Source organism: Agelaius tricolor, unplaced genomic scaffold (genome assembly GCF_023055355.1).
Source record: "Agelaius tricolor isolate 1412-34295 unplaced genomic scaffold, bAgeTri1.0.p SCAF_1, whole genome shotgun sequence".
Classification (NCBI taxonomy): domain Eukaryota; kingdom Metazoa; phylum Chordata; class Aves; order Passeriformes; family Icteridae; genus Agelaius; species Agelaius tricolor.
In genome coordinates, this window is record NW_027269261.1 from 25,497,242 (window position 1) to 25,569,330 (window position 72,089).

Consider the following 72,089-nt stretch of genomic DNA (forward strand, 5'->3'; position numbering starts at 1 on the left):
AAATCTTGGTAGCTAAAGGAAAGCATTTGAGACAAAAGATGAGTAAAATACTAAAGCTAGAAATTAAAAGAAAGTAATTCAGAGAAAGACATTAAACAGAGATCAAAGCATCTTGATGAGCATTTGCAGGATTACATAAAGGACATTTACTGACCTTCAAGACATGAGTGGCATAATTTTACAGAAGAAAAAAAAGGTAAACAATGAAAAAGAAACAAAAAAATTTACAGGTTTGTTGATAGATTTCTAGAAGCAAAGCCAAGGAAAAGGGAATACAATGTTGTAATGTATAAGCAAAGCCTGCAGAACCCCAAGCACAGGCATCAACACAGCCTCAGAAAAAAGAGAGCAAATTTTCAGGGCACATGTTAAGTATCAGGCTAATCCAGATAACCAGCTTGCAGGTGCAAAAAATTAGGTTGAAATTATGTTCTCTCAAAACAGCTGATTGGAAGCACACCTGAAGTGGACTTTTGGTGTGTGCCTCACCACCTTGCTGATCACTCAGATTATTCTCTTGACCTTTCAGTTACCTTGATTCAGAAAGTTCATGTGTGTTGAACTGGGTCTCTTTTCTTTCATTTCACCTCTTAGCTGTTACAGAATGACTTTTCCACCTGGTAAAGAGCTTGTAGGCTTTATGCATCCCTTGTTTCTGTAGGGTGTTTCAGTGTGCTTCCCAAAAATGTGGTCAGAAGTAAACTTCATCAACTGCTGAATGTTCAGGAGTATTTTCTTCTAAGAACTCACATGTTCTCCTCTGAAAACAGATTATGCTAGATTTGATGCTGGCTAAATTTTGAAATGAAACTTTTAGAGATGTTCTATTTTTTTTCAATAGGTTAAAGGTCAAGGATGCACCCAGCACATTTCAGCCATTTGGAACCCAAAAACTGAAGCAGTGGTAGTAAAAGGTCTGCTGCTACCAATGTCCTACTTGATCTGGTGCAAACAGAAGAATTATCCCCATCCTCCTGCAGTGACAGGGAGCAAGGTAGAGGTGTTGGGCCATGCATATGCATAGTACTTGTCTGTCAGAGAGAAATTATTCCATGTTTAATATACAAAAAGGTAAAACTGAGATAACCAAAATTATTTTAGTCACAATACTAAATGTTTAGCTATGTTTCTCAGACATAATATTGTTCCCATTTCTTTTGAGAAAATTAGAAAGTCTACATATATGTATGTCAGTATTTCTAAATAACAGAAGCAGAAAATGGTAATCCCTTGGTACCAAAAAATGTGCAAAACATATTATTTTGTTTTTCTTTGGATTATTGCATTCATATTAAATGTCATAATACTGCCATCCTCATAGGAAGTGAACAAATCGAGAGAGCCAAACTCTAGCTAGTTGCTTGTGGGCACAATGATTTTGGGTAGAAGGGACAGTTCAGGATTTTATTTTCTGCAGGGAAAGATAAAAACCTGATGTTGGAGTACAGAGGCAAACTGATCCAACCAATATGAATGGGAACAGCATCGGGCTTGAATTTGGAAAAACGGATTTCCGTTGTTGTTTCCTTAAAGGAGTTCAAGGCTTCTTACCACAGGCAGAGAAAAAGAGTTTGCAAGGACCCACTTTCAATTTAATGCTGAACTGAGTGGAAGCTCACCTTGCTGCTTCTGCACATAATCATGTTCCATAAAAACACCTGGGACCTTACTGACAAACAAGGGATAAATGAGTAGAAGGAAGTCTTTGCAATGCCTTCAGCAAGTGGTTCCCCTGCTGTGTTTCAGTACCTCTCACTCGAGCCTGGCAAGGGCAGGAGACACGGTGTGTGCCCATCACATTTCATTTGCTAGCTACCTGCTGGGCACCAGCCCTGGGCTCCTGCTGCTACCATAGACTTCCCATTGCTGGTGATTAATTATTTATAATTGTCAAATGCTGTCCCTATGTTCACATTATGTATTAGGATTATTGTTGCGACTACATTGTTGCAGAAGGCTTAATCCCAGGTTCCAAGTTAGTTTTTATTCACACAGAATTATTCTTTACTTGACTTTGGCATGATTATTTGGTCAGCATTACTCTTCCATTTCCAGAGCTATGTGGCTACACCATTCCATCCACCACCAGTAATAAACCTATCTAGTTATTTAAGCAAGGACAGATGGGCTGCGACTCTCTTCCCTCAATCTGAGGGTAGAGAAAGTAATTTCTAATCATATTATTGTTTTGGTTTGGGTTGTTTTCATTCAAGAGTGAGGGAGAAGGTGACTCACATTCTGTTTGCAGTTCAGCAGCTGCCTCCTACTGTTCCCCTGAATCATCAGTTTGGTTGCAGCATTTCTGCCTTGGTCTTTATCATTTGCAGAAAGGGCCTGATTAACCAGCCTTTGGTTTCATAGCCTTATAAAACATTCTTGCACAATTGGTCCAGCCAGCTTTTCTTAAGAAGGGATGCAGTGAAATCTGAGAATTGGATTGCGAGGGGAATTTGCAGTGTCAAAAGGAATTTAATCACAATTATTCCTTTCACTCCTTTTGGCACTGATTTAGGTACTTGCTTTGATATCAGGTTAGTATAGGAAAGAAGAAGGGTCATTTTTAAAGGGATCTTTCTGCACCCATAGGTGAAAATTTTAAATAACTGCCATGGATGACATGTCAGCCTCTTCGGTATCCTGAACTTTTACTTAGTGTAGAATATCCTCTCAGTATAGATCAGTATATATCTGTTCTGCTCAAGGTTAATAAAAAGGTGGCAGAAAAAGTAGATGTATAAACAGTGAAAATTTGAAAACTTTGAAATAAAGTTTTGAAAAGGGAATTGAAAACTATCAAAAAAATGATACAAAATTTCCGGTATGGCCTCCTGTCACAGTCTTATTTTCCATGGAATCACCAACAAGGAATCCCTGTAAATGGTTGCTGATGACACAGATGAATCAGAACATCAGAAGTGCAGGTTCAGGTCCCACATGTGAGATTACAGTGTTATGTTATTTTGATCCTCTTTTCATTAAGTGTATTGACAAGAACCTCCTACACACTTCTGAGTCCTATCACAAGCTAAGCTTTGTGAATGTAGCTGTGAGCACATAAAGCAGTTTAGGGACTCAGTAAAGACATCCTGATTTTCATTACATTAGATGTTCACTGTGGGGATCTGAGATTTATGCCCCATTATTAAGCCTGACCTTTAGCATGCCCTGATGTTCAGCATCCTTCAGTAACTTTCAGAGGGAATTTATGCCATGCTGCTTGCCATGTGTGACTAACATAGCAATGGGTTGATTTTCAGTTCTTGTTATGTGCCCTCTCCTTAAAAAGTGCTCTCCAACAACAGCTATTAGTGACAAAAATAATAATCACCACCCTAATTTATGTTACTAGTTACACAGAATAACAAGACGTAATTTAACATTGGCTCTGCCCATAAAAATTGTAATTGTCCCCCAAAATACAAATTAATTTTACGTCTAAGGAAGACTGCTAAGCAACGATAAAAAATGCCATATTTATTAAGATTAGCCCACTTAAATGGAATACGTGAAGCTTCATAAATCTTATATTGCTTATGCAATATGCAAACAGTAATTTTATATCAAATATGTGACTTGACATTAACAACCTTTTCAGTGTGTCAAAGTAGGTGTCACTATTAAAAAGCAATTATTGAATATATTCCTCAAAAGATGAGAAACAGAAAAGTTTAACTTGATAAAATACATATAAATGTCTTCTTGGCTACCACTGTTCTACTGATTTGACACTAATTCCAAAATACATAAAAACTTATGCCATGGTATATAAATATAATAGATCAGAATTATACAAGTATAGTAATAGCTATTTCTTATTTAATATTGTCCCTCCATAGGTAGTAAAAGCAGAAAAGTGTGCAGCTCTCTATTCTTGCTTAAGTTTGCATAAGATAACCAAATTTTCAGCATAAGATAATCAAATTTTTATGAAAAGTAATCTTGTGCTTGATCAACGCGGCATATTTTAATATATAGGCATCATGGTACTTCTGACATCTTTTAATCGTACTGTTCTCTGTTATCAAAATATTTAGATATTTTTAAAATGTGGTGTCAGGTAATTTAGTTAGACTGATGTCACCTAATAAGCTGTATTGGAATTCAAAACATTGCTTTTTCATATACCTTTAATCATTCCCTGAGTACAACGCACATATGAATCTTTTGTTACGATAAATAAAGGAAATAATTTTCCAACACAGCGCATATTTATTCAGGATTCACAATCCCTTCCATTAATAACTGTAAGTATATTTCTCTGAATTTGTGTTGGGGAAGTTAATGCCCCAAAATCAGCATTTTCCACAGCAGCCCCATGGATGGTGCTCAGCCAAAGGCACAGCTGTTTGAGCAGCTCTTTGTGCGGGTTACCAGGGAATGACCACAGAAAGCCTGTTTGTGTGCTTCTCTGGGGGAAGGGATTCTGCACATGCACTCAAATGTATTTTCTACTCATGTTGTACAATCTCCTTCCAAGTTTTGAATCTCCTGGCACATTTTTATGCATCCTGATGACCTCATCATCATCATATAAAACATGACTTGAAGAAAGAGAAAACAGGTGGGGGCTCAATTTTAATGCTTCCCATTCTGCTCTCACTGCTCCGTCCCACCAGGCTGCCCTCCTTTTCCTCCTCCCTCCCCACTTCAGTTACCCAACAAAAACCACCAAGAGAAAAACTAACCAAGAAAATGTTTCATAAGAAAAAATCCCATGGCACCCTCTCCCTGACACACACAAAAGGCAGCTTTAGTAATAACCACAACCATCCAGCACATCCAAAAAAGTCAACTTAATGAACATACAAAAGTGTGAACTGCTAAACTGTGATATTCACTTAGTTCTTGGCAAAACTGTTTTAAAATAAGTAGGGTTGACATTTGATTAGAAATAGTCGCTTTCTCTTTTCTTTTTCCTTCTCTTTCTCCCCCTTCCCACCACCCCCCCTTCTTTCTTTTTTTGTTTTTTTTTTTTTTTTTTTACTAGAAATGAATTATATTTGAAGCTCACTGGAGCATAGATAAATGCAAGCTAACATATTTTTAACTTGATTACATTCTGCAGTGATATATAGAGGCACATAGCTACAGTAAGTGATTCCATGGAGAGAGAGGGGGAGGGAAAGAGGGAGGGAGGGAGGGAGGGGAAAGCCCTCTGCGAATATGATAAGGAAAGCTGGGATGAATTGTGGTCTCTGTTCTCTGTTATCCAAGGGTGGCTAGCTGCTGCTGCACTAAAGGCCTTTATTCCCTGCCTGTGGGAAAGTGGTGGGCGAAGGCTGCATTCTCAGTTACACTGCACATGCAGATTTTAATTAGCTGGATTAAAAACAAGACCGTATCATGTCCTTTAGCAGTATTCTATCTAGAAACAAAAGATTTTCTTTCCTGGCTTCTGCAAGCAGCACAGTACAGCATTAATAAAAAAAAGGTCATGGAAGTTCAAGATGAAAGGTCACACATGATAGAAACTCTATGTGAGGGGGACATCATGTTTATCTCTGTGATAAAGGAGCTCTGTCCAGGCAGGTCAGCATGCCGTGCCTCAGCAATAGGAAAATATAAACATATGGAGTGGATAGATGGTGGAATGGGCAGTTTGGAAAAGTGAGTTCAGTCGTGGAAGTAGAGAAGGGGTGGGGGGGAGGAGAGGGAATTATTTGAGAGAGAATATAAGCTGAAAGGATCCAGCTTTAAAACAGCCAAAGAGGGTCAGAAAGAGCCTGAGATGAAGCCTGGGGTGATGGTGCCGAGCACAGCTCAGAGCCTGTGCAGGGTGAATGAGCACTGAGCCAGCAGGCTGGGACTACCAGCCCAGGCCACTTGGCTATGTCCTTGCACACCAAAGCCCACTTGAGCATGGCCAGAGCCTGTACCCTTCTCCCACAAAGAGACCATGGACTCATCCCTGGGTCAAGCTTCGAGCCCCTAATTCCAAAGCCTCCCTAGACTGAGTGCTTGGGCTGAGACTGGGGGTTTTATGTTTTATTTGGACCACCGCAACTATTGTGTTGGGGGTTTGTGTCTTAGATTTTCATTGTTTTCTTTTCTTTTTCTTTAGTGGGGAGCCAGGCTTTCCCCCAGTGAAGGCCAAAGGAATCTGCATGTACTTCCAAAGGAGAGTTAGGAGCTCTCTAACCCACGGCCTCCAAGGCTTTGCCCTGGAATGCACTGAGCTCTTTCAACACCACTGTTATCAGTAGGAGGGAGATGCAAGACCTCCTCAGTTTCTCACAAGATCAGACTGCAAAAATAAACACATTATGGTCTTACAAACCTTAACTGATACACTGGTCTCAGTAGGTCTGAGTAGAGCCACTGCCATATGCAAGCATCCATGGGAGAGTGCTTGAAGATTGAGGGGCAAGACAGAAAAGGGAAGGAAAAGGAGGCAAAATTAGATAAGGTTAAATGTTCCTCCTCTGCTTTGCCATACTTCCTGCTGTTCAAAATCCAGCTCAGAGAAAAACATACCAATTTCTGAGTATTGAATATTCTGAGTATTCTGGGCAACAACTTGATTCTTTGCTTCATAACATTTTCATTAAATAAGATTTGTACAGCCTCAGCAAGGTATGACAACACACGTGTAGGGCTCTACAACCTCCTTTATGAGACTGATCCATGAATAGGTAAATTATGAAACAGAATTTTAACCGAAAAGAAACACTGGGTAAAAGCACACAGTCAAGTTCTAATAGTTCAGCAAGGTGCTGTACGTCAAATGACCACATTAATTAAGAGAACACTCACCCTGTAGCAAACCTCAGGCAAAACATGCATTGCTCTAAATGTTGTTGAAATCAGTACCTGTCAGCTTCAGAAATTCAAATATATGCCTGAGGTCTGAGCAAAGTGCTAGTGCTGGAAGTTAATTAAGGGCTAGTTTCTGGATAAAACAATACCATTTTTTCATTTTGAGCAGCAATTCAGGATAGTAGTTATCTACCAAACTGATAATGCAGTGATTAAATTGTCCCAGTTCTGCTGCTGCTGCTGAGATCATTGGAAAATCAAGGTTTAATTCAATACATGTAGGTAATTTTCTGTAATCTCAGTAATACAGCATGGCCTAATACAATAATTTTGTACGATGAGCTCTTTAAAACTACTCGGCCTTCACTGCCATTTATCTTCAGAATAGGGAAAAAGATTCAGGCATGAATTGCCTGATTCTGATTTATATTGCTGCAGGCAGAAGTATAACACAGTACTGTGAAGTACAGTGTTCCATGGGATAACTGGGGTACCATTGCACAGAGTTAGCTCTCAAAACACAGAGCACAAGCTCTCCACTACCTCCCACTGTATGAAGGACATTTCAGGCTTATCCAAACCCAGCCCCAGAGCTCTGACTTTGAAAAGATCTTGATATAACAACATACTCAACGTCCTTTTTGCAGGGTTTAAAATAAATTGCCTTCCCAGACATGTGAAATAAGTTGCCACAGAAATCAAAGGGAGTTTTAGGTTCACATCAGTTCAGCATGCTTATGTGACTCCAAGCAAATGGTGTGTTTGTATCTCAGCACCTCATTGCTTTTTACCCCTATATCCAAACAGGGCACTGGTCACACAAGCTCTTAGCAACTTGCTCAAAGCCATAGGAGACCCTTCATCAGGGAGGAGAGCTGAAACTGGCTTTTCCAGAAGGTCACCTTATGTGCAAAATCTCTTGGTAGTTCAAAACCAACAAGTTTTGTGCAGACAGTAACCCAATTTTATTACTCGATGAGATTCCAAATATTTTCAGGCTTCATTTGGTAAAAAATAAAATGAGAAAAAGAATCCAAATGTGAAGGAGGTGAACAACTAATGATTATACTTCTCAGCAGCTTCTGGTTGCTGAGGCCAGAAGGGGGTTTCCTGTTGACTCCTGGCAGAATTACTGAGGTTTCCCTCTGACATTAAATAAACTAAACAAGACCAGCAAGGCATGGGCCTGAAACCATCCATACCACCAAACTGGTCCCTGGCATGGCTTTGGTGCAAGCCTGCTAATGCTCTTCCAGACAATGCCAAAGCACAGCTTGGGTATTGACCCAGGTCAGACACCATCTCCAATAGATACTTTGGATGTGGCCACCATGATTTGAGGGCAAGAGAGTTTAGCTCTGTGGATTCAAGCTATTTCATGCCAGTTGGCCTCCAGGAAAATTCTCTGACTAATTTTGTTTAATAGTTGAGATGTAGTCAATGTGTCCAGGTCTTCCTTTCCTTCCAGTCTTGCAGAAGCCAGCAGTCAGTGCTTCCAAGCATTGGCAGCGTGACGTGGCATTCAGCAGGGTGACAGAAGTGACATGAGTTGACCATGCAGCTCTCTGAAATGCAACAGAGTTCATTATATTTTAAAGAAAAGCACTATAATTGAGGCAGTGGATCGAAACAGATCCACAAGAAGTAATAAAGAAACCAAAACAGAAAATGATATGAACAATTGAAAAATGAATAGGCCAATTTGTTTCAATTAATTTGGGGCTAGTTCTCCAGTACTATAAATCTGTCTGCACAAGAAATAAACAAACAAACAAACAAATAAATAAATAAACTGTATTTTTTTATAAATATGAACTGTGATACTATGTAATTTGCCGGTACACTGTTAACAGTAATAAAAATAGAAAGCATTACTTTATAACTCAACCTAGTAGATTCGAGAGGGAAGAAAACATTTTTAAACAAAGACCTCCTAGTTTAAAGCAATAATCATCAACATGAGGCTTATATATAGTATGTGGCAGCTGTAACAACATTCATATCTCAGTGTGCCTGGTCTTAGGCAGAGCAAGGGAAGTGCTGAAAACAGTAGCATTACTCATGGATCTGCTCCAGATCCCACAGAAGTCTGAGAGAATCTACGCTCCATGCTTGCTTTCACACTTGGGCAGCACAGCTAATGTTGAGCAAACAGACCACAGCTATGTGGCTCTCCCAGCAAGCCAGGCACATAAGAAAAAAATATCTGCTCCCTCCCTAAAGTCAGGATTTGGGTGAGGGGGAGGAAGAGAAACACAGGAGTGGCACTACAGGTACCTGGTTGTTTCGTCAGGGTCTGTCTTGCACTGAGCCTGACAACTGTAAAAGCTGAGAAGCCCCACAAGACCCATTGGGTAAATAACCACGGCGGAGGTTGATTTTTGGGCAGAAAAGGGAGTATGGTTTCATTTATTATTATCATTAATATGATGTTGCAAAACATTGTCCCTGCTAGAAATGTTCATAACAAAATATCAAATCATCAAAACGAACATGAGTCTTGGGCTCAGCTGGCTTACATGTTCTGGAAAGGTCATTAGTTTAAAGTTTCTGCTGCTGGGAACTGAGAAACAATGCCATCTCTCAGGAAACAAATCCTTCTTTTTAATGCTGCCCTGCCCTCCTGATGTTCCTACCACACTTTAGATTGTGTTAAGGGGAAAGAGAGCTGATCTCTTCTCCAAAGAGTATGGCCATTGCACTGGGTAAGAGGACAACGGCTGGCTCATAGGGAAGATCATTCTACAGCTTCCCAGTGACAGACTAAGGACTCTGAAAAGTGAGCTCTGGCAATTTAATCAGTACACCAGAGAGACATCAAAAGCACATGTGCTCTTCTATATCCTCAGCCTATCCTCAGCCTACATGAGCTTAAGATCCTAAAGGAGAACTCCAGCAGGCAAGGCTGTATCTACCTAGCAGAGGAGCAGACTGAAAGTTTATTGTGCTCAGTTTTCCCACAGTATTTTGTCTCAACATGAGTCAAGCTAAGAGCACAGATTCTCATTGCTTGATCAGATGCATTCACTCAGATGTTTTTTCCTGCCTACTCTGCACTAGGAAGTCAATATGAGGTAAGAAAAGCAGCACAGAAGACCTCCTACGGTGGTGCACATTAAATTGAAGAAATGGTAGTCCATTGTGTGCAAACTTACAATCATACGTAGGAGAGATGACAGGAGGTAAACTAATTTCCAAGCCATGCCTAAAATTACTAATTCTATCTTTTTAGTTCCTGGGCTTCTGTTTTTAAATTTAACAACATTTTTTAGATTTCACTTTGATGGTAGGTATTCCAACCAAAATTATGCACAAATATGGACTTAGTAAACTTCTGATCTATATTTCTGATCTGAAACCCCAGGATTACCTTGGTAAGTGACAAATCGCTGGAGGAAAAAAAAAAACCAACAAACCTCATAACCAATATTAAATGATAAAATAATGCCACAAATGAGAAACCAAAATAATTTTTGCCGAATATGTTCTCTATGGATGTAGATTTAATAAATATTTTCTTTATGGCCTCAGAACTGATACCACTGTGGCAAGCACAATGCAAAGATGCTTTGCTCCCAAAGACCTGACACCAGCACTGCTACTGTGCAGCACAGCTTTAAACCTGCAGCAAAGCAGTGCTATAAATCAGGACTCATTCCACCAAAGTCAATGGAGCTAAATGACCGTAAAACTGGTGTGAGAGAGAAATCAGGTTGTTAACCTCTAAGGAGAACTTCCACTTGTCTCACAACCTGTGTTTGGCCAGGCTGTATTTTATTCATTTAAAGCGTAAAATGAGAGCCTCAAACTAGGAAATAAATATTTGATTGTAGCTGAGCTATGCTTGATATAATTTCATGATACTAAACTTTTAGTAACTTCTAACCCTCAGTAACTTCTCTGCCCATATCCAATAATATTGCCTGAATTTGAATGGAGGTGTCTGATTCTAACCTCAAACAGCAACTTGCACCATCTTCTGACCACAGTCTAATGATATGAAAACCCAAAACTAACTACAAGTAACTACAAGAAGGAATTCTTTGACCTGGAAGAGAAACCTGACAAGGTTTCTCCAGAAACAACAAAAATTACTTACCTCTCAAATAGTGGTACTAGATTGATTCTGGTTCTTTTTCTTGGAAAAAACTTTGCATTTTATGTTACACTACTACTGAAAACTGGAAACAGGCCAAGAAGCAGAACCTCAGAACATCTACCATCCCCTCTACTTTTTGAATATGGGCTTTACTTTCTATTTTATTACTCAGAAGACAATTTTTGGTTAAATTTTCAATGGGCTGAGACACATAATACTGACTGTTAGCTGCTGGAAGGGATTTCTCCTTCAGGAGCACCAAGGCACATTGATTGCAATCTAAGTTCAAAACACAGGTATGAAATTTAGGTTGTCTAAACTGCCCTGCAGAGAACATAAAGTCCTCTGAATTCAGGTAATATGGCCCAATGAATCTGTGGGCCATGGGGATAAGTCCTCCTTAAAATGGACCTTTAAACTCCAAGAGAATATCATCCCAATGCTCACTAGCAGTGAGACAGCACACAGCACTTCAAGAGTCCTTTTGAGGGAAGAATAACAATGCTGAGGATGTTCAGAGTGACTACTGAGCACACCTCTGGCCCCTCACCTCCAAAAAGGCATAGCAGAAGGAGGAGAGCTAAAGCAGGGTGCAACAAGAATCATCTGACATGTGGAAAAGCTTCTCTACATGGAGAGTTTAGGGGGCAGAGGATTCCTTGACTTGGAAAAAAAAGATGACTGATGAGTAGTTGACATTAAATTATTAAAAATCAAGAAAGTATACAGGAAAAAAATTATTCAGCACTTCTTAAACCATAAAAGTTAGGAAGACTTACCAGGAGGACTAGTACTTGCTAGACTAGGAGTACAAGGGACACACTGTTTTGTTTTATACAGACATTCAGTGCTGCATAGGCCAAACGAAATACAGTCAGATATGCTCTAAATACAAGGACCCATAAAGGGATACTGACTGTGGTGTTATGGATTCCTGCACTCTTCCTTTCTTTGAATGTATTTTGATGATGGGATTATTTTACTCTGCAGAGATTCCAAAGTTCATATCATTGGATTATTTTTGTTTTAATTACTTAATATTCCTCACTGTCCAAGTTATATATAAAAATAGCAGATTTGTGTACATATTCAATGGAAAAATGATTAACGACATATTAAGAAACTGGCACATACAGATCTGGATTTCAAGTTCTTAAATGTTCAGAGGTGTCTGGAACATGTTTAATGATTTGTCTTATTAGCTATATGTTGTGTAGTAATTCAATACATTTCAGGCAGTATGGGCAAAAATTGTAATTTTAAGGCATTTATTCATGCACTTTTGGTTTTGGACCTTGTATGCGTAGTGGAAAATCATGATAAAAGAGACATCAAAAATTTGAAGAAAAATCACACTTGTTTTTTTTTTCTTTTTTTTTTCTTTTCGTTTTATTCTTTTCTTCAATCAGAAATTCTAAAGAGCAAAGGTAAGCCCAGAGTTTTTGCAACTCCAGTCCATAAGCCTCTGTCACTGTACAGAGGGGAGAAAGCTGTTGGAGAGGAAAGGGAATAAAGGAATAAGCCCTGGCCTGGGTCAAGCAGGTGCATTTCAAGGGTTTCACTGAGCTTGCACCATGGCTGCCAGGCTACCCTTGCATTAAGTGCCCTTCCCACCCTGTTTCAGGTTCTGTTTTCTCCAGATGTTAAGAAGTTTTCTGTTTTATCACAGGGTAAATCTGGGTTTGGCAGATACAAAAAAAAAAAAAAAAAGGAAAAGAAAAAAAAGTGCATTTCATTTTCTCTGGGAAATGTAAACAGCATCCACCCAGCCAGCACTACCAGTTAGTGCAACAGCAGAGAAAGTTCTGGTTGAAATCTGGTTTTCACCTCCTGAGTGGCACATACAGATGAAAAAAGTAAAATAATTGCTTTGAAAAGGCTCATCCATTTATCTTGCTGGCACAAAGACCTCCTTTACTTTATTTTATGGGATGTTAAGCATCTCGATTTCCCTTTTTGATTAGGTAAAAAAAAAAAAAAGATGCTACTATGTAAAAAAGCAGCAAACTCTAAAAGCATTCAGAGAGGGAGCAGTAGCTTTAGCCTTCTGTTTGTGCAATTCCAATAGGTGTATTTAAATGTAAATGCTACCCTTTCACCCTTGAGCCACCTATTCTTACAGCCAGCAGAAAGAGAGCATTCATGGTATAATGTCTTTATGAGGACAAATCTTACACTTAATTTCTCATGTGAATCCAACTCTTTTATAACACATTTTTGTGAGATTAAAAGAACAATATTAGTCTAGTGGCTCAGCAGCCAGATCACTGCTCTGTCACATGGGAGACATGGGTTCAAAGGGATGGCAGGCAACTGTGCTGGGAAGTGCTTGATGGAAACTGCAGCCACGGAAAGATTCAGTCCTCCACTCTCACAGAATTGTTTAACTCCACATTATCTCCTCCCTCGGGCCAGACAGAGCCTCTCTCCCTCCAGCTCCTTACTGGAAATCATCCAGCTGCTGCTCCCTTACACAGAACTATTGGAAGGGTTTGAGACCCCAGCTCTTTAAACCATTTTCATTAGCCTGCTTTTGCACAGTAGGGAGGATTTTTGAGAAGGAGAAGGAACTTTCTGAGCATGCATTTCCAGACTAAGTCCCTTTGCCTGCCCAGTTTCACCCAGTGTCCATGGGGTTATCCGTGCTCATGGCATGGCTGCACTGCACAGCCCATGGGTGTGCTGATAAGAGGGACAGCACAGCTCAAATCCTGATATATCAGGGCAGAGTCCCACAGAACCCAGGGAGCTCCAAGTGCTCTGTATTAGGAGATTTATTTCTCGAGTGGGGAAAAGTCTCAGTCCATTTTGGCTAAGCAAGTTGAAAAATAAATTACTTAAGCGCAGGCCAAGAAAACTGTATCTTGATCCCTACTGGATCAAAATAAGGCATAATTTTTTTCAAATAATCTTTTTGCCTCAGCCTGGAACATGGTTACATGTGACAGACATCAGACTTTGGCTTCATGACACCTCCATGAAAGAATAAATACATTTTGGAGCATGGCCCTAAGGCAGCTGCATGACAGCTGTGCTGTGCACCAGTGTATGTCCAGCCCTCCTGATTAGTAGAATTATTATACTTTTTGTGATGCTTCTCAGAGGACACAGTGATAAGGGGCCTCTGTGCAGAGTGACATTCAAATGCTTTACAATATGATATTTTTCTCCTTGGACCTTACAGCCCAAGCACAAGCCATGTTATTTTCTCCTTCTTTAGCAGCTCTGTGACGCAAGACAGAGAGGTCTGTGTGTGCTGCAAGCACCAGCACCAATGTCAGGCATCCCACTTACTTCCCTCACTTCCCCTTCCCTTGATACAGAGCATATGTTTCATTGTGGCACCAAGCACAGGAAAACTGAGGGGAAATAGCCTATTATTTTAGGAGGTGCAGAACCAAGCACCTGGAACAGTGAAGTACTTGGAAAGCACTTCTGTAAATATTTTAGGCTGTAATATATTAAACAATTAAGAGGTGTTGGTATTTCTCTGCTCAAGGGCATTTAAACAGGGAAGTTCCCTTTAAAGGCACCAGGGCAGAATGTGTATGGTCATGCCCTTTAAAACAAAAACTACCTGGTTTTTCCCCCCTCTTTTCAGCAAAATGTCTAAATTTCAGCTGACTTGCTCTTTCAGCAGAGGAAATTAAGCCAGATTATTTTAATGCTGCTTTAGATTGTCAACTCCTCAAAAAAAAAAAAAAAAAAAAAAGTGGGGGGGAAGGAAAAAAAGTCCAAAGAATAGAATCAGTTACCTTGAAAGCTCCATTCAGGTAATTTAGAAAATTGTTTTGCTAATAACCTTAATGCATTGCTTGTGTACTCAGGACTGTCAGCACTACAGGTTACTACAGGTTAGTCAGTAAATTGCTGATACCAGCTACAACCAACCCTTAAGAAATCCTGTATCTCTTACGTCTTTGCTTCTATTTTCCTGACAACAATACATGAGTCGCTATGCAACACCAAATTAGCATGAAAGAATAAGAACTTAATACTGACATTTCTTAGCCAAGAACACAGTCAAAATTAAGTGCAGTTAATTAATGTTTTGTTAATGTTTAGAAAGCTCTTCTTCATGCCCTTTACAGCACAGTGAAATGCAAGTTCACTTAGACAGGTACACAGAGAGAGACATGCTTACACACACATACATGCCCCATGCATAGTTAACCTATATACACATATACACATTTAGATAAATTCCAAATAGACAAGCTCTAGGAAGCTTTGTAAGAGAAACAAGAAAAAAAATTACCTACTGGTCTCTATAACACCAAGTCTCTGGAAAAACTTCAGAATTGCCAGTTCAAATATTTTCTAAGATTATGTTAGCAATCATTTTCACCAAAATGTTTTTCTGACCAAAAAAAAAGATCACTTGACAGAACCTAAAAATTGTTAACAGTGGAAAATGCCTGCTTCAAGTTTCTTGTAAGAAAACAAATACAGGAATTGGCAACTTCTGTGCAGTTTTAGCTCCGAAGAAATTATGACAGGCTTTTGCTTTTCTCACTTATCTCAGGGCAGCCCATCAGATTAGCAAGAATAAAAAAAAAAGTATTAAAACTTAGTGAGTTACTGGAATCTTCTGGAACTGAAAACTATACAGATGGTCTGCAACATATTTGTATAGAAGATGCTCAATTGTTGACGGGTTCCCAACTATTATAGTGGCATGGTAAGGAGGCAGATACTGGGCACTGAGCACTGAGCAACTGTTGTCACTGAGCCTTCCCCTCTTGGCTGCATCCCCACTAGCCCAACGAGCAGTTTTGGTCTCCCAGAGCAAAGACAAAGGTTGCTTTGGAGAAGCTGGGAAGCCTAAGAACACCATGTAGATTTAGGACTGGATAGGAGGTATTGTGCGGAGGCCATGCCCATTACTCATCCGCTGGCAACGGGCTCTCTTCCTTTTGTCTGGAGAGACGGTAAACTTTCAATGCCATCTGAAAACAGAAGGCCTTTCACAGAGTGCAAGAACTCTGCCATCTCAATCATGTGAAAATATTGTAAACACTTTCCCAGCCCCCATTCAGCTGTCCAAAAAGCAGAGTTAGAAAACACCAAACAAAACAGGAAGGAAAGAAAAGGGTGCGCATTGCGCACTTTGGTTTAATTTATATTTTTTACTCTGAATAGGAATTTTTCTTGGAATTTTCCTTTCTTTTCCTTAATGTTAGTGAGCAGGTTAAGTAGCTATTATGGAGAAAAGGCAGCTAAAAGCCTATTCTATGTTTTATTTAGAGAAGAAAAAAAAGGGTCCAGTGCCCAACAGTTTCTCTCCAGCAGAGCAGCTCTCATATTTCCTTACAGCCCCTGCAAGAATAGATTTCAAATGTGCTACAGGACTTGAATTTCTCTTTCAGTACTTAGGTTGACCCACCCCTGTGAACTTTTTCCAGGAGGGTCTTCTCCCCAAATATTTAAACATCACAAATGTTGTATTACTGATATACCACAACACGTACAGAGTGGGAAGGGGTTCACATTCAAAAAGAATATGTTCAGAAAATACCTGCATGTGTGTACATATTTATGTTTACATGCATATCAAACATACAGCATAAGCAAAAATATACCTATAATCTGCACAAAAAAACTACTGGTTTGCCTGATGACACCTTTTATATACATTGTGCTCTTGCACTGCACCCTTAACTCTGGACAGTTTTTTTCACAGATGCTTTTTAGTTATGCGAAAGTGATGTGGTTCCTTGCTCAAAAAAGGTTGTGCTAATTCTGCTGAAGCCAGGGACTACTTGAAATTTCACAGTAACTTTGAACCATGGTAACACATTAGCACCACAATTCTTCACTATTTGAAGTATGAGGCTTTCATTTAGATTGGTCAACTTAACACCAGAGGGGCAAAGAAAAACAGCTCTGCTGGTGGGAAATACACTTTGTTCCTTTTTGTTCAGTTTGGTCCTGAGTCAAATCTGAACAGAGCACAAGTAGGTAAGCCTGGATGTATTCCTGCTCCCTCAACGGCAAATGCTCTTCTCCTAACCTAGGAAAGGGTCATCTAGCACTTCCAGAGGGATATATCACTCCTATCTTATTTCTTATGAGTATTTAGCAAATAGCGCACACTGATGGAAATGAGTCTCCAACAGGACAGTGAGAACTGACAGCTGTAGGAGCACATCATGTACTGGGCAGACTCTTTTACCTGATTTCCCTTCACTCTCTGCAAATGCAGACAGTTTGCATAACTAAGAAAGAAGACTTTCTTACTTAAATAGACTGATATGAAATGTCTTACACCCACACCATGAGAACACAGGCTCATAGGATGGAGAGTTAGGAAAAGGAGCTGCCAATAACTGAAGCAGGGGTTGATAAACTGCTCAACATTATAAATTCTCAAGTGCATTCCTTGGGACCGCCTTGCACATGCTATCTCAATACTCCCCTCCTCCCCTCTGCATTTTATAAAAAGAAGCCGCAATAAATTAGAATTTTATGAGACTCCAAATAAAAACCTTCACGAAAATTGAAAACAAGACATGGATGTAGAAGCATATGGAAGGTTTATGAAAGCAGAAGAGAAAAAAAAAAATTATCCCAAGGCAATAAAAAACCTGTCTGACTCTTGGTGTTCACAAACCAAGAATTACTAGAGACAGATGAAGAAGTTTTGAACAATACATTACTGGTACATCTTCCAGCAAAGAGACATTCTAGTTTTTATTTATTCTTCTGATGCAAGGCAGCCTGGTAAGAACTACTCTAAGGCACATTTTTTGGAATTCTTTATAAAACACTTCAAAGTTATACATGGAAATGAGATACCTTTCTGCTTTGATCCTTGGCATAAGGCTAACCAAGCAGAAGCGGCTTCCTGGCCTTTCATACAGTTTTCTTGGGAACTAAACACTGCACCCTCTGAATTCTTGCACTAGCGTTTTAAGTATTTTATGGAATAAAGGCAGTTTTGTTTAATTTATATTTTCATCTTTGTTCCAAACCTCAGAGTGATTCATTCTGGCCACTGTATATACAGTTTTACTCCTAATGCTTTTTTCTTTCCACTACTTCTCCCATCCTCACTACTCCCTGTTTCCAGAATGGTGTGGGTATGGGATGTTGTTTTAACTAAATGATAGAGTGGCTATTAAGGATTGTTTTGCTTTATTTTTAAATACAATACTCCACATTCCAGACATTTCAACCAAACACAGCGGTTTGAAAATGAATAATTGTGCAAGCAATGAAATTTGGATCTGGTTCTAAATTGACAAAAAATACTCTAACAATTTTTAGATTTTTCTTCTCTAAAATGACTGAAAGCTAGGGGCTAAGTTATAGGGATATGGTTTAGCATCTTATGTTAGAAGTGAAAATCCTGTAATACATTTTGTTCTTTGAAAATAAATGCAGGTTGGACTCAGTGCCCAAATAAAACCTCTGAACTTCTGAACAGGATACAAATGATACTGACCCATAACAAATGATATTATATTGTCTTAGAAGTATGCTGATTTTACACTCCTGCTAAACTGTTCAGTTGTGAAGTGGTTAAAAGTTATAGCCATTAAATGATCTTTGTTTCTGATACCTAGTTAAAAATTAATTCAAAGTGTGTTCAAGTGTGTGCAATGGATGGCAAGGCTTGCTCATCATGCCACATTCATCAGCTGCCAAAGGCAAATAAGTTCTGGAAAGAAGGTGAGAAAACAAAGTCAAGGACATGCCATATCAGAGTGGGAGAAGTGTTTTTACAACACAGACAAGCTCATGGTCTGGGGAGGTAGAGTTTCTACAGAGAAACTGTAGAAGCAGCGCAGGGCTCTGTGCTCATAGATTCACTCTGTCTTGGAAACAAGAATGTACCTAAACATCATAGAAACAAATATCTGAGGCTACCTGGGGTTTTGTACCTTCCTTTCAATACAATCTTACTGAAACTCAGGAATCCTCTTCTTAGTGCTATGACTTAAGCAAACACCATTGAAATATCATTCTCTCGAAAGAAAACCAAACAATATTGTAACACACAATTTATTAAGGATCCTCGTTTGCACAGTACCTAACAGAAGTTGAGAATTAAGATTCTTTGGTCTTCTTCTACATTAGAGAGGAGAGGTGATGAGAGGAGATATGAGACATTCAGAACTTGAATAGGATTGTGCTGACTTCTATTTTATTTGTTTTGAATGTCCTTCTTTTTTTCTTTTTTTTTTTTTTTTTTTTATTTCAGCCCAGTCCCTGGTTTCCTGTGTGCAGTCCCACTAACTCATTCAAGACATTCCCCTCTGGTATCTGCAGAGATGGCAGATACCACAATTTTCAGATATTGAACAAGATATCCATAATTATTCAAAGATGGGCCTATAAACTCAGCTACTGAATAAAAACAAACTATACACTTGTCTTTATGCCGGAGAGGATGAACTTACACAATTCTGCAAGAACTGATGTTAGTGATTCAAGCCTAATGATGAAAAGTTTGTTTCCTTTTCATTTATTACAATAGCTGTAACAACTTCTGACTTTTTCTTTTTTCAGAGACCATTCCTAATAATTACTCTTTCCCTCTAATTATTTTGCCACACAAAATACTCATACCTAAACACTGTAAAAATTAAGAGCACTACAGGGAAAATCAAGCAGTCCTGGGAGTCTTGTGGATGCCAATCCCAAGCAAAGGCAGGGACCCCTCTGAAGCATGGTGCCTGGCTAGAGTTCACACCTTTCAGCAATGGTGACAAGTGGCCATGAGTCCCTCCCTGAGGCAGACAGCTCTGGGTGGGACAGCACAGGGGACCAGCACCCCCTTCATCTCCAAGGAGTCTCTCAAAAGGAGGGTGGCCTGAAGTTCATCATTGTGGATCAATTCCACAGTTTCCTAAGGCAAATCTTGACTCTGTTCCCTCCACAAAGTTCATGTTGCCTGCTCCCCCAAACATCTCTATTTCCCCATCTCTGTAAGAGAAGTCTAAACACAGCTGTCAAGTTCTAAAATCAGCATCAAAGCTCAGTAAAAGTGGGAGGGGAAAACAATATGCTTTGTTAAACAATACTGCCTCAGATCTCAAAGGGTTATACAATGAAAGTAATACCCACTTGGAGTTCTGTCTGTGGCAAGCATTACCTAACATCCTCAGTCAGAACCCCACTGTTTATGAGGTGATGAGAAAAGAATACAGCTCCCTCTTGTCAGTAGGACATCTCCACTGCCCTGCAGGACATTTTCTTGCTATATTTCAGATGTATTGAATCTTCTAGACATTAGAAAAGTAAAACATGCACTGTGTACTCTGGAGCCATCACCTCTCTTGGTCAGTTCATAGGTTTGGCAAGGTTATAGCAAACAATCTTTTACATCATATGTCTTACCTTTAGGCTGTTTTACTCCTCCCCAGGAACTCAAAAGGATTAAAACAGGTTTAACAAACCAGAAATAGAAATATTTATATTTGTTAACATTGGTATTTCTAAACATTTCTCATTTCTTCCCATTCCCACTGATACTGATTCCCAGTCTTTGAGCCATATGAAGTGGCTTAAAAGTTACTTCTCAAGGAAAAAAAAAGTGTCTGCTAAATCACCCCACATACATAATTAAGGCTTTCTGTTACACAAGAGGTATTACAATTACCACTGTGTATGTCTATATATATAAGATATATTTATGTATGTGTGTGTTACATATTCATTTTGTCCTATACAAGTCAGCTTTCCTCTTTTGTAGTTTTATAGACTTCCATTTTTATGCTTGGTATGAATCCTTATGGTGCTCTAATATGATCATCTGTTTAATGCAAGCTACTGAATTCACCAGTTTGTTGACACCATGATCTCAGTATATTCCTTTAAACTCCAGTAAAGATGCAGTAACTCACCTGAACAGCTTTATTGGCAAAATCCATTTCTCCTATCAGCGGAGCAGGGAGAGAAGCTTAGAGCTGACCTCAGAGACACTCAGTGCCTGCTTTTCAGGAATCTGAGGTGAGCATGGTCCTCTCCACAGCCTCCCCAGTGTTTTTCTGGAAGGGTCCTGAGCCACTGTGTTGGCTCAGAGGAAACAGGTTCAGGAAGAAAAAAATAAGTACATTGAATGGCACAAGAGTTTTCTTACCCCAAATGAACAGGTGAGTTGCACAACTTTTGGCCTAAAGGGGCAAATCAACCTCAACATTTGCCTGTGCACTAGGATGGATGCAGCCACAGGAGGAGTAAGAGTCATTTTAGGGTCCAGACAGGAGAATGTTAGGATTTTAGCTAGTCTTCAATAAAACAAAAGTAGAGGAATGAGGGGAAAGGGATCACTTTTCTCTTGGTACAAAATAGCTACTCTAAGGTCTCACATTTCAAAGCCCACCCTAAATGAGCATCCCATGCCATTACCCAAATAAATATGTGATTTGTGTATTCCAGAAATACATACACTTTCACCAAAATAATTCTTTCCATTCGTTCCATCTCCATTTCCAGTTTCTTCACCTGAGAGGGGTTGTGAAACAATGAGCTTCCTGGGACTATTTCCCCATCTGTGACATCATACACAAAGCACCTTATCTCTGCAAAATGCCTGGGGGTCTGCAGGGGAAAAAAGCATACACACAGCCCTCATCTCCTCCTCCCAGTGCTTCTAGCTCTCAGCCTGGCCTTTGCTGTTCTGCCCAGTTTGAGCCCAAGGAAATTCCAATGCACTTCTCTTCCTGAGGCTCTCATTTATTTAAACAGGTGGGGACCAGGATCTCTGTGCTTCCCAAAGTGCTGCTGCAGCTGAACCAGCAGCTATAGGTATCAATTAAGAATGTGCCCTGGGACAGGAGAAACACAGCAGCTCTTTCTAGAGTTTAAGTGCTGGCAAAGTCAAAAACATTGCTGAGATACTCTGTAACTTTCTTAACTCAGAAAACCATTAGCTGGCATTGTTGCATAAACTCAACAACAATCTTTTCTTTAAGGTTGTCCCACCATTCTATTATCTGTCATTAATTTTCCATATGTTCCCCTCACCACTGCTCTTAGGCTGGGTTTGGTTTACAGGGTTGGATCAGATTTCTTTACAAGCCAGGACATTTGCTGGCTTGCTTACTAGCTTGAGGCCAGTTATGTTTGAGTGAGGCCCAATCAAAACAAGTGAGATTTGGTGACGTTCCAGTGAGCAGGCACCAAATCTACATGATCCAAGGTTGTTTTTGTTAAAAGTTTTAGATTTTTAAAGTAGAAGCTTTTCCATTGTTTCAGAATTTTTTTAAAATTTTTGTTTTTAGGGTTTTTTTATCAGCTTCTGGCTGATACTTGTTCAAATGTTGCACCATCCCTCCTCTTATAATAAAGCAGAACTTTATGTTCTGTTTTCTTTGCACTAACCATAAGGGAAAAGTTTATCAGTTATGTATACTTTCAATCACAGATGGGCAAATGCATCAGTATATTTGGAAAAGAGTAGCTGATGAGAAGAAGATGAATAAACCATTTTGTTTCTAGTCTTTCTACAGGATAATGAAGTCTAGTGTTTGCAACTCTTTCTTTCAAAAACAGTCAGAGTTCATGTGAAACCCTCTAATTCAAATCTGATTTCTAGAAATATTCCTTATGCTGTCACAATGTAAGTCAAGAAAAAAAAATTAAAAGTGAAGTGTCCTTCCATCCAAGCCTTAAAAATAAATTAAAGTGTACCCTTATAATCACTGATACGCTAACTATATCCTAGATTATTTCATTCCTTTTTTCTCCCTTCTTCTAGATTTATTATTCTCAGCACATCTGAAATGTATTTTAAATGCTTTGGGACAAGGGCTATTATAAACTGCCAAGAATACTTGAGGCCCTATGGAAGTGCTGAAGTAGAATTCCAAAAGTAATTTGACACTAAAGGACCTTCAGACCTTCAAAAATCCCCAATTTCATATTCCCCACTGCACAGGCACAGAAACTTACGGTAGCAGAACCGGAGCAGCCTCCAAATGTGAGACAAAATGAAAATGCCAGTATTATATACTGTGTTTCAGGCTGAGTCAAGCACAGGGTATCATGTTAGTAAGCAGCAGTTCAAAAGTATCCTGAATGCAAAGGGGTTCTTTCAAAAGTATATGTCTTGTCTGATCCTAGCTGGTGCAAAGACATTCCCCATGGTTTTGCTCCATAAATTCCAGCATGGTGTTATAGATGTTGTAACAGATGTTATATGAATGCTGCACATAAATGTCACAATGCCCATATTGTTATTTTTAGCAGCACTTCTCAAGGTAAGCAAGCACAGCCCATGTAAAGCTAAGCATTTACATAAATACAGACAAATATTTTGTTCTGGACACAAGCAATGTTTAGGTCCTACATGGCTGAAAACCACAGCTCCTGACTTCCAGGAGTGTGCTTGCATGCTGGGATCCAGAGGTTTGGGAAGCAGAGAATTCAGACATCTCAAACAGAAGACTGAGCAGGAGCTGCTCAAGTGAGCCATTAGGAAATACAGAAGGTAATAGAATTAGCTTAAACCTCTCTGGAATTTGGTCACCTATCTCAAGGCAGGGTTTACCATCCTCCTCCACTGCTAGCCAGACCTCCTCCACCAAAAGAGTAAAGAAGTGGATGCTGTTGCTGCCAGACTTGCTTTCAGCAATTGAGTTACAACCAGAGCACTCCCTCAGACTGCAGGAGAGCTGGGTTTACTTCCCTCCAGGCATCTGAATCTGTATTTTCCCCACCTGTGCTGAAAACTATCATGCTATAGGTTATCCTGCTCTAGAGAGTTCCACCTTTTCCTTCTCTTTTGGTATGCTTAGGAAATTAACCCAAGCAAAACTGAACATCAATCAAACCTTTTTTGTTTTTCTCCTTCACATTTAATATTCTTAAAGGGACACTTTATTAATTATCTGAGATTATTTACAAAATAACAGCAAGTACTTCTTTAAATACCAATATCCTAAATTGTGACTGTTTCCCCACAAAGCAAATTAGGGTTTGATGAAGGAAAGGTTAAATAAATAAACCAGCACAGAGATGAGAGAGTAACTACTATAGTCAGCCTTCTCAGGCACTGGAAGTGTTCTGCACAGCCTAGTAGCTTGTCCCACCACACCACAGAGACATCCCTTTTTCTTATGTTTGCTTTATGACTTTTACACATAAAAATGTATACACACATGTGTTACATGGGGAAGAAGGGAAGGAGACTGGAAGAAAAGAGCCTCAGTGATGAAATGAAGCAGATCATCTTGGAAAAGGCAAGTTTGCAAGTCACTGGCAAAAGTGCAGTTTTTTGGTTATTATGCCATGTTGGACAGAGAGAATAAAGGGGGGAGAGAGGAGTCCACGCACTGATGTCACTGAAATCCTTGCAGAGATCAGGACTACTGTGAAACCACCAAAAAACACCATCCACCACTAAATGTGGAATTGAACAAGAAAAGAGAAAATTAGAGGAGATAGCTGGGAAAGAACAGTCACAGAAGCCAAGAAAGGGCAAAAATTCAAGGAGCTGGTAGGGTGAACAGAGAGAGCAAGTGATAGGTAAAGAAAGACGAGGTTGCAGAATAGACCTGTGACTGGATAAGGAAAATCCCAGTGGGGGATTAACTACACACTAGGGGTTTCTGTGCTTAGGTACAAAAAGCTTTACAAGCCAGATTTTTGGCAAAACTTCATGAGTTCCACACTGGAATAATTAAAATAAAAGCTGTTCACTGAAGTTATTTTTGGTGGGCATGTTTGGATCAGAGAGTGGAGTTGTTGAGCACAGTATAATACATGCCAAAAGCCCTATTATGTGCCTGCCACTGAACCCTGCCATACTTGGAAATGTGTTCAAAAACTGTGGTAGAGAGTCCTTACTGGCTTCACACTTGAAGGACAAACCAGGGCTGCACATTTAGTTGGAGGTCGGGGAACGGGTCCCAGGATATTTCTGCTGGAGGTGGGGGCCCTCTCAGGGTTGAGTCTGAGCAGGGAGACATTTGCTCTGCAGCAGACCTCAGAGAGGGCAAGAGAGTAGTCTAAATTGGCTATTCCTACTTAAAATTCATATATATATATATATATATATTCTAGAGTGACAGGGGCATAGAAGTCAGTGAAAGGATATATATGCCATGTGTTTTTATACCATGTGGTGAGCCTCCTAGGTGATGAAATGGGGTGCTCATGCCAAACATCCCTTCACAGCTGAAACAGGCAGGCAAACCAGATGGTAAAGCATTAAGAACCATTAGACATTATCACTCCATTCAGGTATAACATTTTTGTTTTCTTGCAGTGGAGTTCCTCAAAGGACCCCTCAGAGAAGCTGGGTGCTCTTCTGAGTGTTCCTTCACCATAGGCTTTTTTCCTTGAAAAACCACATAATACTGAAGTTCCTGTAACTGGAGACCAACAGGATACAAAATAATTCCTGAGAAAACAGCCATGAACCAGAAATTTCAGAGGAGTTCACAGAAGGCACCTTTGGATTAGGGATGTACCTGGCCCAGAACCTAACCACTGGGTAGGGAAAAGTTGTAGACTTTTAAGCAAATTCAAACTTCTTTAAATCCAAGCACCAGGCATAGGGCTTGAAGTGGCCAAAGCAACCTGAAACATTGCAACAAACTGTCACTATTAACCTACCAGGGAGCACACCCTCCTGAGAACACAAAAACAGGGCACATACCCAATTTCCTAGTGGAACCATACCCACAGTACAGTACTGCTTCTCCTCATGCCAGAAACTTTTTCCTCAAGAATGTCTCCTTCCTTCAGCACCCAGCTCCTGATGACTCACAAGAGCAAACTGCCTTCCTTTTCTGTGAAGGATTTTTTCCTTCTACACTGGACAACACAGGTTGACACTACCTGCTTTATGCAAACACAGCCTCTAGACAATAACTTTCCAAATCAGGCTATTACTGAAAGAGAAAAAGAAATAATCTGAGAAGGTTTTTAAAAAACAAAAGAGAAGAGTTACATATATATATATCTGTTCAGTGGGGGCATGGGGTATGGTAGTGGTTGCAATTTACCAAATTCTTATTTAAGCAACTCAGAGTCTCCCAGCATTTAACTCAGCCATGAATGTGTTAACTAGAGTGTGTGAGGCCTGAGTTCTTGTGAACTGTTGTATTTCTGTCATCTGAAAGCTAAACACTGCATTAAGAAAGTCCAAATGGTAGTTTCATCCTCAAAATGACAGCAGAAAGAAAACTGTTTGCACTTTTCCCCTGCTAAGGAGAGGATCGGAAGGGAGAAGTTCTCTCAAGACACTCCTTTATTCTCGTGATAGCAAGAGCTGTGCTGCTGAGACTGCCTCCAGTCACATGTTACTAATACACCAGCTTCTCCTGTCTGCAGCCCACGCTGCAAGTACTGTTTTTCCCAGAAATCACAATGTTCATTGGCTTTATTTTGTGAACACCAGACTCCCTCTGCTCCATACCCCAGAAAAATCTCAGGTTACTCTGTTCAAAGCTCAGAAGCTACACAGCAAAGTTGTGAAAGCTGGGATTTGTCTAGAGTCTGCAAACCAGAGCCAAAGTCTTCCTCCAGCTGCACCATATAGCTCTGATACACCCTCCGTCGTCATGGAGGTTATTTTGTAGATCAGAAAAAACAATCATCTCAATCACTGATCTTTTCTTCTGTCCAACAACTGAATCTGAGGCTTCTGGGGCCAATTACGCCTTCCTAAAAATGCACTCTGGATTCAGACAAACTGTTTTCTCTGACACTGTTTCTCACTAGCTTTAAAAAGTAGAAAAACATCAATACAAATAAACTCATTGCTCTCTTTCAAACCTTACCTTGAAATACTCATTTTCTGCAACACCAGCTTGAAATGTTAACTGCTGGCTTAGGCTGTGCTGAGTGCTCTGTTGGTACTCCTGCCTCTTGTCTGTGTTCATCTCCTGATTCCTTTTGCACTGGAGTTATTTAGCACAGAGATTGCTTTTACCTTTTTTCTCACCTTGGACAGGAACTGCCACCATCAACCTAAACTCTAAGCTGATATAAAGGATCACCAGGAAAGACTGCTTTGTTTATGAATGGCTGGTCTCTTCATGACATGTTGAAGTTCATTGTGCACAGATAGGAAGAATATTACTTGTACAATAGGCATTAAACATCAATCTCAATTTTAATCTCCAATGTTCAAAATTAGAAATTACTGTGAATCATTTGACCTCTTGCTAAAATTCAGGACACCTTAAGAAAAATCTTCTTTAAATGCTTTGGCATAGGGTAAGTCATAAATACCACTTCCAAATAGATCTTTTTCTATGTCTCTCTTTTCAGTTTCTCCTGTCTGGAAAGAAGTATTGATTTTGAAAGACTCAGGCGCCCCAGACTCTGGCCAGATTCTGTTCTCCTTGGCAGGTCTGTAAACCCATAGCAAGTCCACTGACCAAAGCTGAGCCCCAGGAGGAGAAAAGAGTACTTAAAGCTCCTGCTGGTCCCATGCTTTGCTATATTCTCACCTCTCCCCACAAGCCCTTGAAAACACAGCCCCAGAGTACCTGGCAGTGTCTGCTGTCCTGAGCACTGTGAACAGCAGGTGTTTCCATCAGCTCCCTCGCACTTCCAAGGGGCTGTCAGCAGGAATGGCACAGCAGCTTCACCGCTGGGCCTGTCTGATTTGGTAAAGTCACCAGATAGACTCCCTGCTGCCCTACTTATTTTCATGGTGCAGGAATATGAGTTACTGTGGTAAAACTTTCCACTGAGTGGGAGACTCCCAAGCTGGGTCTTAATAAGTTTTCATTTCTTGCTAGCAGGGTCTGGGTGCAGTTTACACAGACTGGCTGATGGGCTCCCACATTGAAACCAGCCAGCCAGTTTGCACAAGTCTCTCCTCCTAAAATATGTGTAATTTATGTGAGCTGATAGAGAGGATAAGAATCAACTGTCTGTTTCCCAGTTAATAAAAAACATACAATGAGAGCAGAACTCTGCCAGCATATCTTGTTTACCCAAAAATGTTTGGCATTAAATGTGAAATCGGAAATGAACTCATTATCTGATTATTTTCATTTTGAAGAATTAACTGCTTTGGGGGAAAGCCTTGTCTTAAACAGTCCCCTTGTATGGATGACTAATTGCAAATACATATCTCTGAAGAACACAGCAAATGCTTGTGACTCCCGGGGCAGGACACAGCACTATCAATTTGGCCAAGAGCATTAGGAGTATCCTCTCACGTGGCTTATTTCAAAACAGAAGGAAAAATACATTTAAGCTAGCAGCATCATGCCCAAGCAGGTGAGAAGAATTTCAAAAGAGGCCGTGCTCTGGAATTCTCATCCAGGAAATACAGATAAGAAGTGCTTAACAATTACTTGCAGTGGATTTGCCCTTTCTCTGCCAAAAATAAAATTATGCAGCAGTATGGATAGTTATAACTTTTGAGAGGCAAAATTGTGTTGAAAACAAGTTCTCTCAGTAATGCAAATGAACATACCTCAGTAAAAATTGAGAAAATTGAATCAAATAACCATTCAGGGCTAATAATGTTTTGGGAAAACTTCCCATTCTAGGATAAAATCCAGGTCACCATGGATTAAGAGAGAATTGAGTTCAAGGCAGTGCATTGGGCTACATCCCCTTGTTTGTCTCCTGCTGTTTCTTTGATTCATTCTCATTTGTTTGATCTCAGCATTCAGTGTTTTTTGGTTAGCCCTCTCTGTAGCTGGTTCAACAGCTGCTGCTCCTTCTAGGGTTGCTGAGTGCCTCCTCTATACTCAAAATCTGTACTTTTCTTACTGAGGACTGGAGTGAATTTTAGAAAGGGTACTGTGGAGCCCTCCACTGTGTGTCAGCACAGTGCAAGTTAAACAAGCATGTGTTCCCCATTGAACATTTGGCTCCTCTTTTCTTATTCCAACTGAAATATTCCCATCCTCACATGCCCTGCAAACCTATCTGCAATAACACCATGTGAACATCTTAAACTTCCCATTCTTCATAGCTACAACTGTGTGATTTTTGGGTTTTTTGCTTGTTTTTGTTTGGCTTTTTTTTTTTTTTTTTTTTTTTGCTAGCTCAACAATCCAGAGGCAAAACTAGAGGAAAACAACAAAAGTCCCAAGATGATTCTGGGCTGCCCAGCAAGCTAACACATCCCTTCACAGGCTTCATGCAGCCCATGCACTGTGTGTAGTGCTGGCAGGGACAGCCCTGGTGCCTTCCCTTCAGCTCAGCCTGTACAAAAAGCAGGCATTCAACAATTAGTCAGTGGAATCATTACACACTTGGTTCTTATCACTCAGGTCAGATCTCTTTACAGAGCAGATCCAGTTAGGAATGAGAAGTTACCCTGTCTGGGCCACCAAAATGCTACAAATCCCATTTGTGATTCTTTCTTAGTCTATGTTCTTCACTAGTTGAAGTGGAAAGGGAGAAACCGTCTCTCCAGAGCAAATCTTTAAACTTCTTAAGGAATTTTAAAGGACAGATCCCACCAACCACAATACTCACTCTCTGTGATCACATGACACAGGAAAATGCACAACTATAGGTAGACTTCTAGAGGAGAAATGATGTATCATTGCAGATACAGACTATAAAACAACATTATGGAAAAAAAAAAAATTAACTCTGGAAACATTACATTCCCACCAGCAAAGACACACATTCACAGCCTAATGCTGATCTGACAATTTTCATGTACTCTTGCAGCTTTTTCACGTGGCACTCTGTACTCCAGTGCCTGCCTCCTCCTCTCCAGCTGGCCTAAGGCAGCAAAGGGTCACCAGTACTGTTACCTTTCAGTTCCTGGAGGCTCCTTGCTATGGCAAAATGCCACACTTCCTGAGCAACTCTGTCTTTCCCCAGAAGCTGAAGAAATATTCCCTAGTTGAACTGTTTAACTTTCATTTCCTATTTGATGTTGTATCAGCATGAGCAGCACTTTAAAGTCTATTTTGGTGTTTGCTCTTCTTTTTCTTTAAATCTCTGAAAGATCCTACTTTAGATTGAAAGCTAGAAATGATCATGAACTTGATGAGTTCTTTGGTATAGCAAATGTAAGCTTTTTAAAACAAAGAATTTGAGATTTTCTTTCCATTAAACTGTAGAAGGTAATGAGCAGGGAAGTGTAAACAGTCAGCAAATGTGAACGGAACAGAAAAGGCTGCTTGACTCTCTTTTATTCCAAATGAAATGGAACAGAGGAGGAGTAATAACTATCTTAAAAGAATTTGTCACATGTTGTTTGCACTTATCTTTCACATCTTGTTCTTTCACAGCCTATTAGATGCTGGAAGAAAAGCTGCCTTCTTCAACTTCCTGAAGTAGTTCAGACCCAATCTTGTCACCCAGAGCTGCAGTTTTATCTCCTTGAATACTGAAGTTTTCACTGGTTTGGGTGTTTTGGAGTTTTTTTAACTGTTTTTAGTATGAGCTCTAAATCAATTTCTAAAAAGTTGAAAGTCATATCTGCTCCCCACATTACCAGAAAATATACAATGGAACTGGTTTCCTTCACTCTTGATGTTGCTGTTCCTGACACCTTTCATCACCTCTAATTGTCTAAGGACTTGTCTCATTAAAGAAATGCAATCAGAATATAATGGCAATCACCTCATCTCCATCACCACTTCTGGTTAAAAAAAGCAGCCTATTGATCAATATTCATGCACAGAGAAGAGCAAACGTACCCTACATTTTCCTGGACACAGTGCCACCGGTAGTGTTTTCCCAGAGTTTTTGAATTTTAAATTGCTTCTCTCAAACTAATTTGCTTTAATCCAATTTTGTATTGAGACTGCTACACTGAGGTGGTCCTGTCACTTGCTCCTTTCACCCATGGAGAACCTGCAGCTGAAGACCCAGCATGGCTTTGGTCGGCGTTGCTCAGAGGCCCTTGGTAACTTCAATGCTCAGCAAACCCATTGATTTATTCCTGACACACATACTGGGTCACGTAGGCACACGCAGTGTGAGACCATTTCCTTCCCCTGCCTAACCCTGGAGCTGAACGGGTGGGGATGTAAACAGCAGGTGGGAGGAGGCTGTGGTCTCCCTGAGGAGTAACTGCTTGGTTGGTCCTGCAGCAGCTGCCATGAAAGACACTCAGACACAGCCAGCCACGGGGAACTGGGGACTCACTCACTGATGGTTTCAGCTATAATGAAAAAACTGAGTTTGACAAGTTGAGTGACTCAAAACCAAACTGGTCTGTCTACAGGAGGTGTATATTTTCATCTGTAAGTTTTGTACATCTCTGCAGGGGCTTTGGCTTTTCCTAAGTGGTAATGCCAAGAAAATATTCTATTTCATACAAGTGGAGTCATTGAGAAAACTTACCTTCCTGTGCTGCTTCATTGTTAAAAGTTCTGAACCACAATGCTCCTCTGTGAAAGCAGTTTCCCTCTTACCAAAAAGCTGGGTCATCAGAAATACAGACACCTATATAACAAAACAAAACAAAAAATCCATTGAAAGCAGTAGGAATTCAACTTTTAGCATGAAAGAGCTTTGACTTTGGTGCTTTGGGCTGCATCCCTAAGCAAGCTCATTTTCACAGTGTTCTCCCTTCTTTTACAGGTCACAAGAGGCATGGTGCAAACACATCACCAGGTGGATGCCCAGTCAGTAACAACTGGAACTGTTGGCATCACAGCCTGAATAAAAGAGCAGATCTAGCACATCTACTGCTGCTCCTGTCTGTCTTCAAGGAGTCATGAAGAGGAGGGATAGGATTGTCAGTCCTCTCTGTTAAAGGGCTGATCTACTTTTTGCCCCACAGTGTTGTTTTTCATGAAAACAACAAATATTTGAGAACATATTGTTCTCAAATATTTGATTTTGCTCTTCTGATAAAAATATGGTCAATGGCATTGTCTGTTAGCACCTGGCATAGTCAGTGGTTTTGTTTGTCAAATTTTTGGGCTAGGGAGAATTGTATGAATCAGCTTTTCCATCAATATAATTTGCCACATCTTCTGGAACCACTTAGTGAGTGTGGGTACATGGGCTGATTTCCACATTGCTGCTATTGTTTTTCAGGTTTCTCTGATTCTTTACTCGTAACGGAATGCCACATGCCTAGAGAACAGGGAGGAGACATTGATCCAAAGATCACAAGCCATCTCTCATAAGATTTTTCAGGTTTTTTTCTTCTGATTTTTCCCTGTCTACTTGCAAGTATGCCATCAATTTTTTTTAATTTTTTTTTTTTTTGCACATAGGGTATTTTCTGGTCTTAGTTAACCAGATCCTTGAGGGAGACAGTTTTGTACAAAATACAAAGCAGACACTACTATGACAGCCAAATATATTGTCTCAGAGAAGTAGCAAATAAATAGATCCCATTTGTCTTCAGGTTAATTTGGAAGATGAGGATATGTACCAGAAAACACATCAAGTCCTATTGCAGGCTCTTGGGAAAGTTATGTTATATTAACCCAACTCCATCCATCTGCAGCTCTGGAGCTTGAGAGCAGCAGCAGAAATGGCCAAGCAGCTTCCAGCTGAGTAAGCACACATTTTATATAGCAGCTTGTTTTAATAAAGCATTGTTCTCTCTTATACTGAGGGTCCTAGGGCTGTAAGCAGCACAAAATCAAAAAAGCCTGTGGAAAGTTTAAGACTAAAGCAGAATAATCATATTTATTACTGTTAGAATTTACCAACAATGTTTGCAAAGACACTTAAAATGGAAATCTGCCTGTCTCATGCTGAAGCATCACAAATTAAGCAAAATACCAAGCAACTTTTCAGTCTGACTAGGACATCTACTCATTCTACCTCCCAGTCCATCTCTGAGGATAGCATTAAATAGTGAATGAATTGAACTTTATTCTGCTGCTGAGGTGCATGGTTAAGGACATATGAAAAAGATTTAAGTATTATTAAGAGAAAAGACCATACACATAATTTTTTTTGTATTTCCACAAGAAACATTAATGAAAAGTTTAAAAACAACTTCTGGAAATATCCACATTCAAGGAATATTGAAACCATATGAGATGTGGGCATTGCCATAAGTCAAGGACACCTCTGAACACATGTAATGGCTATTCTCATTAGCCTTGATGAGATTAATTGCATCAGAGAAGTTCACGAAGGCAAGTCCTATCAGTGGCATTTGTGTTGCACAGATGACATCTGTCATAAACAGTTCAGGTTTGTGAAAGGCTTCTTTTATGAACCTTTAGTATTAGACCAAATGACAACAGGTTCCAGCCTAGGTGGCTGTGGTGACTCAGGCACATTTACAACATTGGCCTAGTCTGTACATCACGTGTTCATTTTTCCTGTCTCCATATCCTTGTGCTACAGGGCGTAAGAGGGTGAAACTCTCAGCTCCTTCCAGTCCCATCCAGTCTGAATTTAGAGCTGCAGTAGAACAATCTGGTTGGTTTCTTGTTCCCAAGATACACCATCTTCTTTTTCTCTCTGTACTTTTTTAAATAGAAAAGATTCTCCCCACGCTTTGCACGGAATTTTGTACATTGGTAATTCTTACCATTTTTAAGCCTATCTGCCAGCTTTTTTCCCCCAAGTGAACTCCTGAAGTGACAGCATGACTACTCTGCAGAGAAGCCACGGGGAGCTGCACCATGCTGGTTCCAGGAGCCCTCCCACCCAAGCCCTGTCTCTGGCAGAGCAAAGCAGCCCGCGCTGTCTTGCAATGACTGTTCTCTCACCGCTGCCTCCGAGCGTGCGGGCTCCCGGGCCAAACATGAAAATCAACAACCAGCATTTCTCCTGCAGGGCAGATGCAGTGCTAGAACTGTGTGAATAGCACCTCATAGCCACCCTAGCCCAATGTGGGGCCTCCTACCAGATTTTATGAACAGAAGAGTTTTGGGTCTGGCTGATAATTTGGGAAAAAGATGAGAGGGGAAACCCCCAGCACAGCAGGAACTGATGTGAGTGAAACAATAGCTGGAACTCTGACTCATTGCTGAAGCAATGTCCAAACACGAGCATCAGAGGACACACTGTTCTGCAGAAAAAGTCAGCTTCTGTATAAGCTGCACACCAGGAGACCTAAAAAAAAAATCTTAATTTTGAAAAAGTTAAAAATCCCTTTTCACATTTTTCAAGAGTGAGATCATTATTCCCCCGGTGGTTTTAGATTTGGTAAATACATTTTGCCAGACTCCAGAAATTTTAACTTGATTTTAGCCTGTTCTTTGCTTTTCTGTTTTCTACAGTGGTAGAATACTGCTCCATAAGCAATATTAACAAGTCTCTGTATTCACTTACCATATAGTAAATTAGTGATTTAAAAGTATTTCCTGACTTAAGCTATACGATCATGCAGAAAGTTCGAAAAGTCTGCTGAGTTCAAGAGCTTTTAGATTTGTTGAAATGCCATAAAGGAATGCTCTGTTTGGGACAGGCAGACAGTCTGATCCTGTGTGCAGTATGATCACAAAGCCAGGGGGAAAACAGAAAAAACTGAGCTCACCTGCCTGCCTAAGGCCAATATTTTTTTTTCTTAATCCAGGTCTTGCTCTCACTACCTGAATGAAATCATACTTGGAGAAAGCTTGTCCTTTAGGTCAGAGGTGCAATCACAAGACTGCATTTTCTCCACGGGTTTTGTATTTCAGGGGTTGATGAAATAATTCCTGCCTAAGGTAAACAGGACTCAGTTCAGCTGAATAGAGCAGATTTATCCAAGATTTCAAGTGAACACTAAGAAATGCAAAGCAGTTTAGGCAACAAGCTAAGTTTCAGAGAAAGGAAGATATTCACTGCAGAGTCCTAAGAATGAAAATACTGAGTCAAATGATTTCAAAGCCAGAATATTTTATATATGATCAGCCTAATAAATGGAAAAATGTGTAAATCTGCTCCTTCTAGAGCATTATAAAATGGCATTACATAGGAGATTGATTTCCAGAGCTCCCAGGAGTATGCACTCCTTTCCTGATGCACACGTCTAAGCACCATTAACACAGTTACCAGGGGGACTATATACATGTCAGTATAAAGTACATGATCAGAACCTTCTGAATTACAACTCCCTAATTAGTGTCCCTGTGTCAATTATCCCATTCAGGATGTCAAATATTTCATGAGGATTAAATTTCAAAATACACAGTCTCTCTGATATATAAAATCCCAAAAGGCTGCTCAAACATATATCAATGTTATTATATCACATACAGCAGGTGAAAGATTAAACAGTCTGCCACACAGATCTACAATTTTAAAGCTACCATGCTTTTGATACTGTCTAATTTGGCTCTGCAGTTGCATCCACAGACTTTTACTTGTGGAGATACATACCGTGCCAAACAGGAGGAAAAAAAAAGGATTCCGGTATTCAGTCAACATTTTCTTTTCCAAAATAGTGCCAGCATTGTAATTCAATACCTAAACTGAACCTCTCTGACCCCTCAATGCAAAAAGAAAGGGCAGAGGAGAGAAGGAGAGGAAGAAGAAAGGGTCTCCACAATGCCAATGTCTGAGAAATCTTTGCTTCGACGCTTTCTCTTCACTGCCAGGAATGTGTGCAGCTGGGATGTGGGCATATCCAATTAGAAGCATTTAGGCTTTCAGATTAAATCAAACTTCCTCAAAGAAATATGGTAACACATTAACATTCAAGTTTTAAAACAAACTTGGCCTCCATCTATTAGAGGAAGTAGATCTCCAGGTGAGCAAAATAACACTGGGCTGATTCTGCAGGGCAGAGGAACACATCTAAATTAAAATCTCCCTGTAGTTCCCAAACTGAAGTGTTTCCAGAATGAACTGCTGAATTAAGACCTAAAATATTTCACACCAAGGACAGTTCTAATGCCTCAAAATTTGACATTTTTTAAAGTTTAATATTTGGTTTAACTTAATGTTTCCCTGTTACTTTTCCACAGATGTCTCAATCAAAAAATGGTTACATAAAAACGCTCTAATGAGCAAATTTACTGACTGAAACCAGAACAAAGAATCCTAATTGACTATTCAAGCAAATGCACAGAAAGCAACTTTTGAGGTTATAATTGTAAATATTGTGTCAGAAACTCAGCCCTCACAATGACACTCATCTATTTGAGATAGAAGCAAGTACCAGCAAGCCTAATCTGCTCATTGTCATTAGAGCACACAATAGACTACTTATGGACAAGCAACAACCCAAATATTAGTTCCAGAAATAATTAAGGAAATATTTTAAAATATCAAGGGAAAGATAATTGTGTTTGGCTACAAAGAAGCAAAATATAGCAAATAAGTTGTCTATTACAAATAAATACCCAGTCAAGGGTTTCTTGCACTCCATTTCTGCTGTAATTGCATATTGAGATATGTTAAAATAAGATATTAGGAAGAGACAAATGTGAAAATTCAATGTTCTAAACTGTAGCATCTTTTAAGATCACAGGCCAGACTTGAGAAGAGGAGAAATTAAAAAAAAAAAAAAAAAGTAAATGAAACCAGAATGCCTCAAAATGCCTAGAAGAGCTTTATTCATCCATGAGCTACATTTTACCAAGCAATTTCAAGGATATTTCAAAGTCCTGAAGTAACACTCCTGCCCTCAATGCTCTCTGTAAGCAGGAAGTTCCTTTATCCCACCCCTGTGGGAGCTGTGAACCCCTGAAGACAAGGACTCTTACTAGACACATGCAGAGCAAAAAGTGCAAGTATGGCTCCTCCCTGTGCTCTCATCTCAAAGCAGACCCTGAACACAATTCCAACACAAATAACACCAACAACCATTGACAACAAAGTATTTTCCCATTCAAATGGATCCCTTTTCCAAATTACATTTTTCTTACATTTGCTATTTCATACCAACTCTTTTAATAAAGGCAGACATCATTTTCATCCTGCATTATGCTTTGCAGCAGTGCCTAAATTCACCAGCTCATCAGTGTATGCTGTGCTTTAATAAGCTGGGGTCAACCTAATTTCCTCCTCCTAGCGCTCCCTCCCCACAACTTCTTCACGTGTTTCAGCTTTACTTTGAAGTGACTTCCTTGCCTGGCATGCTAAAATCCAGAAACAGAGTGCCTATCATTATGACTGCAGTTCATGCCCTGACTAGTCACAGCAGAAGGAGAATTAGACTATAATCTCCTAAAAAATGTAGAATCTGTAAATCAAAACCAACCAGCTTTTTGGCATGTAGATCAATGAACCCATGTGGGGGTATGAAAATCCAAGAAACTCTTCTAAGGTAAAGTCAGCCTCAGTGTATGAATTTGTTCAGCTTGGATTTTTTCCTCTCCTCTGCCCCTTTATGCCCTCAAAAGAAGTGTTCAGAAAAGTTTTTATCGCATCCTACAAAACAGCAGCTTTTGCTGGATCAGAGGACAAAACAGGCACAAACAAGTTTAGAATACAAGCAGTACAGAGGTTCACAACAACCTACCTTCAGTGCTACCCCACCTAGTCTTGATGGTAAGGATGTTTGCATTTCTTTGCTCTAAATATAAAAACAAACAACAGTGGCGGCTCTTCTAATCAAAGGAGTATTAACATGTTGCCAAGAAAATTTACAATGCATTAAAACATTGACACAAACCCTAGAGCTGTTTCACTGAAGTTATTCATGCACTACCACAGCCATGTACAAAATATATTTGGACAGAGTCAAAGGAATGGACTTGAGCCTGATAGAGTAACATACAGGTTTTTGGCATAGAATAATAATTTCCACAACACAGTGGTGGTTTCTACTTGCAGAAGTAAAGCCCTATCATGCTGACTGATATGTCATCATGCACAGAACTTAACTGGGATAGCCCAAGTTCCACTGACACTTTACAATCTAAGTTACTTAAAACCTCACAGGTGTACAGGGAGCTCACTTCCAGTAGCACAAGGGAGCCTAAATATAATCCTCCAAATAAGTGTCCCCAAAGACCAAATTTTTCCTTATCCACCCTAATCAAAGATGCTGAATCAAAGGCTTACAGAAAAGAGATTTAAAGTAAAAATTTTTCTCTGTAGTCCTCTGGTTTCTCAGCTTTGATGTCTGCCAGGTTCCTCAGAGTTTCCGGGTTTTTTCCTAATGGCTGGAATGCTCTGGGAGGGGAGAAGGTGACAGAGGCCGATCTGCTGACCACATACACCCAATATGTGCTTCCTAAGTCTTCCTCTTAGTGACATTTCCAAAATGGAAAATTAACAACTACCATAAACAAAAAAATCTGTAATCCTAACTCCTCTTTCAACTCAATTTTTCATGCCAGTGTGGACCAGTGTGGAAAGAGAGGGCCTCCAGAGTATCAGCTTCAGTAGATGGGGACGCACAGGATAGTGTGAAACAGTTGGAAGGCCAGGTTTAAACATGTAACCTGAAACACTGGAAACTAGAACTCACAGCGGGTCTTAGCAACAAAATCAACAATATAGGCAGCCCATGACATGTGATCACCAAAGCAGAAGCAAGGTTGCTTAAATATAGCCTCTGTAGGTACTGGAATATTTCTGAGAAGTACACATCAAGTGCAAGACAGATGCTACTAATAAGTAGAGCTTTAGACATTTATTTGTGTATTAAAATATCCAGCTATATTTATCTGAAAGACTTAACCATACCATTCTTGTCAGAAAGGTATGCAAGTTACTTACTGCTGTCTAGACAAAAAGATTTAAAATTGGAAAAGATAAAACCTTTGTAAAGGAACATGGAAAAGTGCTTTATGAATCCATGAGAAGAGCAGTATCTATGCACTTGAGTCCCCAGAGCACTGGTTTTAAGAGCTTTCTCTGTTGGGGAATTTAGTATATTCACTATTTCATAAACAGTTTCCTAATGCTTGTTCTTGAACCTAAATTGTTTGGTTTTAGGGGCAGAGGTTAGTAAGTTATGAAAACTCTAGAAAGCTGGGAAAATCAATCAGTCTTACAGGCAGGAGTGTTGTCTGATGATCATCTGACACTTTTGAAGTTGTGGCCACGGTGTGGTGAACCACTTCAAACTAGGATATAAAGATATGAATCATCTACAGTGAGTAAGCTGTCCCACTTCCAAATTTCCTGAAAAAAAAATCCAGACTACCTGGACACTCACCATAAGTGTTTGGACAGCTTTAAATGATCCTGTGATCTCAGTGAAGAAAATGTTCTTGAAATGAGTTACATGTTTCACCTCTATTTATAGCATAACCATAAACCAGACCTGCTAAACAGAGGTTTCCCAATCTCTGCTACAGATATTTGGTACCATGTGGTGCATAAAGCTGGAAGGAAGTAGCATACAAAAGAGTTACCACAGACTTCAAGGAGCAAAAAGGTATGCAGAAATTCACAAGCTTCCCTAAACATTCAGAAACCAATATTTTTTTTGGATGGTGCAAATATTTCTCCACCACTACACCCTTTAAGCATTTAATCACCAGCCTAAACAAACAGACTGAGAGCAGTGTTCAAGTAACACTTCAGAATATCAAGCCCCTGTCAAGAGAGAGAGCTCTGGATAGACACAGGAATGAAATTGATAGAGTTTGTTCCTTGATCACCCCATGGGCATTGCACAGAAGGAATAACCAAAGAGAAAGCCCAGGTGAGGAGAAGTCAGTGTGCTGGCTTTATACAGCTCCTGTCTCCCATGCTGCAGGGAGCAGTGCTGAAGCTCAGGTCATGGACACAGTGCACAGCAGTGCCCAGAACACAGTGCTCCCTCTGGGTCTCTTCCAGCCATGAGCTGGACAACTGCAGTCCAAACAGCAGGACTATCTATAAAGGTGGCATGATTCAGTCATCTCTTTTCCAAAAACTTTCCATGGGCAATTGAGTAAGAACTAGCTTTGCTGAATACTCACCCTTATTCTCTGAGTAGATCAAATCACTTACAGAAGCTAAAAGTTATATTATTGTACTCATACTAACTTGAAATAGGGATCTTAAAATACTTCCTGGTATAAATCAATATAAGTTCAACAAAATTCACACAGCATGAAAGCTCAGCAATAACTTCACAAAATTGAGTTCTTTTACCCAAGTAAGTATTGCTGTCATTGACTAGGAATTTTTCCTGTGATTCACAAAATCTCTTAATGGAGAAGAGAATTTGAGATAAGCAAATTTGAGATAAGCAAAGGTGCAAAACTTATTCCTGTCTTGATACAAAATTATAATTGAGCTGCAATTCAATGCAGAATCAATCTTTGTGTCACCTTTTCCAAATGTATGTTCTCAATGATTGTGACTTCATCACCTCTCCAGGCTTGGCTATGTTTATATTTACAAAGGTTTTCATAACAACTATTCTGACTCTCCCCTGGTGTAATTTAGCTTGTTCTTTCTTATTATATCTGCCATGAAAACAAAAAGAACATATTACTCCTTTCCTCTTTACAATAGTATGGTTCTTTTACATCTTAATTATTGCCCTGACCCTTCCATCTTCTTTTTTGTGTGCTTAACAACTACAATTTTTCAAGTTCTCCTTGGCTACAGTGCTCCAGAGTCCTTACCAGTACAAATCCCTAGAAGATTACTTCTGCAGGCTGCATTCTGGTTTTCATATACATACTAGCTGGCCACTTAGCTTTTTAATAATTCATCAACTCATGTTTAATTTGATTCACATTCCCAGATCTTTTCCAGAGAACTGCTGTCTATTGTATTACCCCATCCTGTATCTGTGCAGATTATTTCTGCCTAACACTTTGCTTTTGTTCCTATTGAACTTAATCCTATTTTTTTCAGATGATGTCTCCAATTTGTCAAAATCATTTGGGATTCTAATTCTGCTTTCCACATGTTCAGAACCACCCCCATCTCCTGTCATATGCAAATTTACTGCATAGAATATTATTCCTTTATTCAGATAATTCATGAGAATATTTAACAATATTTAATTGAGAACAATCCCCTGTAGAATCTCCTCAGTATATTTCAATTAAACAATATAATTAGGTCACTATTATCTAGTTTCTCTTTTAATCCAACTTTGCATTTACTCACAAGACTTAATTTCCTTAGCTTTCCAGTGAGAGAATCTTTTAAATGAATTCCAAAATTTAAGTAACACAGGAGCTGGAGTCTTAGTCTTTCCTGTGGACCTGTGTACCTCATCAGAGCAGGAAGCTAGTTTACTTTAACAAGTTATTAGATATTCCCCCTGTCCATGCTGTGTTGCATTTTCTTACGAATTTTTAGAACATTTGGAATTTTTTCAGAGGGATTTTGGGCATTTTCTCATTGAGTATGAACCGACAATCAAATATTGCCATGGCATAGCATGCAAATGAATTTTATGCAAAAATCAAAAGCACTTCTGAATTCCTTGTCAGCAAAACATATTCTTCAAATATTCACTATTGTGGGGGCAAGCATCTGTAAGAGGTTTTGAGTAGGCATAGAACCATGCATCTCATATAAATGATGTATCTCATTGATCAGCATAGTTAGAAACATCCCCGTGTGCTGATTTATGTCTCAATGCCTCAATGTGGCTAAAGGCCCCCACAAAGTGTATGGATACCATGTGGTAGTGAATCAGTTATGCTCATTCGGATCACCCTCAAAGCACTTATGTCATATTGTTGACTCTTCAGCCACCTGCTCTTGACAAGGAGGTCTGGCACACAGTCTTTGGAGCATACTTGATTTGCTCCAGTCATGCCCTGTTCTGACTATAAAGTATATTGTCATCGTTTTCATATTAATATCTTTTGAATAGCCAGCCCTATCTGTACAAATGCATAAAGGAGATGGAAAAGGTGCAGAAGACACATGGTTTCTTTGGAGGAATAAGTTTTGTGCATCAGTCAGATGGTATAGGCTACCTAAATACACATCTGTCAAATGAAAATTGAGTTAAAAACAAAGTGGCACAACATCCCTGATCAGATTTACTACTAAAATAGATGATGTACTTTTTTAATCCTATGACAAGTCATGTGGAAGACCAAAACGCATTCAGATGTAAGAATCTGATAGAATTGCCCTTGAAAATAAAGAGGTTGAATTATTATATTTTATGAAAAATAAAATACAAATGCACAATATACATAAACAACTCCTGCTTCCACTCCACACATAACAATCAAAACAAAATCCTCACTAATCCTAACAATGGTTACTATAGTCATTCTATGTCTAGGTGTGGGGGGTTTCTGCATTAATAGGAGAGGAAAAAAACATAAAAATTAATTGTTTTAATGAGCCACATGAGAAAATAAATCAAATTGTAGATCAGTATTTACAGGATCTGTTGTACTTGGTCAAAAATATTACTGAAGTTTTCTGCTGGCAGATGATTTTGTGTAAAATGTGTTGCTAGAAGAGCATCTTCACTTCTGAAATGATGCTTGAAAAACAGAAAATAGAATTTCACAAGTTGTTTGGGTAAAGATTTTCTCTCGAGTAATCTAATTTAAAATTGAGTTATTCCAGATTTATAATAAATAGCTCAAGTGAAAAAAATATTGGATTTCATACATAGTGCATGAGGCCCTTGCTGGCCATTCACTTCTGGTGTCATTTATGATGTCTTTGCAAAGAATTAGATATTTATGGGGTTCTCTACTTGCAAATTTATCCAGAGTTTCAATTGTTAGATATCTATCACCCCATAATCTCATTCACTCAGGATTAAAAATACTTCCTTTAAAAGTATAACATATTCTTTATGGATTTTCAGTAATGGAGGGGGGAAAAAAAAGGGAAAAAGAGTAATTGTACTTGAGACTGGAATTGAGACCAAACACATTTATCTGCAGAACTGTTTTGTTGAAGATGTATGAATTTCAAAATTTAATAAATATAGACCTGGAGACAGAAACATCTCAAACCACAAATCAAAACTACTGAGGTCTTTAAGAAATATTCATGTTAGGCATGGCCTACAGGACTATGAGTTGCTTCATTTGAGATCAGGAGAAGTTGTCCTGCCAGGAGCAGTGACAGCACAAAAGGAAAATAATCTCAGTACAATTACCAGTCCTGGGGATTAAAGACAAATATATTTTCATGTAACTATGATTAATGAATATTAGCACAGCTAATATTCTGGTCTTTGTCTAATAAAATTTAGCAACCAGCAAAACTAGAAAATTGTAATGAGATCATTTGTTACTATCCCTCCCCTCTTTTTACCCTATTACTGTCTACCTGTAAAAGGTTTAGATGCAGTGGTCTGTGGGAACTTCTTGAAGATGACATCCTACTGAACAATAAATGGAAAAGAACTGACTGATAAAAAAGCCACATACCTGCTTCTTAGTGACTGTCTAGAGCTACAGTGGAACAGGGCAACTGTGTTTTTCCCTCACAGTCCCCCCCCATCCTGAAATCAAGCCAAGCCTTAAGGCAATTTCCTGAAATGGCACTTTTAGCTAATGGGAAAGTATATTATAGGATGCAGAGAGAACCTATAAATGGTAACAAGGCTGAAATCCTCAGCTGTGAACCCCCATAACCTGTTGTTAATCTAGACACTGAGGAAATGGTGGTATGATGATAATTACTTCTCTGTTCCTCCAAAGGAAGTGCTGCATGGTGCACTTTAAATGGAAGGAAAGAATATTGTCTTTTTAGTATTTTTATCATGCATTGTTAAGCCACTGTATTCCTGTGGTGCATCCCACTGTGGTGAAGCCAAGGGCTCTGTCTACCTGATGAATATTAAGTGGGCAGCAATTTACAGTACATGGGATTGATGAAATTTATTCCAGTGTAGGTACCACTGGTTCCTGTATTCCAAATACTTGCAACAAGAAAAAATATATCTTTCAGAAAAATCTCAGAGCTGCAAAAAATTTTCCATGCAACTGGCTTTCCACTGATTTCAGCAGGTAATGGGAAAAGATCTAGATGATGTTATTAAACAGCAAAATTTCACTTATGTGTACTTCTGGGAAAAAAACCCTCATCAACAGCTGAAAATTCCAGAGGTTCACCAAGACCAGAAAAGAAGACTCACATAAAATAGGGTTAGAAAGGACTTCAGGTCATGACCCATGCTGTGTGAAATGACATTGAAACTCACTGCTTGCATCCCCCGTCACGTTGTTTCTTCTCTCAGTAACATGTATTTTTAGTGTACATCTACTGAAAGTTTTCAGCCACACAGCATTCTAAGTATCTTTCTTTTAAAATGAATTAAAGTATTAAGTACATAGACAAAGGGACTATTAATGTAGGTCAGGATAGGCCTGTATTAACTAGGATGCACATGCCAAATACAGCCAGTAGTGAGAGTGTCAGAAATGCACTAGAGTCAGGTCTTGTGTGGTTCATAATTATGTTTGTCTACTATAGAAAGCATTCATGCTGTAAGAATGTCACACAAGTCTTAGCCAACAACAAGTCACAGTGCAATAAGGAGTCTGCTATGCTCTGGTTCTGCCCTGAGCTGTTCAAATCTGTCTGCAGTGAGAGCATGGTGGGGTGTGTCAGAAGACTGGAGAAGCTTTGCTCCACAGCAGATTTTATTGCCTGCAGCACATATGTGGTTTGTAAGCACAAATGCCTTTGCCCACTTTTCTATGAAGACACCTGTAAACAGTGAGGTGAAAACAATCCAAGGATCCTCAGGTCACAAAGCACACACAGATGCCTACTCTCCACTTCCAGTAGGGTGACCCAAGTCCTCTCCAAGATGAGTCTTGAGCCGTGTCTAGAATCTTTCCTTCATTTCGGAAGATTATCCCTCACCCCTTAGCCAAACTTCTACAGGCATCTTTGATCCAGAGGGTGAACTGCAAATCCTGGAAGATCAAAGTTATTCTTAAGATTTGAGTTGCTCTTGTTTCTTCCTGTGAGTCAAAACACTGGAAAGTAGTTCATTCCTCTTTTTGCTCCTGGAAATTTGCTTCTTCCCATGGAGACAGATGAGGTGGCTGCAGACAGAATTAGACAGTCAAATGTTTTGAATATGATTTGTGCAGCCAGCTCTGCTCTCAGGAATCCAGGGCAGCTAATCTTGAAACGAAAATGAGCACATCCTTCAGAATTAAATACCTGGCATGAGTTATGCAGTTTAAGCTATCTGCCATTGGTTCCAGCCTTAATAAACTAATCTAGAAAACAGCTTGCTTTCCCAAACTTGCTGCTTCTCAGTCTTTTTGGTTGAATAGCTGTAACACGTAGTGGGGACATAATTGCAGATTCATCATAGATTTAGGAGATAGGAATTCCTAAAACCAAAATTTTAATCATGGTAATTGACACTTTATGTATTTTTCTACAAAGCATTTAGTCTCATTATGTTTTACAGTTTTACAAATACCGCATACACTATTAAAAATATCAGAGAAAGACTATGCTTAAGAGATTGCCTGCAGGTGGCTATCATGTGAGCAATAGACACATTAATGAAGCAAATCCTTTTTGCACATTTATGTCAGAACAAGAACCATTAGAATATTTAGATTTTTTTTGTTGGCTAAAACCCTCTGAGGTATCCAGCTCCCCAGTTTCTGGCCTGTAGTGAAGACAAGTTACTGTCTTCTAAAATTTTTATGGCCTACAAGCTGTCTCTCAGGACAAACAGTTCCTTTTGCAGGTCAGAATCAAAACCTGTTGCATTAAATTTTACTTGCTGTTGCCATGCCAACATGCTCTCTTTCCTCACACTTCATTTTGCACTCTGAATGGCATGCCTAATAAAAAATCAGGACTTTCCATTTTAGCCATCTCAAATGTACATCTGGACTCCATCCCAGACTGTAGGTTCCTTTAGGAAATATTCTAACTCCAGTTAAATATACAGTTCTTAACTATTTAAAGGTGGCTGAGCAAAATCTCACAGCAGGACTGAATTTTAACACAAAACACTTTGATAGGAAACTAATATTTGTATTTGCTGTTATTGTGGAGTTTGGTAAATCACTAGGGCAGAACGTGAAGTTGTTTTCCATCAGGAAGGTTGCCTATAAAAACTTCAGGCAAACTGTGGGAAAAAAAGAAAGAATCCTGCATCTAGCAAAGAACCTATGTGAAACGATGAGCTACGCTGACAGCATGGGTGCACTGGAGAGCAATACAGTTGCTGAAATGTGAAAATGTCTGAAGTTTGCCTCAGTTGAAGGTGTAAAACCTTATTCAGCTAATTCCACCATGGGCAGCCTGTAATGGTGTCTTACTGCAGACACAGGCTGGGCTTTTCTGTTCCCAGCTCATGCTTGGTGTAGGGAGCAGGGCTGAGGCACAGGAATGCTGCCCAGAGCATTCCAGTGGGCAGGGAGGCACTTTGCTTTGTCCCTCACCAAGCTTTACCCCAACCAAAGAAAACAAAGAGCAGGTTTTGAAGACACTGTAAACTTTGCCCTCTCAGCTGGAGGCAGAGTGAAGCAGTGGCAGTCAGCAATAAGGGACAGGCAAGAAGAAAACAAAAAGTGATGGAGAGAGACAGCCGCAGCACAAAGGGTTCATTCTGTGCCTCTATTAAGAAGTCTGAAAGTCCCCTGCTGGGGAAAAGAAACCATTAAAATGTTCATTAGAAAGAATATTACCTTGGGCATTTAATATTTATTGCAAATCTTTATAAGCCATTACTCTTGGGATGTATTCCAGTAAGTCCCCATGTACTCCCTGTCCTGCTCCAGTCTGTCAGCAGACCAAACATCCCACAGCAAGTGCCAGTGATGCTCTGTGGCAGTGGGATGCCCAGTTTACCAGGAGGTTTCTTTTACATACACAGCTATTTGAGCTTTTGTAGCTGAATCCCCAGAGTATTTAATTTTAGATTATCTAAAGGAAAAAGTTACAACAACTAAAAATAAAGGGAATGTACACCACACAGTTTTTTCAGCAGTGCCAGTGGTTTTAAGAAGAATAAAATAACATTGGAAGTGCTGGTCATGTACACAGTACCCAACCCACAGCTCCAGCTATGTGCCTGCAGTAGCTTCTCAGCCCCAGAATATGAAATCCTCTACCTGGTTCCCCCCTAGTGCTTGCTTCTCTTGTTTTAATCTTCTCCAGAATTTGCCTGTAACACAGCTCTTCATTCACCATTTGAAATACAGAGCAGGTTGAAAAAAAATTACATATTAAGGTTATATATTTCTACCTGCACAGCATGAAAGGCAAACAAAAAAGACTGCCAGGAGCTGGACACATACCCCTACTTTCTCATTTCTTACTGGACATGGATATCAACTGACAGCATACAAGGTATCCTTTTGTATATTGATTTATGTATTTCTTAAGGCAGACACACCACCAAGCATTCTCCCCATATCCTCTCAGATCCCACTCTAGGGAACATGGCCTGCTGGAGCATGACTTTTCCAAAGGTTCTCTGGCCCCAGTATATAACCACAGGTCTGCCACACTGCTCCAGCTGAGTCTGCCATTAGCTGATGAAGATTCCCTTATACAGCAAATGCTGCCAGAGTGCCCATCTGAAATGGAACAGCAACAGCTTTAGAAATTTCTCAGCCCTATTTATTATGTCACTCTGCAATTACAGAAATATTCCTACCAGCTGGCACTCATTTGAATGAACACTTACACTGAAGATAACTCAGTGGTGAAAAATAACTTTATATTCTCTAAAGAGAACCTTCCAAAGTCTTCAATTGGTCATACTATCACTTGTGACCTGCACATTTTGAGAAAGTTAGGTTTAACCACTTACTAGACACTACAAATAGACCAACACAACTCTAAAGATATTAGAAGGGCAGCAAACTGCTTAGAGAAATTAAATCCACAGTGCACCTGAATCTAGAGCATTTGATACAAAATCCCTATGCATTTGATATCCTGATCTTCCTAAATTAAGAAGATTGGAGACATCCAATATCAGAGAGACAATAGTTCACATAAATCAAATCTCCTCTACTGATCTAATTCTGTTGCTTTCCCATAAGAATTCCTGCACTCAGGAATTCTTTAGTTATGAGTGAGAACTAGGCTGTCCAAACACATCATGTAGCCTTGATGATATACAATGAACGAGCAATAAATAAAATGTTAAACTTTGCTTTCATTTTGGGCCAGCCAACAGAGCATTAAACGCAGCAGTGATTCCTTTGCCAAGCCATTGTTAGACACAGTTAACATCAAGTAAATACTGATGTAGTAAGGTGTATTTCCATGTTTTCAGTCACTTATTAATATAGGGAATAAAGAAAAGATGTGCTAAAGTATAGTGTGATGAGACACACTCATAGTAAGTTGTAGGTATGTTTCTCCTTTATTCATTTGCTACAGGGTAGATTCTGAGGATACTTTTTCTCAAGGTACTTTGGGAAAAAAATGCAGTGGTTTACAACCAATACCATTTTATTCAGTTTTTCTTGTACTTAGGCCCACTTAGTCATAACTGTTGATTTGAAAAAATTCATTATTTTCCTTGAAATAAGAAGAACTACTTTTGCTATTGCAAAATAGATTTTTTACTGGATTTTCTTTCACTGCACTGAGCCTGAACACAATGTCCTAGGAACACAAACAAAAATGATTCCAATTACCTGGCAATATGGCATCAACAAAGGAGTAAAATTTATTTTCACATTAATTATAGAATTGTGTTGTTACAGTTTAGCTTGTGGAGTTGGGGGGAACAAGTTGTTTTTTTTAATCTCTCTGTCATAGAAGGAATTACTCTAAACATTTTCTATCTTCCTTCTTAATGAATGTATATATTATAAAAGACATAAATTTTATTTTTTTTCATTTTCAAAATGTATGAAAATTTAGTCTAGGTTAAGATTTATAAAAACATCAAACTCAGTAGGCTGGGGAGAAAGAGAATACTTTCCATTATTTCATCTTCATCATCAGACAGGACACAATTCCTAAATTCTGCTGTTCTGTTCTCTCCATACATTAGCTGCTGTCAGTCGGCCAAGTGCAGCTGGAGTGTAAGAACTTCCCTTGACATATGTTAATTGATTTCTTTGCCTAAGAACCTAAGGATATGATAAGGATATGATCCATGCTTCTGGTACATGGAAACCAGAGTCAATGCAATATAATACTGTAATGAGAAAAGAAACAAGGAATTTCTGTCTAGGGTGAGATTCTGTAAGTTACTATTTGCAACTTGCCCACTGTTAAACTCTGGCCCTCCCATGTTTTTTAAAAGGAGGAGTGACTGCACAAAGATCTCTCCCTCTCTGCAATAATCCCACAGTATTCACAGGTATCAGCTGTAAAATATTGGCTATATAGTAGATATCTATCCCTTCTGTGTGCCATAGGAATCCCTGGCTAGAGACAGATGTCTACTCTGTGTGTTTTCAATAGATTTCCTCTATTACACCTCCTGAAGTTACTTGAAAGAATTTAATATTCTCACTTCCTCCTAGGTAAATCAATCCTGTGTTTTTCCTCCTGGAGTTTATTGTCTTCTTCTGTATTCTGTTGAGATTGAGGTCAATGGTTCTGGTCTCTGTTTCCTCCCCAGCTACCCCAACCCACTGCCACCTTTCCAGGCAGGAAAACCCCAAGTGACGGTCAGCGGCAAAGTGAAGGTCAGAGATTTCCCTGGCTGTCCTTCAATGCCTTCCCGCAGCAGCCTGAGTCAGCAGGCAGCTCCTCACAGCTTAGAGCTGCCTGCTCTCTGGAGAGCACGCACAAAACATAAAACTTCATGACTGATGACTCCTTCATGAGGAATCCAATCATTTCTAAGCCAGTCCTTCACCCTAGCAGAATCCTTTTCTTCACAAAGTGTTAAATGATTTTCTCTTTAAGCTGGTTCATGTCCTATCCCAGGTAGGATAGGATGTGAACCAGCTGAAGTAGGTCTGAACAGAAATTTATATCCATTTCACTTCAGTTAATTCCTATTTGAATAGCAAACAATTAAAATTTTATTCACTTTTAACAGTTGGTCTTTTTCTTCAATCTTTTAGCCCATCCATAAAAATTCTGAGTCAATTCACATTTCACAACAGTTTATGTTGTTCTTAAGCACAGTTTTCAGTTCAGACTCCTTCCACGTAAAATATTTTTCTGGAACTGAGGAGATTTGTTTTAAAGCTGTAAATTTTCAACTTTTGAAACTGATTATTGATTCTCATTTCTGATTATCTTACACAAGTCAGTTTACATACTTCAAAAAGTGTGTCTTCAGCATTCCCTGATATTCAGTGGAGTTCCTGGTGACAACAGGTTATAAGCTTTGACCAAGAGACCAATCTTAGTCCAAAGGCAGGTTTGAAGCAGGTGGTTACCCAGTAATAAATATGAGATGCAAATAAAGCTCAATTATAAGGGGAAGGCTGGCTGACAAAACAAATAAAATGCAGAGTTTTGCTGCAAGACTTGGGTGATTCTCATGCAAGGTCAATAGATGGAGAATGTGAAGGTCTCTGCAGCATTTTTCTGGAATTTCCTTGTTTGCTAGCACAAGTTCAACTGAGACAGACAAAACCACTGTCACTTCAAAGCACCATTTTTTATCTACAGCAACATTATGTACCCTGGAGTATACAGCCTCATGGCCCAGGCACTACCAAGGACACCAGACACCTGCCCTCAATTTCCCTGGGTCAATGCTGCCTGTATTTCAGAGAGACTCATGGCAATGTTATGCTCACTTCTGCTGCCAGGCCCAGCTGCCAGGGCAGGCTGGCATATCTCAGCCCAGGTGACAATTGCCTGTGTTATCACACAGGTGCCCTGAGGATGGGATTCCCAGCATCCAGGGGCTGCCTCAGCTGGCCAAGCTGCTGAAGGAAACACTAAATGGAGGAGTGTGTCAGGAAATAATCATTTCTCCAAGCCACAGATAATCTTTAAACTCACTGCTCATCACAGGAAATACTTATTAACCCTTTCTGTGTTCAGGGCTTTCACACATCCCTTTGACATCAGGTCAATTTCCCTTCTTTGTTCCAAGAAACCAGTGTTAATATCACCATTGACTTTAAACTTTAGCACAGAGGACAGAAGACTTTTGAAGGAAACAGGCAATCAGAACCTCTACGCCCACAGTGCTCTTAGGATCCCAAATCCATATATACCTCACTCAGCAGAAAACCCCAGTGTTCTTCCAGCTAAGCCTCAGTTGTTCTTATCTGAGGTGAAAGATACAGCTCTGAACATTTGGGTGGCAGCTCTCAATGTTGCACCACCACTATCCACACCCCTAAATGGAAGTAGCCACAGCTGCTCATTTCTGTGCTGCAACCACCTCTATCACCATGAACAGAACTACCAAACCCAAACCTTCGGGAGATGTCAAATCAGGGAAGCCCATTTGTGACTTCTGATGGTGCTTTCACCATGCCAGGACATTCAGTCCTGCCAAAATGCTACTAATTCTGAGTACTTAATGCTTTAAATAGTACTTAAAAAGAAATTATTTACAAAATTGTGTCTCTGGGCTTTCAGAAGCCATGAAAACTACAGATAGCCTTGCAAACTTTCAACTTGAACTGAAATTTAGGCATCTGAGTCTCACTTAAGGGACTTGAGTCTTCCCTTTACCCAGTACAGATGAGCTTGTTTAAGCTCATGGCCTTGTAGATTAAGAAATGTCAAATGTCTTTCCTATCAAAGGGGTGGATCAGCCCTGACACAGATGTAGTGTGGGTCAGCTAGCATTTGGGAGAGTGCCAGGTTGCATATAATTCCTAGACACAGCTCAGAAGTTAGTTAGCAGAGGCCAGAGACTGCTTCAAAAGTCAATTTGGGAGTTTTAAGTGTGGAAGAGTTCAACAGTAGGGACACAGATCCTGCCAGTTGCAAATATATTTAGAGTTAAACCCTCTAACATGGCAGTGAGGGCCAGACACAGAAATCCTTTTGTGTCTCAGCAACTATGTCCCACAGTCCCAGTCAGCAAAGCAAAGAGAAAAAAGTATATATGTATTTGTTAACAAAGAAGGTTTGTCCTCTGCTGGGAACTTTCTGTTCTTGGCGACAAAAAAAAATTTAAAATTCTGCCAATGATGGACATACCATATTCTTAAGCTATAGAGTTGCACTTGTAAAATGGAAACACAGGCTCACAGCTGATAAATAGCCAGAGAGAGCATTCACCAAGCTGATTATAAATATGTGCTCAGATAGCTCAGGGACTCTGAGGATTGAAATCACGAGATACTCTACATGGCAACACGGTTATTTAAATACCTCCTCTTCCACAGGGAGTTCAACCATTATTCAAAGAGAGGAAGCATATTCACTCCTGAGTGCTCCAGACATGGGACAGTTAAGAAAAGCTTTATGAACAAATGAAGCAAATGGTATCCCACAGGGAGATGGAACACCAGCTTCTGTCCCAGCCTCAAAACTGACTGTACCTGAATGAACAGGGGCTGAAAAGTAACTGGGTTCATAGACAGCAGCATTTATTGAAGCCTGTTGCTGCCTCTCAAGGGTTACTTATGAAGGTTAACAACTTTATACAATGGCAATAAATACAGCTGACAGCAAGAAAACAATTAGATTAACATATAAACAGTTGAAGCTATAATGCTATTAAAAGGGACGTTCAAGGAAACTGCAACCATTGCTACAGCTGTTTTGGAAAGTCTCTCTTTGGCAAAACCTGCTGGATTGTCATTCTAAATGTCTGTGCTTCCCATGCTGGTTTCCTGAGGAAGGGTTTGTGGATGGACTTGTTTATTTATGACATTTTTTTTACCCCTCTTAGCTGTAGCTGTGGATTCCCCTGCCTTGTGAAAGTAGTCATTAGTTGCCTTTTTTGGCTAGGAGAAATCAGTAAAGAAACTGGCTCTTGTCCAAACGGTTCCTGGAATTTTCTACCAACCTTGTGTAAGAGCTTCATAAAGTCAAATTCAATTTTATGTAAGATTTGTTCCAAGGCCATAGGTGTTTTGTGAGAACAATGAGCAAAAGGGCTGAAATTATGTTTGCTGTTCTGGAGTAAATCATACCAAATTAAATTCACATGGAACTCACTAAGGTGATCATCCTCCAACTGGAGCAAGACCACGGGTATCGGACCCTGTCATTTTAAATGTGAACCAAAGGAAATCAGCATCACCTACATACACATACCCTGACGCTATTTTGAAGGCAAGTACCTTGGCTGTGCCAGCCTAAACCAACAATAAACTCCCACAAAAACAATGGACAATCACAGCACTTATGACCTTCTGTCCCTCTAGTGTTGACCTTTTTTTCTCTGGGAAACAGAAAGCAACCTTTTCTTTAATGTTTTAAAAACAAACACTTCATTGCAAATGCCCCCCCTCCGGAGGAAGGCATAGAGAGCAAACACCTAATGGACTCTAGTCACGTTATTTAATATGCCACTAGAAGAAGAACAGATGCTACAGCAAAAAGTGCATTCTGAACCCAGCATAACAGCATAAAACATAGTAAAATATTACCCCTTCAGAAGACATTTATGCACTTGGCACTGAACACACGAAGCTTAACAAATACTGCCTTACGCAGAGTGCAAGTCCTATTTATAGAAGTTATGTCCCTGACAAAAGTATCCATCATTTTCTGAAGTCTGCAGTTCTGTGCTGATTTTCAGTCACATCCATAATGTCAACAGTTGGTCACCCACAAGTGCTGTACACTGCACAACCACCTGAATGCTGTTGTTCTGATCCCTGATTATGGAGTCCGGCCTCTATCATTACATACTCATTGGGTGAGAGCCACACAAAGTGTTTATTTCTCATTTCAGCTGTCTGGAAGGACTTTCCCATTCCTGACAATTGTCTGCTCTGACTAAATTACAACCCCTCCTCACACTTCAGGATATCAGGAGCTGTGTAAAGGTTAGAAAAGCACCTACAGCTTTCCCATCTCCTCAAGGAACCAGAATGACAAGTTGACATCAGCCCAGCGCCTCTTGCTGTGGTATGTTCACATGCTGGCTGATACCAGATTCAATTTAAGATCTTGTTCTTCAGATCAAGGACCAGGCCTCATATATCTCATGTACTACCTTGCTTGACAGCTTACCATGACCTAGCATGACAGCTGTGGTCATCAGTAATCACTGCCAAAAGGGAGGATCATAGGAGTGGGTGGAAAGGAAATCAGACATTCCTGGCAGCTGGCCTGCAGCTCTGAAGCTTCCTTTCACCAAACATCAGACTGAAAACAGACCTCTGCTTGCTGAAGAGAAAACTATGGGCTTCCACTTTTCAATCACTTTTCCTTAGCACAACATAGAAATGGTTTCCTTTCTCTGAAAAGGAGAAGAAAGGAAAGGCAAAGGGAAAAAAATACATGTGTTCACCTGGCAGAGTGAAAGCAAAGGGCCAGGGAAGGCTGTTTCTCTCTGGTTTGTTACTGTCATTCTTGTTAGCAACAGTAGATTAGGCAGGCAGGGAATGATGGCCCTTGGAAAGCAAAACAGAGAAGTGTTTATCATATAAACAGAGAATTAGAGTTACACAACACAGAAAAGTTTAAACTTGTTTTTTGATGAGCATACTACACAGAAAATTATATATTACAGCAGAACTTAATAGGTAATTTTACAGTTAAATTTTCACAGATTCAGTAAATACCTACAATGCGGCTCCCCTCAAGGGCTCAACAGAATTGCCTCTACCTCCAAGGAAAATAACCAAAGCTTTTTCTTATAAATAAACCACCTGAACCCAAGGAAATTCTATGGTGTTTAGTCCCATAAACACTTCTCTTAGAAATGTGGAAGAGTTTCTGCTTGTTTGGCTAAAATTTATTCTTTTTTTAGGGCAGATGGAAGAGAAAGTAAGAAAGAGGAACAAACTCTGACAGCAATTGTGAAATCACACGCTCTACAAACCCACTGATTTGAAAACAAATAAGATTTAGTGGCTATGTCCACCATGGTAAAACCCCAAAATTCAAGAATTTCCCCAGCTTCTGAGCCTGCCAATAATTTCAGAACAGTATTGTGAAATCCTACAGCTATTTGTTCCAGCTGAGCCTGCTTAATTGGAATTCCTCAGCATTTAGACTTATTTCCTTAACAGCATATGATACAAATAATCACTTCTGGAGACAGTTGAATATATAACACGGGCTCTTTTTAAAAAAATTATTGTTATTATAAAAGACAATAAGCAAGACAGCTCAACAGATTTTTGTCAAACCAAATGTGATCAAAACCATCCCAAAGTTTTTGAGGTTGTAGGCACTGATGGATTAAAAGCCTTTCTCTAATCCTATCGCCACAACTCTTTCAAGTGCACAAACATGCAAAGACATTTCAAGCACTGTGGCAATGTTGACTTGGAGCATTGTTAACTCCTACCAAAAGGCTGTGGGAAGCAGAGAAAAATGATGGAAGGTTTCGTTTATTAATCTGTGATGAAAACCAGACTTCTGTTGATGAAGGGGGCAGGGGGAGGGGTAAAGATAGGCTGGTCTGTTTAATGCTTGGCCCAGATATAGATGATTTTTTTAAAAAAAAGCAAGCAGCTGAGCACATTGCTTCTGGCTGTGTCTTTCTGTAGGTTGCCAGTTGCCAGCACTCACAAAGCACAATTATGTAATGAGCTCCTATCAGGAATCCGAGTTCAAAAACATTTCATGAACTCCCATGCTGTTCTTGCTGGAGCAATTGTTTCTGATAATGAAAAGTCTCTATCACCCTGATTCAGCTGTCTTGGCCCTCTCCAATGGCAGTACTTTGTGCTTTCCCTCAATCTCTTCTCCCTCCCTCACAACAATCTCTGCTTTTTTCTTAAGGGGAACTCTTCCCTAAGCCCCTTCACTGGCTTTTCCTAGAGGAAAAGAAAAATCGAGGAGGAAACATAGTTTTGTCCCTCCCAGACCTCTGAAACAAGCTAGTTTTCCTTGCTTATCATTTGGAAAAACCTCATTTCTTTGGCAAGTGCGAAAGAAATACTGGGTTTACAATCAAAATATATTAATCATAATGCAGTATTGATAGAATAGCTTTTCTGAGTTAATTTTGAGAGTAAAGACCTACATTTCAGAGCAATCTTTCTCCCAGAAATGTGTTTATTCCTGATGAAATAATTTGGAGTGCTTTTCAGGAAAATTCAGCAATTTTTCACAGAAATAATTATTGGGTCACTTCCTGAGTGAGGAATTTCATTTGCAGCCACTCTGCCACTTTTATATCATTAAAATCAATCAGGCATATGGATAAGAACATGTAAGTATTTAAGGGATCTAAATTAGAGTGCATAAAGAGGAAATAATGCAGGACAGCTCTTTCAGTCTGGATTCATTGGGAGTTTTATGCCAGTACATTAATATATTCATATTAGTCAATCTATTTCATCAGGTAAATAACAAAAATCTACTTTCTTGGTCAATTTTAAATAGAAGAAATAAATTTAAATAAAATTGCAATAGATTTAGAATTAGTGTAAAATATCTGTACCAAATACCTTGTCAAAGTGGAGGCTTGAACTCAAAACACTATTAAATTGTGCTTCCTTTATGATTCTGTTTCAAGTGTAGTGGCTAATATACTTAACAAACAGCTCATTCTTTAAGAAAGAATGAAAATTTATTCATATCATTGTTTCTAAGTAAATATAAAATTTAGGCCAAAGTATCTTTGGGAGGTTTGATCCTAAAGTAAAAGATTCCCGTGTCTTTCAGCAGACTTCAACACAGACACTTGGAATCAGGATATCTGGGCAAAATGTATTTAATTTTAAAGTAAAGATTTGTAAGGTACTGGAAAAGTATACTGATAGGAGCCTTCAAAGCACAATTAGATTGACTGATAAAATATCCATACATAAATCTCAATGCATTTCATCACATGTATTGATATAAAGGAGATGAAAATTGAAGAATATAAAAGTTATTTCTAATACAGCAAGAGAAAGTTCTATTATTCTATCAGAATAATTCTATCAGACACAGTTAATTTTCAAATAATTATCTTACATGTACAAAGAATTTTTTTTCTTTGTTTTACCTTAAATTTCAGGGATTTTGTTGATATTTCAATTCTATTTGCCTCGTGTTGAAATGATGAATTCTGGAGAGAAGGGAATAAAAGTTATCAGGAACAGTTTGTTTTTAAAAATTCAGTCCTCAGTTCTGTTAGCCAAAGATCACAAGTACTTCCACTCCATTAATTTGTGGTCTAACAAGTCTCAATCTGTATGTGTGGAGGAAGATTATCCTTTGTTTCAGTAGAAAGAACACTTAAAAGTTACTAATATCAAACATGGATGGATAAATTATAATCAAGGTTCTTTTCACTTTAGTAGCTCCAAACATTAGTTAATTCTTGTAGCGAAGCTAACTTCAATTAATTTATACCATTTTGAGGCACAGAAACATTGACCATCTTTCCAAATCAATGAGAGAATCAGCAACAGCAGTCAAGTGCTACAGGTTTAAGATCTATTTATAAGAATACCTTAGAAATTAAACAGAAAACAAGAACTGCCTATTATGATTCAGACCTCAAATCCCACAACCACTTCAAAAACCTCATGAGTCCTGTTTCCATGAGTTCCCAGTGAAAACCAGGCAATACTGTTTAACTACCTGCAGGTCACAAGGCTATACAAGACCTACTTCAACTTTTATATCTGTAAAATAGGCACCAAACTCTCTTAAAAATGCTTTACATTTTTTCAGATCAAAACAACACAGACCTATACTGATTTTGGACCTATGCCTACAGAAATCAAACATAGCTCACAGATTTAAGGACTGCTCATAGCCTATGCCATTCTAGTCTAGAGCTCTGAGAAAACTGAATTGAAAATGTGGCAAGTGCCAGCTTGCTGCTTCATGAAAAAGCATTGTGAATGAAACATGTAAAAGCAGCAGCTGTATAAGAATAGGAATCCTAGTTTGTAATTTACAGTCATTGAACGTCACAGCATAAGGAAAATAAAATAGTTATTGCTCCAAGGTCTTATATAATTTAGCTAATTTTCTCCCTCCAGTGTATTAAACTTTGAAATCTTAATGACTCATTATGTTGCACAGGCTTTGCAAAATAATGCCAATGAATCTACATAAAACAGCAATTTGCTGAAGATTTTGTTGTCTTTGTAAAGCAAAAGAAAACACAAAACACAGTTATTGCATATGACCAACAAATTTTTCAAGTCCCAAATACAAGTTCTGGAGTACATTTTGAACAAATTGTTGATTAGCTGCAAGAGTTATAATATAATGTTAGCTAATACTTGAAATCTTACCTGGTATGCTTGAATTTGCCTGAATTTGAACAAAGCCTATGATGATGTTCCTGGGCCTAGTGGCATTGGCACTACTTCCAAACAGAAATCATGTCAACATTGCTCTGAAGTGAGAAGAGACTGAGACCATTTGTACTTTTAAAATACTCCTATGGAAAACAGAAATTAACCAATTTAGATGTTCACATGAGCAAGAAAGCAAGTTATGACCTTATAAACCAGGGTGAAAAAAAAAATGTTCTGAAATAAACCCTTTGCAAGAAACAACTTTCTGACTGGTACCATTGACTTCAGCAGCAGTCACAGAGAGACAGAAACCTGGACACTTGTAAAATTGTTACTGAAGGAAGATAATTTATTTCAGTACCTAATCATCAAAACATGATTAGAACATGTTCATAAAGTCTAACTTCAGTTTCAGAAAACGTTCCCCTACAGCCAAAAAGGATAATGGATTTCAGAAAGCTGGATGACTGGTGGAAAGCACTGTTGTGAAAGCAGTGAATGTAGCTATTTTCACCAGTTTGCTCAACTCAGTTCTTCAGCACCATCCATTAAATTTGGCTGCAAGGATTTTCATCAGGATAGATGCATAGCACAGCATTCTCCCATTGCCTGGTAAAGTTTCAGGCTTGTTTTCTAAACCAGAAATTTTCCCTAAAATGTCTTCTAAAATAAAGTTTCTACACATTCTGCAAATAGCAGTACAAGAACTAGCACCAGACTTGTGGCCCTGTGTTATTCTACATTCCAAGTCAATCACATTCATTTTGTGCCACTAGTCAATGAGTTATAAGGCATAGCTGTGTTTGTACTTCTGTTGAATTGAGAAGACTTCTTTTTCATTCAGAGCCATATCTTTAGTTAAATCTTTCTACATTCCTCAGAAATATGTGCTAAAAAGCATACCAGTGGTATATGTCAGTTCATTCCTCTTTAAGTCTCACTCCATGAGTCAGAGTAGTAGAAGGTATTTGAGCAGTAGAGCTGATACTTGTTTGAATGCTACAGCTGTCTTTGTTGGCAGATTCGTCCCATCTGCTTTCACCTATGTAAAAGCTGGGTATAACCTCTAAATCTCATCTAGGATTCCTGCACCCTATTCATCAGAAAAATATTAGGGGCTACCAGAGATGAATTATTCCATCCTAATTTAGGTAGTTTACACAGTTCAGATGAATCACTCTCTGGACACAGGTTTTTTCTATTAATGAAAAAAGAAAGCTAAAAAAGAACATTACTCATAGGCATCTAAAGTCAAATTTAGACCATCAAGTTTAGATGAAATGCATTTTACCTTTACTACTTGGAACTCCACTTATGATTGAGCTATCTTACACTTACCCCACAAACCTTCCTAGGCCATGATAAGAAAACCCACACTAAATCTCCACCCATAAGTGAGAAAAAAAATTTATGGATGCCAGTGACTTCTATTAAAAATTATACTGGTCCCTATGGCATAGTGATTCATGATACTGCATTGTTTATAGCATCTAAAATAAAGAAAAATCTGCATTATCCAAAATAAACACTGTGGAAGTGCAATATTAGAGAAGATCATAAGATTCCAAGTAGTTAATAATAAACAGGACAAAAAAACATATCCTTATGCTGGCAGAACACCACCTCATGAATCATGCACCTACTGGGAACAAATATTTGTTGGACAGCTTCACTGGGTTTTTTTGATGTGTCATACTGCATTCATAGCATGACATCTGAGAAGAGAGGATGAGCAATGAAAGAATAAATGTTTTGGGTTATAGTAATAGCCATTTTTATACCTTTGGCTAGATTTTCTCCAAGGCCTTCCAGTAGTACTCCAGTACAGTACTCTGGCCGCCAGTACTCCTAGATACAGAAAGTACCAGTCCCATCCACAAAGACACCCAAAAAATATGAGAATGATCTTAAAGCAGAATAATTATGCATCCCAATGAACTGGAAATTTAAACTCATTTTGTAGGAATTAACAAATGCACAGTAATCTCAACATGTGGCAGAAAATTTTGTAACTAGTGTCAGCCTCATTAACTGTCTTCCTAGATAATCTAATGATCTTGTGATCAGCACAGGAGAGGCACAAGCATTGTCAGATGAAAGACCTGAGGCAACTTTCTGACTGTTGGCCAAAATCTCCCCCTCCTCTTTACCTCCTTGTAGCATTCAAATTATTCTAGCTCTCTGCAATGAGGGTATGTGATCTCCAAGAGACCTGACAGAAATGAAACAGCCATCTCAGAAGATGGACACATCAGATCTCCTAAATACTTCTTTTGCCCCCCTCCATTCTATGTTACTACTGGTAACAAAACGTTACAGAAGACACATGAATTTTTAATTAAAATAAAATAAAATTTAAATGCAATATATGTTTAACTATTTAATGAAAACAATAAAACATAAAAACAACTTTTAACACAATGATGCTGCAAATGTTATCTCAACATGGTCTAAAAAGGTTAGAAATATTATAACAAAATCTGTAGCAAAAGAAATCTTTCACTTAACACAAAGTCTGAAACAGGAATTATGGTTATAACAATGGCAATTGGGGAAGAAAAGGCTACTACAGATTAGGCCTGAGAAGACTGTGCACAGGCAACACTAGGAAAGGATCTTTCTCTCAGGATTCTTTCTGGCCCTTCCTCACAGTTCTCCTCTCCAAATACAGCACTAGCTGCCTGTAGAGCCAGTGAATGGGCACGGTATTGCAGGGAAATGGAGAGGACAGCACAAAGCTCCATCAGAGTGCATTCTGAGTGGGAATTATTTTATCTTTGAGATGGAGAAAGGAAACAGTTACTCCAGGGGCTGGGAAAATCACAAACGCTGCAAGAGGAGCTCCAGTTAAGACAAAGGCTATAAAGTCCCTTCTGGTGTCGTGGACTCTGTGCCTTCCAGGAGGTGCCTACGTGGAGGCACCCAGTTCTAGCATCCAGTGGAAAGATACTTTGAGCAGCATGATCTGAATTTCTTTACTAGATATTCTGCTAAAACCTTATTGAAAGTATGGAGAGGAGGAAAGCCAAGTTTGTTCTGTGTCATAGTTCTTCCTAAAGGATGTGGGGAAGTGGAAGCATTCTTTCCACAGATACTAGTGAACAAAAAAGAGGCACAGCCACTAGAGGACTGCACAAAGGTTGACTCCATCTGGAAGAATGTCCTCACGTATGCCCACAATCAGATGAAAAACTCAAGGAATGAAGAACAAAGGACACCTAGGAGGGATTGCAGACAGGCAATAAACAACAGCTTGCAACACAGCTGCAAAGATCAATACAACTCTGTGTTGAATTCACATATGCATCTGGAGATAGTGCAGACTCGACATTTTAACAGTTAATACAGTTCCCATATGATCCTACATGGAATTCTACAGTCAGCTGAGCATCAAATTACCAGAACCATATGAAGAAAACTGGTGCAGTTTCTGAGCCAAGCTTTGTAATAGATTACTATTTAATTTTCTGTATAAACATATTTCTAGCACATCTAAGAGGTCTCAGAGAAAGGACTGTAAATAGCAGCCTGTTAGTATTTGCAATGTAAACACCAAAAATGAAGAGAGCAAATTACAACTCCAGGCAAAGAAAAGTAAGGCATCTATAGAGAAAAAAAAAAACCTATTGAACAAAAAGTATCGGGCTTTGGGAAAATGTCTTAAAATTATGAGGGAATTTTCATTGCATGAAAACTAGCAGAAGACCAGATGACTTAATAAGTCATTTCAAAAATATGCTTTTCAGATTCTACTCTGTACTAGTTTTCTAACTATTGATTGGAATGACATGAAACCTAAAGAAATTAAGGACACTCACAAACACATTCAAGAGAGTAATGAGGAACATGTCTACAATTTTCTGTGTGGACTCCTTTGAGGGTCTGCTTGCCAGAAAAGTGCAGAGACACTGAACTCATGGTAAGACATGTGGGGCTAACTCAAGGGCTCCAAAACAAAGCCTCATTAAAAAGTTATTCTGCAGTTTCTTCAGGCAATAACAGTACTTCCCAGCTTTAGAATTTAATTTTTTTAAAGTTTTGAATTAAAATTTTTCATTGTTTTGCATCTTGTGGGTAAGAATTTCTCCAGGGTCTGTTTCTTTTCCTGTCTTAGGAGGATACAGCCTTAAGAAACACAGCGAGTTCCACAGAGATGTCAAAAGCAGGCTGTAGAAATCAGTCACGCAGTCCTTGCCTTCAGCACATCAGCTGACTGACTGTACCTGAAGAACTGATCTACCCAGCACAAAGATTTATAGATTCCATGTCAAGATTTAACTGTCGGCACAGCAAAATATGTTGCATTATTCACTTCATCCTCTGCAAAGACATGTTTCTGCAAAGGCAAAGGGATGCATCGTCCATCTTCAAGACTCTACTGTTTGCAGCAATTGCTGCTTGCCTGCAGACTTCTGTAATCACTGAGCAGAGAAAGGAATTCTCCTAATTGCTGAAAGCTTTTGGTTTCCCAAAATAGTTGACCTTCTTCCTTTTTGAAGAAAAAACTTTCCTCTGCCTTTCTGCCTGCCTCCCCGCCCCCTTCCTGCTGGCAGACATGAGAAGAGAACTGTGTTTGTTTTCACGCTAAATGGGAGGCCAGAGCAGTGACAAGGCTGATCTCACAGTTTCCAGCTGTAATATTTGATTTCTTTACAACTGCCCATATGCAGAACTCAGAAACTAAACTATTCCAGTAAGAGCAAAATGCATAAAAGTCTCTCAGCTCAAAAAAAAAAAAAAAAAACCCAAAAAAAAACTGAAAGGTTTGAGTGGCGGCAGCATGGCTCTTGACATGAAAGCAAATACTCCAGCTAAGACAAGGATTATTTGGGCCAAAACTGCTGAACTGCAGCTGAGCCTCTACTTCCACAAATAGGGATATGTCAGCTTTTCAAGTGTTGAAGATCCCAGATTTTACAGTTAAACTGGACAAAATTCAGCATTTTTAGATCACCTGAAACTGCCCTGGTAGAGCTTGGGGAAATAATTTCAAGTTCCATTTAGAAAGAGGAGGAAAAAAACAACTATTATTATAAACTTTCCTTATCTCCCACTAACAGAGACAACTGTGTATCAGTCATCATGACAATACTGGTCTTCTGCTTTTAATTTTGTGTAATTTTAATGTACAGAATTCTTATCTTTAACATTACTGATATTAAGGATTTACAATTAAGGATTTACATTGGTCACTTTCAGACATTAAAAGGGATTTTCTACTTAATTTTCATTTTCATTGGACAACAAGAAGAATGATGGAAATACATCTGAACAGAAGTTCAAACTAGATAAACAGGGTTTACAAAATAAACAGTTGATTTCTTTTAAGTAATGTTCTTATGAACCCTAAAACAGTTCTGATCTTCTGCTGGAAAAACTCAACATTTCTCCAAACGTGTAAGAGTTGAAGTCTGAGGAGGAAAGGAATTAAATAAATTAAATGTAATCACTCGAGTGTTTTTGACAGAATTGTGCAGAATGTTTAGATAATGAGGATCCAAAATTGAAAATCTGATACTGTACTCCTAGCTGGCATTAACTTCATCATCTTTCCAGTTTTTATTAATGCTAAGTTCAAGGCAGAATGGTTAATACATTTATTTTTATTTTAATGAAAATGCTTCTTTCATACACAGACCTTCAAATTGAGATTCACCAAGCAACACACTCTTCTGGAAGACTGTGAAATCCTTTCTTTTGCTCTCAGCCCAGCAGCTGGCAGCCCAGCAATCCTGTGGCCTCAGGAAGTTAAGGCCAAGCCTGCAGACTCACCAGCAGAGGCATGGAAGCCCTAAGGTTCCCAGGCTCTTAACTCCAGCAGCTCCCAAGCAGACTGGCATGAGGCAGGCTGTGTTGCTGACCTTTAGAAGGGTTTCCTTAAAAAGAGGCCCATTTCCTCAGCAAGCCTTTCTCACCTCTATCAGATCAAAGATGACCCTTTGTCCTACATTTTGTTTCATTCTGATCAGCTTTAGAGAAGAAGGTGTTTTGTTGGGAAAAGCTCTGGACAGCTCTAGATGTCCACATATTCTTACCTTTGAAAGAACTTTTGGTTTTCTTGCAAGATCAGTGACATGGAAAAGACTTCCTGCACATACCATTGTAATTAGTGTGGGGAGTCCTACTCTTACTCTGCAAGTTACCAGGCAAAACTGACTTTTGTTCTTATTTTCTAGAGACCACCTGGACAGAGATGGTGGATGATCTGCAACCTGGAATGAGAAGGCTCAAATAGCATATATTAAGAGCTGGAACACCTATGCAGATCTGGTTTTTTCCAGCCTTCCCAGCCCAGTACTTTCTCTGGAGCATTTTTTCACCAAGCACTTCAAGTCCATGGGAGCTATTTTCATTCTTCCTTGGTATAGATGCTTGCAAAGGAAATTTTAGGAAACATTCACATTTCTTTAAAATCACAGAAACCTTATTTCAATTTGAATTTTGGAAAAACTTGGGGAGTACTAATTACTCCAGCTGGTTCATTCCAGGACAAGCAAAAAGAGAAAAACAAGGCTCTTCAGCTTTTGTTGCAAGAGCAAAGCAGACTCAAAGCAGAAGCATAGAGAAGCAGAGGTATGAGGTAAACTCCTTGGATGTGCCTTCACCAGACATTACAGCGCACTTCTCACTGTCTCTGTCTCTCAAGCAACCCCATTCTGACATGTATGGAATAAAGCAGAGCAACTTGAGGTGACCCTGGATTAGGCCAGCTGCAGGCAGCTCCTCCATAACTGCTCACCAGCTGGGAGCTGCCCTTACACAGCCACAGCCACTCTGCCCCCTTCAAGGCAAACGCTAGGAGGCCACTGCCAGAAGTGCCCATTCCTCCTCTCCCTGCCAGCAGCAATTGCTTTGGGTCAACACAGCTCTCGATTAACCCTTGAACATCCAGAGAAGCAACATGGAGACAATCTAGGATGAGCCATGTGCCTCAGATACTGACCAAATACATTATTAATTTTCATTAATGTGTGCTTGCTCTGTAAAAATGTTTCTCCTGCATAATGTCTGGATCAAGTTACTTCCACACTAAGCTTCTACTTATAGATTTTCTAGTGTGATTCAGTAAATTATATACTCAGTCCCAAAACACTGCTATCTTTCTAAGTATGCATTTAGCTATCTTTTTGGATGTTTACAGTTTGTAATCTTCAAATACAATTATTGAACTGCAGAATTCATTATGGTACAGTTATTTTGCAGCATGTTATTCCATACATGGGATTTCAAGGAGATGATAAAAAGGAAAATAATCAGTTTATTTTGCTCACACTCCATCCATCCCATTTTGCTCCTATCTAAAAGTACTAAGATTTTCTAGAGTAAGAGGTTTCATAGCTAACCTTTTCCTTATCCTTCTTTGGCCCCAGTCCCCTATGAAAACACAATCTCCCACACTGACAGAAAGAGCTCTTATGAATACAAATGCCTGTGGACAACTTTTTATTTGGCAGCTGTATAGCATTATGGACTTATTATCCACGAAAGAGTTTTACTTTCCTCAAACTGGAATTAAAGTGCATTAGAAAACCAAGAAAAATGCTGTTATTGCACATCACACTGGGTCAGGCAGCTTTAGAAAATCCCCAGCAGTAAAGGAGAAAACCATTTGCTTTTTTCCTGTACCATCAGTATCATCTGACCAACTGCTAATTGTACTGCTGAGGTTTTAAAGACCTCTATTCAGGTAAGTGCTGGCCAAAAAAAAAACCTCTCATTCATCAAAGCACAAGTACTTTCAAGAGTAGCCTAGTAACACAGAAAAGACTTGAAAATCCTCAAAGTCCAGCCACCTATGGAGTGATCATGTGAAAAAATGTCAAAGAATCACTTTTGTAAACGCTTAAGACAACTGCTACTGAGTGGTAAATACAAAATACTGTTTAATTGCAATTTTCAAAAATTCTTCCTGCTTTCAGTCATTATATGTCTGTCCCTGTGATAGAAATGGGAATTCTTTCAGTTTTCAAGCCTGTGCTCTCCTTTCATTGCAATGAGGACCTAATTCAGAGCTTTAAACTGTGTTCTGCAATGCATAATTAATCTGGCTTCATAGAGACCTGGACAAAAGACCCCATTCAATCTTCAGCTCCTTCCCCCTGAGATATTGTTATTTCTAAAAACTCCTGCCAGCTGGGCTGGAGGGAAATCTCAGCACTGTGGGAGAATGAACAAACTACAGGCCTCCAAGGGATTTGAAGTAACTATCTGACTAAATTGGATTAGAAAGTAGGGAAGGGGAGGGGAAGGAGGGCTTATTCTGAAGTCTACAAAAGCTCATAAAAAATTCTTAGAAGATTTTCATATGGTGAAGGGGAGAGAAATATGCAAGTTTTTATAACAAAACTGAGAAAGAATTTTAAAACATGCGTGAGCCAATATACTTGGGGATATTTGAAGGGATTACTGCTGGTATTACTTCAGGAAAACTGTTGTGTCTGCCTTGGAGCTTTGAAATGGCATTTCTATGCAAAATCTGAGCTTCCCTGCAATCCAAAATAGTCATACTTTCCTTCCAGGTATTTGATACATATCCTGTTTGAACCTATAATGTAACTAGACATCAGTTGTTTTAAAGTTTCCTCCAAAGCACATCGCAATTAAAAGTCTCTGCCTAGAAGGATTTCAAAGGGCTGTGGAAAAAAAATTTCAGTCTTGTTTAGAGAGCCAGCACCCTGCTTTCGTTCCCCCCAAGCTCATCCTCCAAAGTGTGTCAGAGACCCTGCCCAGATCACCTGGCCATCTCTCACACTTTTCACAGTATTTTTATCAGGCACATGCTCAGGAATATTGCCCCATTTCCCAGCAGACCTTTTGGAAGACAAAGTGGAAAAAGGTCACAGCCCTGCTGGGAGAGTGGGTGCCTGGAGGAAAAGATGCTTTGAGCTCTCTGTCTCCTCTGGCTGGCTCTGCTGTCCCCCCTGACAGGGACCAGCTGCTTCCAGGCTCTCTGCTCCTGCTGCACTAATGCTGTGAAGTTATGTGGGCTTAGCCAGGACAAAACTTGGCTCACTACCTGCAGAAATATTTTCAGAAGTCAGATCTTTTAGCCACCCTAACCAACACTCCCCATATTAAAATAGGCAGCCCTTAATTACAACAGCAGTGACTTCTCCATGGTCAAAAGGAACAAAAATATTCCCTAAAAGTTGATCTACTTAGAACTCACATGTTGTTATAGAGTAAAAACTGTGGTACTTTTCAGAGGTCTGGCAGGCACTGAAGAGATTAGCATGGACAATGAAAAATGCACCCTGCTGGATGATGCATCTGTGTAAAGATGGGTGCACAAAAATTACAACACATCAGAGCAATCCTAATCACTCCTATCCAAAACCAAACATTTGTGTTTTTTCATTATCATCATTTGCTATTTCTAGACTTATTGTCACAGAATAATTTTCTATGATCTCCCTTTGCCCTGGGGAGGAAGTGCAGGGAGGAAAGAAGGGAGCAGGATTAAATAAATTTTTTGAAAAGGAGAAAACAAGATTCAGCAAAATCTTTCAAAACAGTGGAGACTTTTTTTTAAGGGTGTCACTCTATAAAGAAACACTTGTATGTAACTTAGCAACAGCAACAACAAAAGTACTGGTAGCTCATATTCCAGACAAACAGAGAAATGTTTAAAACATTAAGTTGTTATATAAAATCCATACAGTCCCTTTCCAGTTTCTTTAATTCCTGGGGTGCAGGAAAAGCAAAACAACATCACCACTCTTTCTTTCCCAGCCAACATAATGAGCCACTTTGGATTGTGTGCAACTGTTATCACAAGTGGCTGGATATTGTCAAATCCATATTGAGGCATTGCATCAAAAATCCTTACTCACAACCTTAATCTAACAACTCTGAATAACACTGTGGCATTTCTTGAAAGGGACAGTGAAAGGTTTCACATCTCTGAAAGTGAAAGCCTGGTGGAGGTAAAAAAAAAAAAAATTAAAAAAGCGTCATTTAGATAAACACATCCTGAGTAGTGCTAACACCACTTAAAGTAAAAGATCTACCCTAAATTACCCCTGACTTTTCTCAACTGAAAAAAAATGTCAAGGTCTCAAAATTGGCAGTGAAGACTGCAAGGAACAAAGGACAGACAGTCCAAGACAGGGCAGAAAAAATCAGTGTTGAATCCCATCCCCACACTCTGGACTCTGCATTGCACTGCTCTGAGCTTGATATCACACTGAGAATCTGCTGGCAGATTCTCCACAGGGGCTTGCCCACCACGGTCAGGACCTTTCCTAGCAATGCACCAGCAGCCTGCCTCACTCCCACACTGACCCATCTTCTGCAGGCCACCCATGGAGCTGGCACTACATGGGGAGCCTGTAGAAATTCTGAAGTGCACCCAGGACAGGAGCAGAGCCAGAGCAACCATTATGAGTGTGCAGGCAAGACCCAAATCTGCTGCTTCAATGAAAAAAATAACTTGTTCTCTCTGCAAGGATGACAGAAGTTTGGCAGCAAGACTGGGCAGGTGATGGAGGGGAAAAGGGAAGTCTGGCAAGGCTGCAGATTTCTGCAAAGGGGCTGAGGCTCACCCCTCCTGCAAGAAAGGGAAGAGGGTGTGTCTGGAAAGGAAAGCAGAAGAGACTGGGGTTTGCTATTCCTACTCCTGTACTAAAGGTGGAGAGGGCATGGAGCAGAGCTTGTCTGCCTCCTAAGGAAGAAGGCCCTTGCCCCCAGCCACACCACTTCACAGAGGAGTGCAGCATGGGTCAAGGCTTTCATTCATGCACCTCCAAGAGCATTTCCTCCTAAGAGAGGAAAACCAAGGCTTGACAAGAAGCAGGATTTCAGAATCCTGCATCTGACAGAAAGGGTCAAAGAGGAACCTGAAAGTTTTGGACAACACGTCTTCATCCCTATGCATTTGTGCAATGCTAGGAAGCTAACGAGACATCCTGCTGCTCTCCCTGCTCCCACAGGCGGGTGATGGTCAGCCCAGCCCCTGCCTCACCCTGCGTCTGCCAGCCGAGCCACTCCACAGCTCTCCCTGGCTTGCTCCATTCACTCACTCACACTCATCTGCGGGTAATAATCCACCCAGCAGCTGAAGCAGATCAGCCAAGGAACACCGCGGCAATCTGACTCACTCTGAGCCCCGCAAGGGAAGCAGCCGGGCCCAGCCCAGCCCAGCCGGCACTGCGGGGTCCCCACAGCCCCGGCCGGCCCTTCCCGAGGGTGGCACCCAGCCCCCTCAGACCCCACAGACCCGGCTGCCCCTCAGCCGCCTCTGCCCCCTCAGTCCCTTCCCGAGGGTGGCACCCGGCCCCCTCTGCCCCTTCCCGAGGGTGGCACCCAGCCACCTCTGCCCCCACAGCCCCGGCTGCCCCTTCCCGAGGGTGGCACCCAGCCACCTCTGCCCCCACAGCCCCTTCCCGAGGGTGGCACCCAGACACCTCTGCCCCCTCAGCCCCTTCCCGAGGGTGGCACCCAGCCACCTCTGCCCCCTCAGCCCCTTCCCGAGGGTGGCACCCAGCCACCTCTGCCCCTACAGTCCCTTCCCGAGGGTGGCACCCAGACACCTCTGCCCCCTCAGCCCCTTCCCGAGGGTGGCACCCAGCCACCTCTGCCCCCTCAGCCCCTTCCCGAGGGTGGCACCCAGCCACCTCTGCCCCCTCAGCCCCTTCCCGAGGGTGGCACCCAGCCACCTCTGCCCCTACAGTCCCTTCCTGAGGGTGGCACCCAGCCACCTCTGCCCCCTCAGCCCCGACACGCTGCGCTCCCATCCACCATAAACACCAGGGAAAATTTTAGCTCGGTTTTGTTAACTGTGCATCAGCTGCCACATTGAAATTCCACCCAGAAAAACACTGTTAAGATGGGATAAGTTAATATCAAAAGAGGAAGCAGCAGTAACTTTGTCTTGCTATGGGGCACTTCAGCTCCACTCCTCAAAATCTCCTGTCTGCCTCATCTCACAAAAATAGGTCATTAACTTCCTTTCTCTTAGTGCTTACTACATGTTTTAAAAGTGTACTCAAATAACTCAGAGATAATTTAGTTCCTTCTTTCCCTCCACCCCTCTTCTTCCAAACCTTGGGCTTTAATTGACAATAATCTCCAGTACAAAATAAGAGCACAATTCAAAAGGGCCTGAAAAATTGAGGAATGAAAGGCCAAATTTTCCCAGCACTTACTCTGATATCACCTTGGGTTAAAAAAAAAAAAAAAAAAAAAGAAATTTGAGAAATTTTACTGTTACATCCTCAAGAGGAGGTAGGAGTCTGTCTTCTATATGAATTCCAGATCTAAATACCAAGAAATTTCCATGGAGGGACTGCCACAGCATGATGAACAGAAATATTCCAGAGCACACCTGGTTACAATCCCATGTCCATCCTTAGGAGCACAGTCCTGAGCACGCACTCTGTGTAACCCCTCTTGTTTTCAGCTGCCTCCTTCACAATTTACAAAGTGCAGTGACTCACCTATACCACCTTGTCCTAATCTCCCTGTTGAAATGTAATCCTTCAAAAGTTTGAGTCTAGTAAATACAGCTACTTATTGTCATCCAAAGGGTTTAATCCGGGCATCAAAATTTAAAAATTATGCTTAAATGGAATACAAAAATTAAAAAAAAATTCTCAGCTATAACAATTAGTTGTGCATAGGAAATAACTCAGGTTAGAAATGTCTAAGTTTAAAGTTCAACAGATCCTGCTGAAATATGCAATAGATAGAGCCATGAATTTTAAGCATAAAAAAAAAAAAAGTTCTTTAGAAAACAAACCAGGAAGACAGTCATGTAAATGTAATGCTGGTTTAATTTTTGGACAAAAGCATTCTTAAAATGTGTCCATTTTGCAAGTGTCCAGTATTATAGTAAGAGCAATAATATCCAGAATAAATATTTTGGCTTGTCAGCTGTAATAAGGGGGACATTGCAGAGACTCAGGAGAGCGGAGATCCAGGCCCAGAGATCCAAGTCCAGTCTCAGACACACCATGCTTAGGTCAGAAGATTTCCATTTGCTTGGCTCTATTAGCCTAGGTAGAACAATCTGTTGTATTACTGCTTTGTGCCCAGTCTAGGATGTCCCATGCAACTCTTGCTGCACCAAGATTGAAGTGAAATAAAAACTCTATTATCAGAGATGTGGATAATAAACCCTTTAAAAACTTTACAGGCAGCATTTTAAATGAAAGAGGGAGAAGAGGTGGGTCCAAAGGCAAACTAATCTGTTTGATCAAACATTGCAAAATATTATCAACATCCAAATTCCTTTTATCCCAGGACATGTTCTTCAGATTGCATAAAGGCATTACATATCCCTATATTTCAGCGTGGGTTATTGACGGTTCACAGCCCTAAAATGCAGCATAGACCTCTTCTGCTTATGCTGTAAAAATACTCTGTGGTCTTGCTTAATAACAGTTGTGGAGAGCACAAAAATAGTCGGGGGAAAGAGCTGGGAGCAGGATGTACTGTCTCCTGGCGTGGTGCTCGGTACACGTTCCACCAAACTGCAGCCCGGGGAGCTAATGGGCAATGACACAAACACACACGTGTGCTCTGCCTCCCACCCAGGTGGTATTTTTATTTCTAACCTCCCTTTCCCTGGGTTGCAGGGAAGTTTGACAGAGCCAGCAAGTGTCACATGGGATGCTTAGGAGCTGGCAGGCTCTGGCCTGAATTTTACCCACTGACCACAAAGTACAAAGCCGTTTAAAGCTTAGGTTGAAGTTTTTGTTAACGAGATGTCATTATAGATGGGGGACATGAGACTGGGAGCATGAGATGAAGCCAAGCCTTGGTTCCTCTGACGTGATGAATCTAAGTCAGACCTGCCAGCAATAACACTCTGCAAGAGGAAGGTTTGAGGGGGCCAGGTGGGCCCAGGCCACAGAGCTCTGTGTCCCAGCAGACACATCCCCTGCCCTGCTGCCATCCAAGCAGGCTGCAGTCACTACAGCAGTCTTGGTGATCAGTTGGTTCAAAGACCACCCCAGTTAGAGCAGCCTTGCCTGGGCTGCTCAGTACACTAAAGCTCTGTATGAACCCATGGTTTAATGACTACATCTCTGCAGCCATCAACCTTTCTCCAGGCAATTCATGGTGCCTACAACATCCAAAACATTTAAAGAAAAGCTGTAATGAAAGTTGTGCCATTGTGTATTAATCCAGATACATATAAACTGATTAAATGGCAATTTTAAAAATGCCTCTTTCTAGTAGATATTTGTTTCATCCAGATAACGGGTTTTATCTCAAAAATCAGTGTTAAAGGCATACATGTTCCCCATTCCTTCACCAAATTGGAGAAGTACTAGCACCAGAAGACACCCCACGAAAGCAGAACCTATTTTCTCCTCTGGAACTCTGAAGCCACAGCA

At 39.8% G+C, this 72,089-nt stretch overlaps 1 long non-coding RNA gene across 2 annotated transcripts; it reads right to left on the reverse strand.

Moving 5' to 3' along the window:
* Positions 1 to 3,453: 3,453 nt before the first annotated feature.
* On the reverse strand, positions 3,454 to 56,558 carry LOC139590095 (uncharacterized). Of its 2 annotated transcripts, XR_011679234.1 has the most exons (3): positions 56,496 to 56,558; positions 31,094 to 31,195; positions 3,454 to 8,321 (listed from the first exon to the last, which is right to left on the reverse strand). It is a non-coding gene; the product is annotated as an uncharacterized lncRNA (long non-coding RNA). The 2 variants fall into 2 exon arrangements; XR_011679233.1 differs by lacking the exons at positions 31,094 to 31,195; positions 56,496 to 56,558 and adding an exon at positions 15,114 to 15,525.
* Positions 56,559 to 72,089: the final 15,531 nt, after the last annotated feature.